This window comes from Adiantum capillus-veneris, chromosome 23 (assembly GCF_014529385.1).
Source record: "Adiantum capillus-veneris isolate H3 chromosome 23, ASM1452938v2, whole genome shotgun sequence".
Classification (NCBI taxonomy): domain Eukaryota; kingdom Viridiplantae; phylum Streptophyta; class Polypodiopsida; order Polypodiales; family Pteridaceae; genus Adiantum; species Adiantum capillus-veneris.
The window spans coordinates 30,844,037-30,916,125 of record NC_140953.1 but is presented as its reverse complement, the minus strand read 5'-3'; the positions used below and the strand labels follow the sequence as shown (position 1 = coordinate 30,916,125).

The 72,089-nt window shown below is 41.2% G+C and overlaps 1 protein-coding gene across 1 annotated transcript; it reads left to right on the top strand.

The window, feature by feature from the left end:
• The first annotated feature begins 53,078 nt into the window (after positions 1 to 53,078).
• LOC147427589 (UDP-glucose 4-epimerase GEPI48-like) lies at positions 53,079 to 58,750 on the top strand. The gene is made up of 13 exons (XM_086496419.1): positions 53,079 to 53,252; positions 53,332 to 53,560; positions 55,024 to 55,117; positions 55,316 to 55,332; positions 55,717 to 55,964; positions 56,276 to 56,325; positions 56,477 to 56,612; positions 56,693 to 56,794; positions 57,030 to 57,257; positions 57,331 to 57,409; positions 57,480 to 57,562; positions 57,647 to 57,738; positions 57,864 to 58,750. The coding sequence occupies exons 1-13, from the start codon at positions 53,079 to 53,081 to the stop codon at positions 57,964 to 57,966; spliced, it is 1,635 nt and encodes a 544-aa protein (XP_086352545.1). The 3' UTR covers positions 57,967 to 58,750.
• The last annotated feature ends 13,339 nt before the right edge of the window (positions 58,751 to 72,089 follow it).

Sequence of the window (72,089 nt, the reverse complement as noted above, 5' to 3'; positions counted from 1 at the left end):
GATAACTTTATCATAGCTTCCTTAAGGATTTTCTAAGCTCTCTTTATTTTCGCATCTTTTTCATAATTTTGTCATCTTTATTAAGCTAGAAATCTACTTATTTTTTGATTAATAATTATTATGTTTATTATCTCTTAAAGATTGAATTTCTTGAGCTTAATATCAATGATTTGTACTTTTAGTAATTTTCCTAGAGATTTTGAAGAGTAACTTCTATTTATTCTAATAAAAATTAAGCTCAAAATAGAGTTTTTGATCTAATTTCATAACTTAACTATTAAATAATTATAGAATAATTATCACAAGTAGATATTATTATTTTCTAACTTTAGTAATTACCTTGTAATTATCCAAGTTAGTTATCTAGTTTTTCTCTTTTATTTTTAACCAAAATTAGTCTATATTGGCCTAGTTAAATATTTAGATTAACTTTCTAACCATAAGCTAATTGTCACAGCTTACTCATAATGCATAGTAACTTTGATAAATAGCACACAATTATCTAAGCTGTTTAGCTAATTTTCCCTTTTTATTTTTAGCTTAAATCAGTCTGTTTTGGCTTAACTAAATAGCTAGATTAACTTTTTGACCATTAGCTAATTATCATAGCTTAATTATAATGTATAATAACTTTGATAAATAGCACATAATTATGTAACTTGACTAGCTAGTTTCTCTCTTTTACTTTTAGCTAAAATCAATGTGTTTCGGTTTAATTAAATATATAAATTATCTTTTTGACCATAAGATAATTATCACGGCTTATCTATGATGTATTGTAGCTATCATAAATAGCACATAATTATATAGCTTGATTAGATAATTTTTTCCTTTTGTTTTTAGCTAAAATCAGTCTGTTTTGGCTTAAATAAATAGCTAAGTTATCTTTATCACCTTAATCTAATTATCTAATGTGATTAGCTAATAATTATAAATATTTTATAGTTATCTAACATGATTAGCTAATTTTTACCTTTTAATTTCAGCTAAAACCATACTCTTTTGGCTTAAGTAGATAGCTAGATTAAATTTCTAACCTTAAGATAATTATTAAGGCTTACTTATAATGTATTGAAACTCTGATAAATAGCTTACATTTATCTAACTTGATTAGTTAATTTCTCCTAATTATTTTTAGCTAAAATCAATTTATTTTTACCTAATTAAATACTTAATTTATTTTTTGTTAATAAGATAATTACCCCTTGTTTTAATAGTGTTTCCTAACTTTAATCATTAACTTAGGAATATTTGAGCTAATTAAGTAGGTTTTTCATTAGTTTTTTTGGTAAAAATAGCTAATTGCTACCTAATTAATTACAAAAACTAATCAAAAATTTATGATATAATTTTTCTAGATTCTTAACAATCTAATCAAGCCTTGATAATTATCTTGTACTAATCTAAGCTTAGTTAGTATAATTATCCTTAATTTAAGACTAAAAATATTAATTTCAATCCTAATATGGTTTAATAATTAATATCCCTAATCTTAATCTAATAATCAACAAAATATTAAATTTAAGAGAGTAATTTAAGATGTAAAGAGGTTTAATCTTCTTAATTAACTAGATTAATTTAAAACATAGAGATAATTTAGCATAATTTTACTGATTAAAAAGAGATTAGGCTAATTACCATTAATAATCAGTTAGAGTTCTTGCTCTCTAGTGATTTTTTAGTAGAGTTTCTCTCTATGTGAGAGAGAAATGGCCAGGTCTCCGAGTCTGAGTGAAAATGAGAGGCCTAGGATCCTATTTATAGTTTTTCAGGCACACACAAGCTCTCTCTGGCTGCATCTGTCAATTCCTTGCAGCTCAAGCATCCCCCATCCTTAAGAAGGCACCATATGCTGCTAAATCAGTGCCTGGCAGCTCCTGCTATCTCCTCCCATAGCCTGTCTGATTTAAAAATCAACCCTGCTAATTCTCTTGGCTATTTTTTGCTAATTTCATAAATATCTGAGAAAATATCGGAGAGGCCTTAGTAGAAGTCTATGCTTAAATGATGACTACAAACATCCAATTTTCTTTTTGAGCCCATCTTAAAAACCTTTACAAACAATTGTATCATCTCAAAAACCAAGTTAAATGCATTCTATAAAAGAATCGTATGTCCACCTTGTCAACACGAACGCGCTCGGTCTTATGACCATTCAGAGCAATCAGTGTCCGACAAATATTGTGTATTCCAGCTTTGTCAATCTGAATGCGTTCGGCATGTTCTTTCCATTCTGAGAAATCTGCATTCGCCACAAGCTTCCACCATTGCACCATAGGTATCCCCTCTATATTATAACCTGGTTGACCAACATTATGTAAAGGGTTTTAAGAGGTATCATACCAAGAGTTCTTTTGTCTTTCTATTAGTCTCAAACATTAATACTTCCATATCTAGATCACTTTTCAAGGAAGGCAATCTTGTGCACAAGGAATGTGGGTTGGTTTTTGGATAACTATCTCATTCTTAAACTTTGAATTCTGCCTTCCTATCGAGAACCTCTTTCTCATTTGCTAGATCTACTCTTAATTTTTTGATTGAATGCTAACTTAACTTTAGATTCTTTAAGTAATGTGGGAAAAAATAATAATGTATACCATTAAAATATATAAGTAACTCAAAGGTTTTCATTAGTGGTTTACAAAATTTCCTGTTGTTGTTTGGCTCTAGGATTGCTAATTGTGGCCAAACGAGTGGCTCTTTCATCTTCCTCGTTCATAAAGGTTGGTTCTCCCATGATTGCATAAGCTATGGATCCTCTTGCTCTTCCTCTACCTCGTCCTCCATTTCTACCTCCTCTTAGATTGTCTCCTAAATTTTTGGAAATGGCCCTAGCAGTAGTTTGAGGGTTTTACTATTCTGGACAGTTATTTCTATAGTGCTCCATTTAATTGCATCCATATCGCCTACCGTTTGGGAAGGTATGCTCCAAGTTTTCTGTTGAAGCTACTCCTTGTTGTTGATATCCTTGTTTGAAAGCTCCCCCATCTCTTCCCCTAAAGTTGGTAAAACCATTATAATTTCTGATAGAGTTGGTTCCTTCAGCTATGCAAGAGGCTTGGCCTTGAGAAGGGCATTCTGAATTGATGTAGGCCTCATGGCTTCGAGACGTGTACTCAAAGGTTTATTGAGGCATTGACAGAAGCGTGAAATTTGCTGCTCCATTGTCATCTGAGGAGCATAGCATCGTAAGGACACAAATTTTGTGTAGTACTCCTCTAGAGAGAGTCCTAGCTGGCGTAGACCAAAGAATTTGTTCATCTTGATAGCTTGATGTGCAGGAGGGAGATAACATTCTTTGATTGCCTGCTTCATTTTCTCCCAAGATGGACTACTCGTGGGATTATCTGTGCAGTATTGCTTCCACCAAAGTTTGGCATCTCGCTGAGACAAAACATACCCATTATTGTTTGGTTTTCCTGAGCAGTTCCTCCAGCTTTAAAATAGTCGTCCATAGCATCTAACCATACTTCGACGTTTCACTCTAAATCAAGTCCCTCTCCCTTGAAGGTAGGGAGTTGATCTCTTCAGATAGCTGATTCCAGTGTTAGAATTTACAGGTACCGGAAGTCGTCAATTGAGTTAGTGAGATTGGAATGGAATATAAAGACTAAGCTAGAATAATTTATTGAACTGAAATGCTCTAGTGGAACTAGGAATAGACTGTATGAGTGGAAAAGTGTTTCAGATTCAGATTCAGAGTTTATGAATACAAGGTATTACAGAGTGAAGCTTAATGGACCACTGTATTAATGAGTACAGAGTAGAGTTACAAGTAAAGAGATTGTCACTCAAGACAGCTTCGAAGACTAGAACCAAGAGACTAGAAGTAAGAAGTCAAAGAGTGCAAACAGCCCAAAATACAATCCACCCGATTACAATGTTATGGGTCCTATTTATAGCCTCTTGAGGTTATTGTGGTAACCACCTAGTTGGTCCGTTGTTCGGCTTCCAAGAGATGATTCCCACCTGTTGAGACTGTCTCCGCCGTCTACATCCTTCCCTCCTTTCTTGAATTTTGGTAAGACTCCAAAATTTCTGAAAAAATCCAACGTCTGATCCTTCTAAGGTTTTGAGGAACCTCTTTGCCTGCTTGCTGGGTTGGCCGATGTTCCTCATGAGTTGGCCTACGTTCCTCATGATAGTATTCTTCTGAAGTGGCTAGCTCTCCTCGTATTGCTAGCTTTACACCATACTTCATGCTTGTTGAGTGCTTGACACGCCAACACCTTACTGAAAAATCCATCGTCTAATTCTGAAATTGGCTGGAAAAATTGATCGTCTGATTCTGAGACTGGCTGGAAAATCCATCACCAGATTCTGAGATGGAACTACCCAGTATCCTTCCACTGAACCTTCTTCCTCTTGCCCTTCGGTTGTGTTGGTGTTTCAGAAGTCCCAGTGCCAGCATTGTCCTTCTGGATAAGTCTATAAATGGCCTCCTGCTCAAGCCGATCTTGCCTTTCTGTGGTCATTTCTACTTCATAAGGTGTTAGAGGATGATAGGTTTTGGTGTCGGGATCATAGAGCGTGCGTTTGCCTTTTGTTAGACGAGTTCTTGCCAATTTGTGACAATGCAAAGCTGTATGCATCCATCCTTCTAGAAGAGGCTAATTTGTTTTAATCCTATCTTCAAAGATAATCTCATCCATTTCTCTGTATTGTGGTCCCAAGCCTGGTTTAGCCGTAACATCCTTTTCAAGGATTTTAGAGGACTCCAGTAAGTTGCAGCAGCTGGTTTGTGATCTTGGTGAGACCTCTCAGTTGGATTTTCCATTGTCCCATACACAGCTTAATTCTTTGTATCTCCTCCTTTAGTTCCCCAGGATCATTTAATTGAAGAGCATCATTGAGCAGTGTTTGCCAAGTTTTTCATTCGACAGCAGATCGCTCATACCAATCCCGAAGATCATCAGTAATATTGTAATATGTGAGCCGATCTACTGGTTTTAGATGTTGAGGACATAGTGCTGGGAAAAACCTAGGCAGCTCAGCTTCTCTGGTTGGTAATGCATATAGGAGGACTAGAGAATCGGGTATGAATTCCAAAAAATTGAGGACAGCCTGATTCTCCTGTTGCATCATCTTTCTAGTTACTCTGACTAGCTGAAACAGTCTTCGGAGAGCAGTTGCTTGTTCTCCTACTGTCGTTTGATTTGAAGGCCCTTTACTGGTGATAGCCTGATCTTCAAGAATAGCTTGTACCCTCTGATCCAGAACTCTCCTAGAAATTTTCATTTGCAGTAAAACCTCTTTTAATTGACCTCTAACATCCTTCATACATTTATAGGTTGGCATGTTTCCCAGCAAGAGCTCTAATTCAATGGCTAGGGAATGACAGTCTGCAGTAGACTGTTGCTGCCAGTGTGGATTAGCTGGTTTGTCATCAGAGTTTAGTACCCATTCAAGTACTCTTTCTAGCAATTGAATTTTGCTAGGATTCTCGGGTAGTTGGCACACCTCTTGGTCATGGAAAGCAGCTGATTTCCAATGTTGGACCATTTCTCTAGCGCCGACATACAGTCGTTGAAATCGTTCCAGATCAGACAAAAGATCATCATCCTCCAGATACCTCCTGGTTAAAGGAGCTTGCTGATGTTTTAGTCTCATCTTCAGTTTGATGAGCTGCAATGAATGTTGCTCATCACCTTTTAGAACCTCAGTCACAGCTTTGCCTTTCCCTTTCTCATCCGTAATGTGTTGTGACTGGTGCACTGGTGAATTCCCAGTGTTGTTGGGTTGTTGATCTCCAGCTTGCTAATTACCTGACTGCTGACCTTCACACTGGTATGATTGGTCTGTGTTGGGCTGATTTCCTCCTATGGCCCCTGCTCCACAAGCACTAGATCCTGAAGGTGGAGATGGAGGAGAGTCATCATCATCATGCCTTTCTTCTGGTTCATCCTCCTTCTCGTCCTCTTCTGCTGCCTTATCATCATCCTCATCCAGGCTGTTTTGCTAATCAACATAATCCAAGATAGCTTGATTTTCCAAAGCATGTTGTATTCAGAGAGTTTATCCTGCAAATCACTCTACATTGTTTCCATAAGCGCTCTTAGATTATCTATTTTAAAAACATCATTCCCCTCTGGATTCAGTATCTCAGCCAAATTATTTTAGATATATCTTTCAGTTAAAGTGGATTTCAAGGCAGTGTGACTAGTCAACAATGAGTTGAAATCAACTCTCTTCATTCACAGCATGGTTTTGAATCTATCAGCAGCTCTTTCAGCCTCTGCTTTTTCTTCTTGAAGCGTCCGCATATCAAACTCCATCTTGGACAACTTATCTTCTAAGTGTTGAATGGTCCTAGCTGATTGATTTTTAAGAACAATGTGCCGCAGGGACTGGGCTCCACTCTCCTGCTCCAACTTTTCAACTTGCTGCTCAGTCTCCCTCAGTTCAGCCTTCAGCTTGGTCAATTCATCATTTGACACTGAGGCATCCAACATTTGTATTATGGAATTCACGATAGTTTTCCAAGATGACTGAATAAGTACAGAACATCCATCATTCATTGTGGCTGGGTCACAGGCAGTTGGCTCATAAACTGTGACAGGAGCCATATATGGTAGTGTAGTGTAATCAGATTTGTGCACGAGTAGACATCCTTTGAGAGGATGAGTCTACAGCTATTGTAATCCTTCCTTCTTGGCTAAATGCAGAGCCACCTCACTGTAAGGAATGGAAACCTTACCAAGTGGACTCAAAGGTACGGATGGTCCTTTTCCCTTATCAGTCTGACCCGCTGGTTGCTCAGCACTGTTCCTATCTGACTAGTCTTTTCCTGCACTATGGTTGTTGAAACTTGCCATGTTGTCTGGCTGATTTCACCAGTGGTCTGGACAAGAGTTTGTCTTGACTAACCAGTTGAAGTCTGGTCTACTGGAGTTCTTTCAGCAAACACTGTTTTGACTTGACTTTCCAGCTGCCTGAGGAAAGCACTGCTTTTGGCCAATGTAGTTTTTGGCCTTTTCGAATTGCCAGCCTCCTCTTGTGTGGCTTTTCTCTTTTGCCCAGCGATGGCTAACTGGTTATATGGGGCTTATTCATCTGGTGACAATTCCACATTGTTAGTTACCGAAAGGGCTTCTGGCTCCAAGCCATCCTTACCTGGTCATGAGCATTCAGAGAAGTCGCACCCAGTAAAGGAACTGCCAAACATGCCAGGCTTTGAAAACATTTTGGGACTTCAACTTAGCAGTCTGCTGAAGTACATTTTGTGACAAAATCTGGCATAGATTGATTGGAACTGTGGCGTCCAATCTTTTTGCTAATAACATAGCAAACAATTTTTCTGACACATAATCTGGGTTGTTTTTGAGACTCACAGCTTCAGCTACAAAGCGGTAAGCAGCAGGAATGTCCAAACTTGCTACTAGAACCCCTTGCGCACTGGCTTTACGTTTCTTCTTGGCAGCATCATCTTCTTTCAGAGTTGCACTGATCTGTTCTGTTGTTGCTATAGATGGCTTTGGCTCATTTGGAATTTTGAATGCAAAAGCAATATTCTCAGGTGTTACCGACACCTTTCTACCATAGACCATAGCACTTCTATCCTCCACATTGAAGGTATCAAGAACCTGTCTAATGATAGCTGTGTCAAACTCAATTCTTGTGACTTGCACAACCACATGCAAGTCCACAATCGGAGTAACGCCTCGGCCTTCTTAGTGAACACATACCGTTGTATTTTACTGTGAGAAATAAGTGGAAGAGAAGCTTTTGCAACAGTAATAAGTGCTTGGGTTTCCTCTACAGTCTCTTGCATTCTTTCCGACATTTTCTTCCTACCCATACACCGTGAAGACGATGACTCAGTAGAGGAAGAAGAAGAAGAATTACTTGAAGCTTCAAATCCGTATCATGGTGTAGCTGGTAAAGATAAACAGTAATCAGCAGTTTCCTCAGACGAAGAAGTTTATGGTTGTAGTGACAAAATTTCAGAGCTTGGCGATGGTGAATGAATAACAGTAGGCAGACGTCGTGCAGGGGTTTTACAAGAAAAAATACCTACGCACCTTACTATTATACACGTCCGCGCCATAAAAGCTCCACTACTTACCGTTCCTAGAGTCCTGTGCACCGCAAATGACGTGGCACACATGCATTGGCTAATCCTCTCCATCTTCTCTGAAATGATTACCACTAATAATCCAACTGACTCTTTTCCCCATAAAAGCTGATATTGATTTCGACAAAATTTATTGATTCTGGTACTACCATGGTGTTATCGCACTGAGACTTTTCTAACCTTTTGACCGGTTCTGGAACTGGTTGTACATGAAAAAGGCTTTAAATAGTTGATTCTAGAATTTCCTGGTCCTCAATTCCTAGATTACCAGTACCCTTATTTCTGGAAGTCTCTCTGTCTTCCGAATAATAAAGCTTGATTTTGGCCCCATTATATACCCCTGGCAACAGTAATCCAGATAAATCATTCAATCTAATTGTGCCATTGGAGAACACCCAATCAACTTCGTATGGACATGCCCAAGATATTTTTAAGTTCGGTTTCTTAGGGCCTAGCTTTGATTGATATAATAGAACCAAATCTCCTTTCTGAAACTCCATGACTCTGATTCGTCTGTCTTGCCAGTGTTTCCTTCTTTGTTGAACAATTTCTTGTTCCAACATAGCCCTCTGCCTTAACTCATCCAACTATGTTAACTCCACCATTCTCTGTTTTAGATTGTGATTAAAATCTAACCCATACTCAACTGCCATCCTGAGACTAGGTATGACAAATTCCATAGTCACAACAGCTTCGGTGCCATACACCATTCTAAATGGTGTCAATCCTGTGGTGACCTTATAAGCTGTCCTATATGCCCATAGAGTTGTTTGAAGTTTCAAGTCCCACTGGTGTGTCTCTTTCTGCACAATCTTAGTGAGAATAGTCTTGACAGTCTTGTTACTGCTTTTGGCTTGCCCATTTCATCTAGGATAATATGGTGTGGATTTCTGATGCTTGATTGAAAGCATCTCCATGAGAATATCCATAGTGTCATTGATCAAATGTGTACCCTGATCTGATACAATCTCCACAAGACATCCATATCGACAAACAATATTTTCAAATAGGAACATAGCAGTAGATTTTGCCGTGTTGTCGGGAAGAGCCTTAGCTTCTACCCATTTGGTCACATAACAAGTGGCCATCAATATATACCTATTCTTTCTTGGAGTAATTTTCTTGAAGGGACCCATAAAATCTAGACCCCATTTCATAAAAACACCTAGTGGTTGAACCAGTGTGAGAGGAGTCATATCTGTTGTCGTGGGTCTACACATTCTTTGGCATATATCACAAGTTTTACAAAAGCTTCTAACATCAGATATTAAAATCTGCCACCATAAAGCAGTTTGCAGAATCTTTTTGGATGTGAGGAACGTCCTCTAGAATCCCCATTATGTGCCTCCAAAATGAATTGCATTTGTCCCTCCATAGGCACACATCTGTGAAGAACCCCATCAACTCCCAATCTATAAAGTGATCCTCCAATGATGGTGAACTTCAGACTCTTAATAATCAGAGCCTTCTTCTGATTTTCAGTCCAGTTATCTGGGAATCCTCCTCTAGAAAGAAATTGATAAACCTCATACAGTTTTAGATCAGTTGATTCTACCGTTGTTAACTGGAACAGTTCTGCATCTACTGGCTCATCTCTTAAAGACACCTTAGAGTAGCCATCTGTACTCCTGGACAGGAAATCAGCACCACAATGGTTTTTGTCGGGCTTATGGAAGATACAAAATTCAAATTCCATCAGGAACATCATCCAGCATATCAATCTGCCTTGAATAATGAGTTTGATAAGAAATAATAAGGCCTGATGATCCACATTAAAATGAAATAGCTTGCCCAACAAATAATGACTGAATTTGGTAGCACTAAAAACCATCCCTAAGGCTTCTCTTTCAGTAGTTGTATACCCTTGCTCAGCGTGACTGAACCTACGACTGGCAAAATATACTGGATAATCAGTTCTTCCTTTGGGTTGAGCCAGTATTGTGCCCATCGTCAGTCCTGAAGCATCGACATGTATGTGAAAAATGACATCCCAATTTGGTTGTCGAAGAACTGGCTTAGTGATAATAGCATTCTTTAAATTCTGACAACTCTTCTCAAATTCATCAGTCCAACTGAACTTGCTGGTCTTCTTTGTAAGTTCATACAAAGGTAATGTCTGGGAAGCAAACTTGTGCACAAATTGTCGACAAAAATTGATATATCCCATAAAAGAGCTTAAATCTGACACATTTTGAGGCACCTTGGCCTGTTGGACACTGTATCTTGTCATTGGCCATTTCTATACCATTCCTGGACACTACATGTCCCAGTGTCTGTCCTTTCTAGACTAAGAAAATAGATTTGAATGGGTTCAAACAGATCCGATTTTCCTGACATCGTTGGAAAACCATTTCAAGAAAAAGTAAATGCTTCTCCTCCGTTGATATATAGTAAAATCATCCATAAATATGGCAAGGAATCAGTGAAGGAATTCACTGATTATTTCCATCATACATCGTTGAAAAGTGGCTGGTGTGTTGCAAAGACCAAATGGCATTACCAGATACATGAATGCTCCCCACTCATTAATAAAAGTGGTTCTACTTTGGTCTTCAGGAGCAATCTGTAACTGGTTATAGCCATTATAACCATCCATAAAGCTCATACATCTCATATCCTGCAATTTCATCAAGCAACATATTCGTAAATGGTAATGGAAATGGATCCTTAATTGTTTGAGCGTTCAGCTTCCTATAATCCACACACACTCTGAGCTTGCCATTTTTCTTGGGTACCACCACAATAGGGAACAACCAGTCACTACTAGCTACTTCAATAATGAACCCAGCCTTTAGAAGGTTATCAATCTCTTCCTTGACCTTCTTGGTGTAATTTGGATTCATTCGGTATCATTGCAGCCGTACTGATCTAGCATCTGGTTTCAATTGTCTTCGATGTTGACATACTTCTGGATATACTCCTTTAAGATCAGTATGTTCCCATGTGAACACATCCTTGTACTGCTGGAACATATGTCAGGCCTTCTCTTTCATATTAGAATTCAGATGCTTGTTGACTTTGATCAATTTTCCTTAGAACCTAAATTCCATTCCTCTATTTCTAGATCATCTGGAAGTAATCAATTAGGCCCTCCACCTTTTCTCTTGGTTGACTCCTCAACATAATCCCAGGATGGTCCCCTGATTTCTGAACTGCTATTCTGATTTTTAGTAACTTCTTCCAAGTGTATTTTTTCAGAATCCACTGGTATACTCGAATCAAATGGTTCTTCTGGCCTTCCAGTTAGTTGAACTGGCCTTTCTCCAAATTTTTGCTCAGTGAACTGGTCTGGAAATTGCTTCTTTTGCTTTTCAACCTGATCTTTGTCTAGTAACACTGCGTTGAGATCTATCTCGGATAATGGAAAATATTCATTACTGCCAGCATTCTCTCAATTTTCTTCACCTTATACTTCTGGCAAAGCTCTTCAGGTCTCAGCTCCTTTTTCCAGCCCCTAGTGTTGTTTGTCTGAATCTGAGTTCTGCTATACTGGCACCTTGTATTGTCAGAGTCTGATTAGCATAGTCATGAACAGCCTTTGCCGTTCGCAACCATGGGTGCCCTAATAGCATCCCATACGCACCTTGCATGTCTAATACTAGGAAACTAGTTTTAACTTTTCCTTACCCACTCTTAACTGCATGCCTTCTATCATACAAGTTGCCTGCACTACCTGATGGTCCGCCATTTGAACTTTGAAGGGTGCAGGTTTTAGATTTGTAATTCCCATCCTTTGCTGAAGATGTGCCCCCAGGATGTTCACCCTTGCTCTGCCATCTAGTATGACACCAGAAAGTGGCTCCCATTGTTTCCTAACTTTATAATCTACCTGGATCACTGGCACTTCATCATCTCTGACAGCAGCCATGTCAACCGTTCTGGCTTCCGCCTCAACCTTCCTTCATTGTCTGATGAAATTTGATGCTTCAAGAAAAGTTTTTCTAATGTCCTCTAACTCCACCGTGAGTCTCTGAATTCTGTCACAAATTTTGACATGAATTTCCTCTTTCTCATGATCGGAGTTGCTATCAGAACTTGAAGAATTGGTAGTATTTGCACAATACCATTCCTTTATTCCAGTGCTTTCAGGTCCCTTGTTAGTCCCTAATTCTTCCATCAGTCTCCCTGAACTGCAGCCAACATGGTCTCATGTGTTCCAGACCTTGACTGATCTGGTTGTGCTTTCTCAGAAGACTTTGCTGGTATCTTCTGAATGACCCGAGCATCAGAATTCTCTAGCTGCTCTGGCAGCTTCTTGGCTAAATCCTTTGTGATATTTGCTACCAATTCTCTCTGCTCCTGCCATTCATAAACCACCTTTTCTTTACCCTTGGCTTTCCACACCTCTCTCTGTTGAGCCCATTTGCTACTTTCAGGATTAACTGGTTTTGCTAGATTATCTAGGATTTCTTCAATCACTACCCCTTTGCTGTGTGTAACTGCTCGTACAAGAACTGGTTCTGGGGCTTTAGCCTCAATAGCCGCAGTAATAGGTGTTTCTGGACACTGAGCCGTGAAATGCCCATACTTGCCACAAGTATAGCAATTCAGACTTTGACTCTAGAAATTACCACGACCCCGGCCCCGGCCAGTACCCCCTTGGTTTCTCCGCTAAAGGCTATTTATGCGAGTATTACCCTGGGATTGAACTAGTGGAATTTAGTACTAGATGAAAATCTCTTCCCTATGCTTTTAACTTATCTCATGCTCAAAAAATTTGCACACTAGATGAAGACATATGCCAAACCATAAACAGAAGTGCTTATAGCATACCCATGAGAACCATAGTAATTACAAGAGCTAATACAATCCATGAAGATTCTACTATGTACAAAGGTGACAATAGTCCTATACTAAAATCTTACGAACTTCGGGTAGATTGGATATAGGATCAAAATATACAACATCTTTTGGTCCACTAAAACTAGGGCCTACTCCTATGGGCCTAATTCTAACTGGGTAGATTACTTTATACACTGATCAAACACCCATTAATTCTATGATACTTGGGCACCATCCACTACAAATGTTTCTTCTAGATTCTCTATCCCCATATAAAATTATACTTCAATCACTTGAAGATATTCAGCCCATTTGAGTCTCTTCATATTAAGTGCTAAACCTTCTAACTTTCCCGCATCAATGAAGAGAATTCCACCAAATCCTCACCACCTCATCCTCCATGTGGGAGGAGAAAATCTCATGTCTAGCCATTTTATCATGCTTTTTTGCATTCACAACGTCGAAATAGTCAAGCCCTCATAAACCTAATGCTAAAACCCAAGAATTTACGGTAGGCATATGAAAATCTTCTTGGAAAGATGGGGACAATTCTGTCTCTTCTTTTCTCTCCCTCTTTTTAATTAAATACCTCTTTAATTGAATTTGTTAAAGATCACTTATTTTAACCTAACACCTTAAACTTTTTCCTAGGTTCAAGACCTCAATTAGCACACGCTTTGATACCACTTATGAGATCCCCAACCCGCTAACACCAAAATCGGAATGGAATCCTTGCCAGGTCTCTAGGCCTAATAAAAATCAAAGTCTCTAAACAAGAAAAATCTAGGAAATAGACCTTTACCATTGACATTGTCTTGGGTCTATAGCCCTAGAAGAAGACCTAGTCCTGTCTCACAGCAGAAATGGGACAACATATTAAAAGTCCAAAACGCTTTCGGCCCTATAACTTCCACAAATTGGAATAAGGTATCCTCAACCAACGCTTTTCTTCCCCTAACAGAGGTGAGGGTACAGTTGCTAGTGGAGTCCTCTTCCAAGTGAAGAGGTTTTCTAAACATTTTTAGTGCGCAGGGATGGATAGTTACCTGACTTATCAGGTCCACCCGTCCATGATTGACAACCTTAGTCAATCCCCATATACCACCCCGCACTCACACATAGCTAAGTTATTTTTCTAACCTTAAGCTACTTATTACAACTTACTTATGATGTATACTAACACTGATAAATATCTTATAATTATCTAACGTGATTAGCTAATTTTCCCCTTTTAATTTTAGTTAAAATCAATCTATTTTGGCTTAAGTAAATAGCTAGATTAACTTTTTGACCTTAAGCTAATTATCAAGGCTTACTTATAATGTATTGTAACTCTTATAAATATCTTCTTTTAATCTTATTTTATTAGCTAATTTCTCTCATTTATTTTTAGCTAAAGTCAGTTTATTTTTGTCTAATTAAATACTAAAATTTAACTTTTGTTAATGAGATAATTACACCTTGTTTTTATTAGTGTTTCCTAGCTTTGATAATTAACTTAGGTATATTTGAGCTAATTAAGCAAGTTTTTCATTAGTTTATTGGTTAAAAACAGCTAATTTTTGCCTAGTTAATTACAAAAACTAATCAAAAAATTATGATGTAATTTTTTTAGCTTCTTAACAGTCTAATCAAGCTCTAATAATTATCTTGTACTAATTTAAGCTTAATTAATATAATTATTCTCAATTTAAGACTAAAAAGATTTATTTCAACCCTAATATGGTTTAATAATTAATTAGATTAATATCCCTAATTTTATTCTAAGTAATCAACAAAATATTAAGAGTTAAGAGAGTAATTTATAATGTAAAGAGATTTAATCTTCTTAATTAATTAGATTAATTAAGAAAATAGAGATAATTTAGCATAATTTTATTAATTAAAAAGAGATTAGGCTAATTATCGTTAATAATCAGTTAGAGTTCTCTAGTGATTTTTGAGTAGATTTTCTCTCTATGTGAGAGAGAAATGGCCATGTCTCTCAGTCATAGTGAAAGTGAGAGGCCTAGGGTCCTATTTATAGTTTTTCAGGCATACACAAGCTCTCTTTGGCTGCATCTAGCAATTCCTTGCAGCTCAAGCAGCCCCCATCCTCAAGAAGGCACCATGTGCTGCTAAATTAGTGCATGGCAGCTCCTACTATCTCCTCCCACATCTTGCCTGATTGAAAAATCAACCTTGCCAATTTTCTTAGCTATTTTCTACTAATTTCACAAACATCCGGGAAAATATCTGGGAGGCCTTAGTAAAAGTCTATGCTTAAATGATTACTGCAACCATCCAATTTTTCTTAGAAAATTAATTTACATTGAATCTTCTCGAGGGACTAACAGAGTCAATTTTTGTCTGAACGTAATTCTGAAATTTATAGCCCTAGGTTTGTTATGCTTAAGATTCCAAAAATACCATTTTTAATTGCTTTTGAGATAGTGTTTTACCTGTTTGTATGTCGAATGCTTTCTTCTAAAGCTTTGAGTTCATTCCTCTACAGCTAGAAAGATGGAGACCTTACAGCATTGTCTCCCAAAATGGCACGCATCTCTCTCTCTCTCTCTCTCTCTCTCTCTCTCTCTCTCTCTCTAGTCTAGCTACCAGTGCACTCTGTCTAAAGACAGTCGGATGTAGAAAACGAGGACACAAGGGGGGAGGAGCTACCAAAATCCCTTTCGGTAGGGATTCCAACCCCCCTCCCTGCCATGCGTCAGAACCTCCTTCAAACAGCGGGTGTGTCCTGCAACTCTGAGAGCACAGCGGCGCAGAGAGAGAGAGAGAGAGAGAGAGAGAGAGAGAGAGAGAGAGAGAGAGAGAGAGAGAGAGAGAGAGAGAGCTCCTTCAAACGGCGGGTGTGTCCTGCAACTCTGAGAGCACAGCGGCGCAAAGAGAGAGAGAGAGAGAGAGAGAGAGAGAGAGAGAGAGAGAGAGAGAGACTGAATTATCGTCCATGGAGGTCAGATATGACCTATGGGACCGAAACACAAAACATTACAATGCTTGCTTTCAAATGAAGCGTAGATACATATCAATTAAGGATTGAGGGTCCATCAAGAGGATAATGAAAAACAAAAGGGAGGATGAAACCTAAGAAGGCTCAAGTGAGGGTGGGGACGGTTTGGGAGTTCGAAACTCCTGGATGACAGCTTTTCCACTTCGATAGACTGCCCCATTTACCTTGTTTGCGAGCTTCGCGCATCTTCTTGAGTTCACTTGCTTTGGTCTTGAGTTGGATTGGGGTCAATTCTTCGACGACCCATAGCTTTGTTCCCTTTAGGAGATGAGACTGGCATAGTAGCTTCCGCCGTTCTTCTTTGTCCTTGAGAGTAAGGATACAATGCTGGGGTGGCACCTTTCTATGTGTGTCGTTGATCCACAAGATGGTTTCTGGCTTGATATTTACTGGTTGGAGATGTCATTGAGCTTGGTGATTGCGTCTTCAAGATTGTCTTCCTTTGTGCACCATGGTGAGGGAAGTCCTCTAATCCGAACCTTGAGGCCAACAGATTCTTGTAGCCGATTTTCTTGTAATGCTGCTTGAACTTCATTGACGATCTCTTTACGTGTTGCTTCATGGACTTCTTTCTGGGCTGCTTTGACAGTTTTGGCAAAAGCATTTTTTACCTCATGTGCTTTCACAAGTAGAGCTTGGCTCTCTACTTCCTTCATTTCCTCAAGCTTGCACAAACGTTGCTTGAGCTGTGCATTCTCTTCGATGAGCTCTTGAATTTGGGCTTCAAGGTTTGTGATTCTCGCATCTTAGCGAGCAAAAGGATCCTTCTTCGGTGCCGCTGCCATCGCAAGAAAGGACTTATGGGTGCGTGAAATCGGTGTGGTGGACATCTTACCACGAAGGGGAGAACACACCCTTGCTTTTTTTTAGGGTTATGAAGGGGAGAACACACCCTTAATTTTTTTAGGGTTATGAAGGGGTATTGTAACACCTACGCTGCGTTGTGCAGGGGCTATCGAGCAAGGCGAGTTTCCTGTGCAGGGGCTGTCATACAGGCTACGGCATGCTGCCAACACATCGAGCAGGAAGGGTCTGTCGCGCAAGCTATGGCATGGAGATGGGGCTGGCGCGAGCATGCTATGACAGAGAGGCGACGCGCAGGCTATGGCATAGAGAGATGAGGCGAGACTGAGGCTAAATGCCTTCCCACAGGGCAGCCTCTCGCCCAGGGGAAGGCGGCGAGCAAGGTTACGACAGAGATAGAGCTAGGTTGAGAGAGAGAGAGAGAGAGAGAGAGAGAGAGAGAGAGAGAGAGAGAGAGAGAGAGAGAGAGAGAGTTGTACTAGTATAGTATAGATGACCTGCAATGAAGAATCAGTTTTGCACTTTGCAATAGTTGCAACATTATGATAGACTATAGATATAAATAGATATATAGACCTCTCACTCCACATATCAATTAGAATAAGTCATTATCAACTTCAGAGGACGTTCTTTCTTTGGTTTTTTTTTTTTTTTTTTTTTTTTTGGGGGGGGGGGGGGGGGGGGGGGGCTTGTTTGTGTGTGTGTTTCATTATCAAGAATAGACATGTTTGCACCTCCAAAATTGAATCCAAAATATAACATATGAGTGTAATTGGGCACGGAACTTGACAAATGACATGATAATTGTCATCTACGTTGTTGGAATTGACATGTTTTTGTAATGTATGGCACTGAAAATTCTCGATGTATACGTTTTTCTCAGCACAAAGCTTAAAACGCTCTCGGTGTTGTTAGAGAAGCCCTACCTAAACTCTTGCTTTTCAAATTTCCCCTTTAGCACACTGGATATCTTCTTCACTATTGTCCATTGCTTTTAGTTATAGCAATGAATGAATAACTTATTTGTGCCAGGAAATTACCCATTTGTATCTTTGGAATCTTTCTTTGTGCGTTGACTCCATTTTTCATTTTTAGTAATCTTTTCCATTTTTAATTCGCTTGACCTTTACAAAAATAAAGGGCATGATACTTTGGGGTATTTATCCCAATGACAAATTATGAAAGGTGGAGGTGCGGCCGAACCTTTTGTAGATAGGATGTGCATTTTGAAACTCTTCTCAAACTATTTACAAAGGAACCAAAAGGAACGGTTGGGACCTTCACACGAGTTCCTTTATCTATTTGACTTGTTAGTGCAGGTCCTAGTTTTTGGTCCGCAGAAGACCATAGTGAGGTGGGTGGATTTTGGGTGCAAATTGTGAATCGTTGATGTAAATCGATCGGATGGAGGACACGTATACAATTGCTTGTTTTTTAATATTTTTTTTAGGTTTTTGTGAAAGGTGTTAACATTTGTGTACCTCTTTCTTTAAAGAGGACCATTCAAAATTGGGTCACACAAAGTCTTTTTTCGTCCTCTTTCACTTTTTTTTTGTTATTTTAGTTTGTAAAAAAAAATTCATTTAAGAACATGGGCTCCATTTCATTACAAAAAATTCATTTAAGAACATGGGCTCCATTTCATTACAAAAGTTTATTTGGATTGCTTTAGAAAACCTTAAAAACCAAAGCATTAGTAGTGCATTCATAGAATTTTGATCCTATGATGTGAAATAATGTAATATTTGATTTGTAAAACAAATCTTTTCATTTAAGACCTCCTACAAAGGACATGATGTGAAATAATGGAATATTTTGATTTGTAAAAGAATCTTTTCATTTAAGACCTCATAAAAGGACACTTCATGAAAATATTTTTTTATTTTTTATTCTTATTGATTAAAGTTATACATATGGGAGCCTTTATTTAGAATACCATATTTCAAAAGTGAGTGAAAAGGAGCTACACTCTCCACAAATTGCCCTTGTCAATGTGTGTAGACTCTAGAGGACAAAATATCATGGTGGTTTCTTTTGGAAACTCATCGTTTGAAAGCTCTGTAAAATGGCACTATCTAATGGATGCTTTGACCGTTTCTTGCTAGACCTATTTGGATTGGTTCCCCAATGCCCGCTTATCAAATAGGAGGCCTCATCTTGTGTGTAAAGGGCCTCATTCCATTTCTTTCTTTTTTTCGAAGAATGACTAGGTTTAGCGGGTCCATCATGAATTTAAACAAATTGCTCACCAATAAGGAAAGTGCATCTTGGCAACCATGGTCGGCATTGAATATGCCGCTTTCACGAGACAAGAGTGTATCTCGCTATAGTTGAATCTAGATAAGGCCTACAACACAATCACATGGTCCTTCACTGAAGATGTCATGAAGTCATTAGGCTTTGGGCCGCAAATATCTTGATTGGTCAGCACCCTTTGTGATGGTAGCCAATCAGAGCTCTTTTTCAATGAGAGAATTGTGGGTGCTTTCGAGGTCAAAAGATCTATTAAACAGGGCTGCCCACTTGCTCCCCTCTTTTGTGTGCCATTGGATCTCATCCTCTGGTCACATTACTAGAAGACAGTGCTGCTAAAGGGGATATTCAAGGGCTAACTCTTCCTAACAACGAGAAACTTCTGGCTAAGCTCTTTGCAGATGACTCCCTGCTCTTCCTTAAACATGTTCGCATGTCATCAGGAAGGCTCTAGAAATTTTGCAAATGTATGTCTTAGCATCAAGGTCGAAGTGTAGTATTGAAAAATCAAGATTTATCTCTCTCTCCGAGAACGACTCTTTTGATCTGTCTATGTGGACAATGGAGATTGTGTCAAAAGGGAAATTTCTTCGGCACAGCTGGGAGCCCCCTTTGGGGGTGGACATGACCCACAAGCTATGGGTCATGGAGAAGGTTAACAACAAGATGTGAAGGTGGGTGCTTCTCCCCTTTCCGAGCAGAGTTAAGGTAATCAACTCCTTTATGCTCCCATTTATAGCGTTTAATGGTCCATTGCTTGAGCTGGCGACATGCAACTAGAAAGAGTTCTTGAAACCTGTAAAGAAATTCCTATGGAACAACAACACTAAAGACTCGACGCCTTAGCAATGGGCCAAGTGGGAGACAGTTGTGAGACCTGTGGAGCAAGGCGGTCTCGGGATTCTTGACCCTAGCACTCATGTAGAGGCCCAGTGTGCCAAGCTTGTGGTTACACTCGCTAAGCAAGACCAAGCTTGGGCCATTATGGCTAAGACCATGATGGATAATGCTAAACTATGCTCAAAAGGTGGCCCATGGAATGGGCTTGATGTGCACAAAAAGCTTCAAGTCCCCCACAGTGGGCTGTCTTGAAACTTGGGGGATCAATTGGTGAGCTCACTCAAAAATATAACAGGTCCACGAAGTCCTTGGAATGGGGAGAGCTATCAAGGTATTTTCACAATTCCATAACTCACTGGTCCCCTTGGTTGTTTAAGCCTAGAAGCATTCTTATGACCCCATTTTGGACGGAAGTCACCAGAAAGATTAACAACAAAGGTATGTTGGAAAGAAACGGACCAGCTAGCTCTCCAGTTAAACCTCAGTGGGACTAAAAGATTATTGATCAGCAAAGCCCTTAAACGGCTTAATAGGTGGTGTATACCGATTGTGAATCCAAGTTCAAGTGGAAAGCTTGGTAGTGGCCTAAGAAAAGGCATTTCCTCAAACCGCAAACCAAGGAAGTGTACTTCACACTTATGTATTCAAAGGATTGGTTCTCTCCACTTAACAAGCAATGGGGCAAGCACTGACCAAAGACAAGATGGGAGACATGGTCGCATGGGATGAAGGTCTTCTTATGGAAATTTTTATGGGGAACCTTGCTGACTAGGGTGAAGGTCTTCACCAGGGGAATTGGTTCAGATAGATACTCGCAATGCAGAATGGCTATCGAAGACCTCCCTCACCTGTTCAAGGAGTACCCAGAAATTTCTGGCCTAGCAGGGAAGATTTGCAAATGGATTCAAAAGACCCGAAAAATAGGATTCTTCAAGAATGATCTTCTCGTGGGAGGGAAAATGTTCAAGAGCCAAGGGCTCCTTATCGCAACGCAAATTGTGAGATTTGTTTATTTTAAACATATCTAGAAGGCAAGGAACTATTGGTTCTTCGAAAACTCCACACCACCAGGACATAAATCAACTTTGATGAGTGGAACAAGGTCTTTGGTGCCGCAATGACCGACTTGGATGGGTAAAGGTGGGGGCTCATTCCTTGTCAAGGGGTGCCTCCCTTGATAGCGGATGTAACTATGACCCTTTGAAGCTGTCATGGCTTGTCACAAGCATGGCAAGTATATGTAATTTTTTGGTTATGATAATATAACCTACTCACAATTGTGAGTTCTACTCACAATTTGAGTTCTGTGCAAAAAAAAAGTGCATGTAACCTTCTCTTCCATCCTCACATAGTTCCATACTTTCATCAACCGGAATCTTCATCTTCAACATCTACAACCAGCCCTTCCTTTGCAAAGTGGATTAAAGGCCACAACGCAATTGCACAAAGCCGAACTCGTGATGTTGCCTTCAGTGCCTAACATTAGCTGCACTAACCAACTTGCCTGAGAGGCCTTCATGCATGGGAAGGGAATCTTGCATAGTCAAAAAAAAAAAAAATTGCCAGTAGCTACCCTAGCCGTGCGGTCTCCTCTGTGTCGGTTTTGTTCACCCTTTCCCTTCTCATTTTGGGGTGTGTTTGATTTAGTTCCCTTCTCATTTGGTTCTTTTGTCTTCTCTAGAGGGTATCTCACCTAGATACCCTCTAATAAAATGACTCCCTAGAATCGTTATCACATACAAGGTGGGTGTCCACTACTTTATGCAAATTACCACAATAGTTGAAGCAAAAGCCTTCAATTAGCTTGTTAGACGAGGGTTTTAAATCACAACAATACAAAATCCAATCTTCGAAGCATAGGTTGGGTTCACCGCAAGCGACGGCACAAAACAGCTTTGCAAGCCTTGTTCCAGGCGAAACTGTGGGAAAAACGAGCTTCCACCTGGAGGGATTTCACAAAGGAAGGAGGTAGCACGCATGGCATAGCCTGTTTGGCAGCATGCAATTGGAGGTGAGAAAGCTGTCAGAGTGGAAGCCCCACTCAGGGGGATGGAAGAAACGATGTGCTAACATGGACCACCTTTTCCCCACTTCCTCCGCCCTCTGTGAACACAGTTGTCCAAATGGAGCTTTTTTATTGGAGCATGTTCCCCCATCTTTCTTCCACCGTCTTAATGTGAACCTAGTCATAGTGTCCGCAAAGTTTGAGGTCAATTTAGTTTACGCTTTTTTGGGTGTTTTTTTTTTAAAAAAATATATTTTTTTCTTTATAAATCAAGCGGTAGTGTAGATAGAACATAGGCATACATTTGACTTATTACTGGCCACCAAAGGCCTTAGTAGACCCCAAAAATTCTTGGGATCAATTGTGCACCACTGGACTGTGTCTGTGCGAGAAATGTTGGACCATTGGATTGAAGTTCCTAGAAAGGTCACATGCCTAAGGGCGGGTTCAGATGGGGGGCAGCAGCACTTCCGTCATCGTAGTACTTCCACCATGCTTGTTGACAAAGGGGCCGATGGTAAGGGTGAGTCCAACGAGCAGAGCATCACCTAATTGGCTCGCACCTGTGCCCACCAAAATCCACAACCTTCTTGTTGTTGATTGCAAGCAGAAGTCTACTTCTGGGCATTAAGTTACCGGCCACACACTCTCCCATCATCTTATGTAGGCCTTGTACCTTATTTTAGTTTGTAAATGGTCTCTTTCCTTTTAGAGCCTCACATGGCTTTAGAATGCAAATGGGACCTTTCACCTTGTTACACTAAACTAAACAAGTGAAAGGATCACTATGGCTTTCTAAAACAATAAGACTTTAGGTTGAGTTTAAGTAGATTATATAAGGTGAAGCACTATTCAAAAATGTCTCTTTTATTAAGCGATCGAGTGTCCTCCTCGCAAAAAGCAAACCAAATATACTAGTAAATTTTTTTGAAATTTGTAAGATTTTTGAGCTACATTTTGACATCATTGCATCGGTTTTTCTTCTCTTTATCATGGTTTGCTCATTAATATATCTAATTAAGATATATGTGTGTGTATGTGTATGTATGTAGTATGGAACTTACTAGAATCAAGATGAAATAAAAATATCCATTAATACTTTAAAACCAAAATAACATTTAAGGTAAGTCTCAATCATCCCCAAAAACATTGAAAGTATCCTAACCCAATACATATCTAAGGCTTCGTTTAGAAAGCCAAAAAAGATAGTTTGTTGTCATGTATCACTAATCAAGAAGCTTTTTAACCAATGGTCCACAATTGCACCCGAAATGTAACCCTTTTACAATGGCCTTATGGAGTCCCAAAAAAACAATGTGAAAGTTCATTATGGTATACATAAGGCTATGTAAGAGAAAACAAATAACATTTAAATAACATTTAAGGTAAGTTTGAATCATGTCTTTTTTTTATGGTCTTCAAGTTGGTACTCGATACTCGCAAATGGCTTATATATTATGAAATAGCCCCAATAATAAGGTAAATGGTGCACATTGCACATTAGTATTTTGCAACAAAATAAAACAAAAAGGAAGTAAAATAAAAAGACACATTAAAAATTAAAACAAAAGAATATTCTAATGCTTTCAAATAAGCATAGAAAATAATTAAACAATTTAGTGAAGTGATTTATTTTTAAATCCTCAAATGAGAGAATCATTTATCAATACCTCAGTGTTTGAGAAAGATGTGTCTGAGCTTAGGCTTAAGCCAATTGAAAATTGAGATTAGCCGGTTGCAAAGGATGGCAAAGGAGAAAAAACCCGATAAAATATACTAGAAATAGTTCGAATATTTTGTAAATTTAAAATTTTCTACTAGTATTTTCATTTTGTATTTGTATAAAGAGGAAACTTGTCGCTTAGACAAAAAGGACTTTCTCGAAGACTACATCATAAGATCAAACTCCTATGAATATTTTGTTTAATGTTTTGATCTCTAAAGTCATTCATGCATGCAAAGAAAGTAAATGCTGCCTTGGAGAATAGCTTTCTATTCCAAAGTTTTAGCTTTCTATTCAGAAGACTTTTGAATCCCTTAGGGACACTTGTCTCTCAAAGAAGGTGAATCTCAGTGTTAGGATTTGACGCCCTTCTTCCTTTCTTTGACTCTCGAGCCCTTCGTATGAAGGCCACTTTGAGGCAACGCCGGTGTTTTGAAGGGAGAAGGAAAAATCTGCCCATCTTCATGGAAGGATGCTAATCCCACTGTCCGAAGGGAAACCCTTAGGAAAGCCTTTCGTGGAGTTTAACTGAGGTCAAGGCCCACCAACGGTAGGAGTGGAGACATTTGCATTCACATTCGCATTTTACATATTAACAGGAATTGAAAGTAGATGAGCGGGATCTGGGTATGTGGTTAAGCCATTCATAATTTGGTAATTTTCTAAATTCTAATGGGAAATGAGCCAGTGGTGGCCATTGCTAAGTTCTAACTTAACCTAATGGGAAAAGAGCGACTCAGTGCTCACCCAAAATGTTGAACGAGCTAGACTCCAGACCGTGGCACGAGCATCGAGAGTGTAACTCTTGCTCTCAGCCTCTCTCTGTAGGTGCCTGTAGGGATTTGGAAAGATATCGGGTGTCGATGGTCACAAGGGCGGCTAACATCATCCCCACACACAACAAAGGAACTACAACAAAAGAGGAGAAAGAAATGTGGGATTTGCTACGTCAACACATGAGAGAGTTGGAAGGTCTTGTGACAACACGAAGTGTCACAAGCTGTGACGTGGCATGCCCACAACACACATACACACTCTCTGCTGCCTACACCCGAAATTTGGCTGATTGCTGACAAGGCACTGCTGTACAGACAGGGTCCCGCAAATTCTGGCAAAGATCGCGGAACTGCCACGTGGCAGGTTATACGGACGCTAGTGAAAATTGCGAAGACTAAATTGCGGCAGATTTGCTTTTTGGGCATGCTTTTCGGAAATCTCACGCAATCTTTAAAAGCTGCTTTATTTTACATTAAGCAAGAATGAGAGAGAAAGAGTCTCTTGCTTTATTTTTCGAGGAGCTTTTAACTTGAAGCTTTTGAGGGTTTTTGATTTTCAGCTTTTGGGGGCTCTGCTTTTAGCATCCCTTTGTATTCTTTAAATAAGCAGGCAGGGCCTCACAACTTAGAGCATCTAGACAGAGTCTGAGTGTGAACGCCTGCCCGCACTCTTGTACTTTGAACACATATTAATACATAAAGGAATATCGAAAGGGGCGCTAGTCTTTGGGGCCAATATCTCTACGCACGGAACTCCATCGGGCCAGTGTCGAATCAATTGTGAACTGTGAATTGTTCTGAAGTGTTTATTTGTGTTGTCGCGGTAGATTCTCGACTTGGAGTGTACAAGTCTATTACACGAAGACTCGTGAGCAACGACTTGCGAGCAACCTTTGGACTCTTCTTAGGCTCTCAGTCTGCCCCCTATTAAGCTTCAGCCTCGGACAGTGTAAGAATTGATTAATTTCTCCGATAGGGTCTACTTGTTTCTTGTATGGAAAATGGATGCCTTGACATTCAATTTGCATTTGTACAAATGAATGTTGCTACGACTCTTTGCTGGCCTTTGTCATGAACAAGTATTTGGTAGTGCTGAAAAATGCTTGTTCTTTAAGTTTTCTGTGATGTGTAAGGGGACATTTTTTACTCTTCTGTCATTGAAAGGGCAATGTTAAATTTTTCCCTTCTATCCAGAAGGGCATACTTCTTACATACCTGTCTTTTGACATTTTGAGTTGCCTATCAAATCCTAACAGTGAAGGTGATGTAAAAGAACAAAAAGGACAAAAAAGTTATTTTACAAAGACCCTTGCCATGTGGCGCTCATCCAGCCAAAGAATCCAACAGCTTGAGTCTTACAACAACCTTGCACAATGAACCCAATGGTCTTCCACAGGCCAAAAAAACATATGTGTGTGTGTGTGTGTGTGTGTGTGTGTAAAATTTATTAAATTTATGTAAGGTGAAACTTCACTTTAGCATTCTAAAACAATAAAATGCAAGGAAAGTAAAGACAAAATGTGAAATGAAAGCTAAGTCTCTATCATGCATTGAAAACTATGAAAGTCCCCCTAACCCATCCCAACACTAAGGGTAGCCAAAAAAAGTGAGCCACCCTTCACCAAGTACAATGAGCTACCTAAGAACCCGCAATTTGAAGGGTAATACCACTTTTGCATGCAACAAGAGGCATAATTTTGATAACCTTCAGAGGCCTTGTCTTTACGTGAGCTGCAAACACTTGCAGGCTTTTGTCTTTTCTTGTGAACATAGATTTTGGTAGCTAACTCGACCATTTTTGGTAGATTTGGCTCTATCTAATGCTCGTTGTCCTTAGATGACAAGCAAAGTGTCATTGAAGGTCTTTTTTGGAGGCATGGAGCATAAGAAACCGATGACATCCTTAACACAGAGTTGCTTGCATGCAAAACGAATTTAGAGTGCCAATCAAAAAATTAACAATGGTTTTCATTGCAAGGTGGAATCCACATTCATAAGCTATCCACATGAGTTGCGACATATTACATCTTGGGGAATGTGTAGTAGATGTGCGAACGTACATGGACATGTTTACATGTTGCCTACAATCAATTATGTCTCCACTAGTGGATTTCCCATGACTCATGTTTTTACAACAGATCACCTATTTTGTTTGATGTTTGATGTTTGATGTTTGATGAATGCAATGTGGACCTAATGCATGACTGGGGATGCTTGTAGTATTGCTTATTGCATGCATATGCCCATGAATTGGCTCATCGTTAGAACTTATGGTTGGTCTACTTGTCCAAGTTTACTATTATGGGCCAAGTTTACTGTAAGGCCAAGGGCAACCCAGGGGGTCACGGACCAAGGCTAAGGGCCTGGACGGTTTAGATGTGGATTGGGGATCCGTACTATGCTAGGGCTAAGAGCCACGGAGCCTATATATAGGGTGGTAGGGAGGTGGATCTCTCAAGCCAATCTTTTGGATCTTTACACTGGTATCAGAGCTCAGAGTCTTTTTCAGAAAAGGCGTGGACTCTCTCTACCTTTTGCATGAGTATGCATGCATGCAAAGCCATGGAAGGGAAGCCGTGTGCAGAGGGTCTTGGTAAGCGGGTAGGCTCTTGGCCGTGTGCAAGACCCCTTAGGCAAGGAGGGAGCCGAAGATTGACCTCCACCAAATCGTGAGCAGATGAGCTTGTTGGGAGCACAAGGCAGTGGGGAAGGAAACCCGTCAAGGGCACGAGGTCGGAAAAGCAAAGGAGCACTCTCTCTCTCTCTCTCTCTCTCTCTCTCTCTCTCTCTCTCTCTCTCTCTCTCTCTCTCTCTCTCAAACTGTCCTCGATGGCTCATTAAAGCGCTTCCATCGCCATACAAGAGGGGTTTTTTGAGCCTCTTTTCTCATTGGTGGCTTCCCAAAGCCAAAGGGTGACCACCCTTAAGCCTTTTAGGGAGTGTACACACCCCGACCATACAGCCGGCATGTGCATGGAGATAACAGGTGACGGCTACGAAGGAGGGAAAAAATTGTAGCAAGATAAGATCCGAAGTTCACCTCAGACTCTACAAAAGAGCAAAGACAGGGTCACAAGCAAGTGTAAAAATCCTGCAAAATCCATGCAAGGATGGTGGTGGCCGCCGAGAAGCATCATCATGCAAAGATCTGACGATCTATTGGCTTGAGTCAACAATGGATTCAAGCTGAATTTCATCCAGTACAATTCATTCATATTTTTATTTTCTTATTGTTGTCAACTATTTGTAGAAAGTGGTGCCGCATGGGGTTTGAATCCCTTGAGGTTTCACAAGATCAAATAGCAAGGGTTTATAGCGTCTGAGTTTTTATCAGTATAGCTCTCAAGGAGGGCAGATCTTGTACCTTTCAAGGCAGATCGTTAAGTATGTTTGAATTAACAACTTCACTTCTGCATTTTAATAATTTTTGCAAAACTATCCAAAGTAAAACGTGACAAGGCTGTGATGAGGCAAGGCCTTTTGTTACCCTTGATGAGAGGTTCTAGAGGTTTGGCATCACGACTCATTGTTGTTCAAGTAGCATGCAAAGATATTAGTCAGTCTACCTCAAAATTGGGGGCTTCAATTATGTAGTAAAACATGACAAGGTTGTGATGATGCAAAGGCGAGGCCTTCTATAATGTTTCTCACCCACTAGCAAAAGGTACTCGACAAGGTCGCACCTATTTCTCTCCTTCAAAGTTTCCAATTTTCTCGGACATGATTCCTAGACAAGTTTTCTATCAGGCCAAGGGCCGCCCCGAAGGCCAACGGCCGGCTGCCCAGTGGAGAAGGGGTCCTAGGGCCAGGAGGCTATAAAAGGGAGGTTGGGCGGACAATTCGGACACGACAGTTTCCAGGGTTTTACATTGGCTCAGGGGAGGTGTAAGGACATGGGTCCTATGGGCAAGGCCATTGGCACGGCCGAACAGTGTGTACACTAGGGGGAGGCTATAAGATAGCATGGTTGGGTGGAGATTAGCACACGCATTACCACCACCCTTTCACTGGTATCCGAGCTATTTTTGGGAGGAGGCAAAAATCGGGTTACATGTGCGTGTGACAAGCTGCTTCTCTCCCACGTTCCATAGGCAGCGACGTCTTCGTTGTGCTTTAAAAAGAAGACAAGCACAATTTCCTGTGCGAAGCACGTGCAGACAAACAACGACAACCAACCGCAGACGCTCCACCCACGCCCTCCACAGCGCACAACTAAGGCAGCCGACCAAGGCAAACTCGACCAGCAACTCGACAACACTAAGGCTCCAAAGACTTCCATTGACGCCATTGGCTGCGTACGTAAGAAGGCCCGCTTAACCCTTGCATGAAGGAGGGTTGAACCCACCCCATGAGGGTAAGAGGCCAACACTTTACCATCAAGCTATTGACCCTTGCTCAGTAAAAACAACATAGCATATTTGTGTTGAAAGGAAAGCTAGAAGGAAAGGGAAAGCTTCAAACTTTAAGGAAGTAGTTTCACCCTTCCTTTTCACTTCTTGAAGGAAGGAAAGTTTTCCTCCAAAAATTCTTTTTTCCTCAGGGAGGTAGCTTCAAAGTGAGCAAAAGCCTTCACAAAAATGACGAGTTTTTGTGAAGAGGCAACAAAGGTGTTCTTACGACGAACGACACATGAAGCGCTACAATTCCCGCAAAGCGAGGTTCACATGCAACGCAAATCACAGAGCATACAAAACACAAAAACTTCAATTTCACAAGGTACAAGTTGATGTTTTTTCTCTCTTTACATTAGTGTGTGTTTACCATGGCCAGTGAGGATAACCCACATACACACACTTTTGATTTTGAGCACGTAGATCAAAATCAGGGCACCAAGGGTGCTGCTGACACTAATATGCATGATGATGATGATCTAGGAGATCATGGGCTTGTAGATATGCCTTCTTTCAAGACTTTGGAACATCACCAAAGCATACTTAAAAGCAACCTCTCTGCACTCAATGCAAATGTTACCAATCTTACGGAGTTACTTGTGAAATTTATGAATTCATAGACGTCTCAAGGAGCCACAAGTGGCACGGTTCAAGGGAACCAAGCTCCAAGGAGTCCAAGAGACAAGTGTTGCAGAAGGTAGCAATGCATGACATAAGAATATCACCATTCCTGAGTTTCACGGGGAAGAGCGTGATTACAAATGGAGTGATATTCATAGATTGAGACTCGCCCCGATATAAAGACGGCTGTGAAAACAAGTCTATCTCTTAAAGACAAGGCCTATAAGTGGTAGATGACATTTCCAATAGATACTCGTCCTCCGTCTTGGGCTGCGTTTCAAGCTTCTTTCTCCAAAGAGTTTTTGGACTCCAATGAAGAAGATAAGAATTGGTTAGGATTAGATGCATGCCGCATGTCTGGCCTCTCTCTCACACAGTACCTTTCGAAGTATCAGAAAATCATATTAAAAACTAGGTCTAGATGAATTCCAAAAGATACGGGGTTTTAATAGGGGTCTTAACAAAGACTATCGTCTTCATGTCAAGATGCAACATCCAAAAACTTTGGAAGAAGCCATCAGTCATGCCCAAAGATATGACGATGACCAAGAGAGGAAAGGAAATGTTGCCTACTCTAATTATACTTTTGCTAAGAGCAATGTGGCTAAGATCCAATGGCAAGGTAGATCCCCCACACGTTCCAAGAGAAATAAGAGACAATCTACCTCTCCACGCCCACAAGAGGCTAAGAAGCCTAGGCAATCACGAGATACTCCACGTGGGTCTCTCAGCACTGCTGATTTTGAGCTGGCAAAGAAACACAATTTGTGTTTTAGATGTCTTTCGGACCAACATAACAAGAAATATTGTCCTCTTTTGCAAGGCAAAGAAAAGGCCATGCACACGGTGCAACGCCTCACATTAGATTCATCTCCTAAATATTGTGTTGTAGAGGTTCTTCATATGGAAGAAAAGCACAAGTTTTGTGTGCCTGCTTCAATGTGGCAGCCCACCTTTAGCCCCCATGATTTGATTCGCATGCATGGTACTATTGACGGACAATGTGTTCGTATTTTAGTGGATGATGGTGCAACTCATAACTTCTTGAACTATAAGCTAGTCAAGAAATTGAAGCTTACACAGACTCCCTGCTCTCACAAGTATGTTGTGGAGCAGATGTCTAGGAATGATAAAGAAGTATTGGACACGATAGTTCAAGGGGTTGAGCTTATTGTTCAAGATCGTACAATGACCCTTGACTTCCAAGTTATGAACATGGACCATGCTGATGAAGTTTTAGGACGGGAGTGGCTGCATGGTTTAGGAAACACATTGCACACTAGTTATGAACACAACTCCTTATCCTTTATGGCCAATGGTAAACATGTGCTTTTGCTTGGTGAGAAAAATATACCACCTGCACTGTTAAGTATGGAGCCTGATTTACCCTTGTAATTTTCTGTGGTAAAAGCGCACATTTGTAAGGCCCCCATTATAAGGAGAAGCCATCGTGCATGAAGGAAAATCACTCACCGGAAACGAAAATTTTCACGGACAAGAATCAGGGGCAACTTTAGAGGCTCCGCCCCCGAGACTTTTTTTTTGCCGGAATATTATGGCCGGACGGCGGCCGAAAAGTGGTTGGAAAACAACCGGTCGGTTGGCCGGTGGCCGGTAGTCAATGGCCGGTGGTCGGTAGTCAATGGCCGGTGGCCGGTGGCCGAATTCAAAAGCGGACTTGTCTTCTCAAGGGCGGCCACACATGGGCGGATTGGAGGGTCCGATTTGGACTTATTCACACAAGGGTGGCTACACATGGCTGTCTCTCATAAGAGAGGGCAGCCCTTTTGGCCTATAAAAGGAGGCCATTTCTACACACATTTCATAGTGTGAAGTTGATGCAACAAGGTGAGTGTGAGGTGGTGAGAATGAAGCAAGGCGGGAGATCCATTAAGGGTATAATCCCTTTGTAAACTACTTCTTATTTTGAAGTACTAAAGCCATTGAGTGGCTACTTTCCCCTGGACGTAGCCCACATTGGGTGAACCACGTATATCGTGTGTACTCTCTCTCTCTCTCTCTCTCTCTCTCTCTCTCTCTCTCTCTACTCTATAATCTCTTGTGTGTGAAATCTATCTCTCTCCATTAAGTAATATACTCAAATATCTATTTAGCTACGTCTTATTTCCTAACAACTTGTATCAGAGCAAGGTTTGCTCGTAGCTAAATTATCTCAAGGAAAGGATTCCTTGAATTGAGTGGGAGTTATGGCGGAGGAAGGGAAGCTCAAGATTGAGAAGTTCAACGACAAAAACTACTAACATTGGAAGATGCAGATTGAAGACTATCTCTACCAGAAGGACCTCTATTTGCCACTAGGCGGTCTTGCGAAGAAGCCCGCAACAATGGCAGATGAAGCATGGATTGTCCTTGATCAAAAGGCACTGGGAACAATCCGGTTAAGCTTGGCGTCAACAGTGGCCTTCAATGTTTCGAGATGAAGACCACGGAGGACTTGATGAAGTCACTTGACGACTTCTATGAGAAACCATTGGCATCCAATAAGGTATTTCTTATGAAGCGCTTGTTCAATCTAAAGATGGCAGAGAATGGTTCAGTTGCAGAACACCTAAATGACTTTAACACACACATAAGTCAACTTTGATCAGTGAAAATCAATTTCGATGACGAAGTGCGAGCTCTCCTTATACTATCATCTCTACCGGATAGTTGGGACAGCCTTGTGATGGCTGTAAGTAATTCTATCTCTGGCACAAATACTCTTAAGTTTGATGATGTTGTGGGTGTTCTCCTAAGCGAGGAAATGCGAAGGAGAAGCACAAGAGAATCATCAAGTGCTGCACTATCAGTGGAAACAAGAGGAAGGCCTAAGGAGAGGTTCAAAAACCAAAAGGGTCGTGATCGCTCAAGGCGGAGCAAGTCACGCACAAAGTCAGTTCTTGAACGTTGGAACTGCGGCAAGAAGGGCCACGTCAAGAAGGATTGCTGGTCCAAGAAGAAGAAGGAGACAGAGTCTCAAGACAACAAGCCAACATCGGAGGCCAATGTGGCAGGTAAAGTAGAGAAAGATGCTCTAATTCTCTCATTAGACAATGTGTCTAATTCCTGGATAGTAGATTCCGGGGCTTCATTCCATGCGACACCACAGAAGCAACATTTCCAAGACTACACCAAAGGTAATTTTGGGTATGTATACTTGGGAGATGATGAAGCTTGTGAGATTGTCGGCAAAGGTACAGTTTCTGTCAAAACTGCTAACGGAAATGAATGGAAGCTTAAAGATGTTAGGCATGTTCCTTCTCTTCGCAAAAATTTGATCTCTACAAAACAATTGGACGATGAAGGTCACAACATTACATTCGGAAACAAACGGTGGAAGATCTCAAAGGGATCTTTGGTGGTTGCCAAGGGAGAAAAAGTCGGTACACTTTACTTGTGTACTGTTAGCACGCAACCTTCAGCTTGTGCAGCAACTACAAAAGTTGACAGTGCGGTGTGGCACTACCGACTTGGGCATATGAGTGCCAAAGGAATGCAAATCCTTCAAACAAAGAAGCTTCTATCAGGTTTGAAAGAAGTGGACTTAGAGTTCTGTGAAGATTGTGTTTATGGTAAACAAAAGAGGGTAAAATTTCAAAAATCAAGAAATGAAAGAAAAAATTAAAAAACTTGAGTTGGTTCATTCTGATGTTTGGGGTCCTGCAAGTACACCATCACTTGGTGGCTCATTGTACTATGTAACATTCATAGACGATGCGAGTAGAAAAACATGGGTTTATGTCATGAAGAATAAATCCGATGTATTTTCCATATTTCAAAGGTGGAAAGCCTTTGTGGAAAATGAAACAGGTACCAAGGTTAAATGCCTCATATCCGACAATGGAGGCGAATATTGCAGCCAATCTTTTGAAAGCTTTTGTGCTAGAAATGGAATTCGGAGGCAAAGGACAACCCCAAGGACACCTCAACAAAATGGGATTTCGGAAAGGATGAACAGGACAATCATGGAACGAGCACGAAGCATGCGGCTACATGCGGGCCTACCGCTTGAGCTTTGGGCGGAAGCTGTAAGTACGTCTGTGTACTTAATCAATCGGTCACCCTCAACAGCATTGGATGGGGGAGTTCCAGAAGAGGCATAGACAGGTAAACCGGTGAATTATGCATTTCTCAAAGTGTTTGGGTGTGAAGCTTTCATGCACATAGATAGAAGCCTAAGATCAAAGCTAGATGCAAAGTCCAAAAAGTGTTTCTTCATTGGCTATGGAGAAGGAGACTTTGGGTATCGCCTATGGAATCCTGAAGATGGTAAAATCTTAAGGAGTAGGGATGTAATTTTTAACGAAAAAAATATGTATAAAGATTACTTGGAAAGAAAACAAACAAAAGAAACAGGTGATGAGTACATGGAGCTTGAGGACGGTGAAGACTCAAGGACTGCAAACGGTGACAATGTGCAACAACGTCAACCAAATGAGGAGCCTCAACCTATTCCCCGAAGATCTACAAGAGCAAGTAGACCTCCAGAAAGGTTTGTTCCTTCCTTCAACCATCTCTTGATCTCAGATTCTGGAGAGCCGGAATCATACGAAGAAGCTATGCAACATGAATCCAAAGAACAATGGACGAAAAGCATGCAAGTGGAGATGGACTCACTACATCGCAACCAAACATGGGATTTGGTTGAGTTGCCTAAAGGTAAGCGGGCACTTCAAAACAAATGGGTGTACAAGCTGAAGGAAGAAGGTGGGAAGAAAAGGTACAAGTTTAGGCTTGTGGTAAAAGGTTTTTCTCAAAAGAAAGGTATTGACTTCAATGAAATATTTTCTCCTGTTGTAAAAATGAACTCAATTAGGCTTGTCTTAAGCCTTGTGGCTGCTCATGATCTAAATCTCGAGCAAATGGATGTAAATACGGCATTCCCTCACGGTGACTTAGAGGAGGAAATCTACATGCTTCAATCAAAGGGGTATGAAGTAAAAGGTAAGGAGAAAATGGTTTGCAGATTAAAGAAGAGCTTGTATGGTTTAAAGCAAGCATCAAGACAATGGTACTTGAAGTTTGATCGATGGATGTTGGATCATGGATTCACAAGATGCAACTCGGATCACTACGTCTACACGAAGAATTTGGGAGATGGGAAATTCATCATTCTAATGTTGTATGTTGATGACATGTTGATTGCAAGTGCTAACATGCAGGACATCAAAGACCTAAAAGAGGAGCTGTCCAAATCTTTTTCAATGAAAGATTTAGCTGCTGCAAAGAGGATACTTGGTATGAAAACATCAAGGGACAGGACGAAGAAGACAATAAAGCTATCTCAAGAAGATTACATCAAGAAGGTACTAGAAAGGTTTGCAATGCAAAATGCAAAACCAGTTTCTACACCTTTGGCTGGTCATTTTAAACTAACGAAGGATATGTGTCCAAAGACACAAGAGGAGATAGCCTATATGTCTAAAGTTCCATATGCTGCAGCGGTAGGTTCTCTAATGTATGCTATGGTTTGGACAAGGCCAGACATTGCACATGCAGTGGGAGTTGTGAGTAGATTCATGGACAACCCAGGTAAAGAGCATTGGCAAGCTGTGAAGTGGATACTTAGGTATCTAAAAGGGACAACAACAAATGCTTTTTATTTTGGAGGAACTGATATTTTTCTAGAAGGGTATGCTGATGCAGATATGGCAGGTGACAAGGATACTCGAAGGAGCACTACTGGCTATGTGTTCACAGTTGGAGGCACAGCAGTAAGCTGGGCTTCAAAGCTGCAGAAAGTGGTCTCACTTTCTACCATGGAAGCAGAGTATGTAGCAATGACGGAGGCAAGCAAAGAAATTATGTGGCTTCACTGATTCTTAGAAGAGCTTGGATTCAAACAAGACAATTGTGTCTTGTACAGTGATAGACAAAGCGCTATCCATCTTGCGAAGAACTCAGCCTTTCATTCAAGGACAAAGCACATTGAGGTGAGATATCACTTCATACGCACTCTTTTGGAAGAGGGACAGCTAAAGCTAGGAAAGGTGCATACAAGTGAAAATCCTGCAGACATGTTTACAAAGGTGGTCAACAAGGAGAAGTTGAGCTTTTGCTCATCTTCAATCGGCATTCAAGGATAAGAAGCCAGAATGGAAAGCAGTCACAGGTTTGGTTTGGAGATCGGTCTCCAAGTGGAAGATTGTTAAGTATGGAGCTTGATTTACCCTTGTAATTTTCTGTGGTAAAAGCGCACATTTGTAAGGCCCACATTATGAGGAGAAGCCATCGTGCATGAAGGAAAATCACTCACCGGAAACCAAAATTTTCACGGACAAGAATCAGGGGCAACTTTAGAGGCCTCGGGGGCGGAGGCCCCCGAGACTTTTTTTCGCCGGAATATTATGATCGAACGGCGGCCGGAAAGTGGTCGGAAAACAACCGGTCGGTTGGCCGGTGGCCGGTGGTCAGTGGTCGGAAGTCAATGGCCGGTGGCCGGTGGCCGAATTCAAAAGCGGACTTGTCTTCTCAAGGGCGGCCACACATGGGCGGATTGGAGGTTCCGATTTGAACTTATTCGCACAAGGGCGGCTACACATGGCTGTCTCTCATAAGAGAGGGCAGCCCTTTTGGCCTATAAAAGGAGGCCATTTCTACACACATTTCATAGTGTGAAGTTGATGCAACAAGGTGAGTGTGAGGTGGTGAGAGTGAAGCAAGGTGGGAGATCCATCAAGGGTATAATCCCTTTGTAAACTACTTCTTATTTTGAAGTACTAAAGCCATTGAGTGGCTGCTTTCCCGTGGACGTAGCCCACATTGGGTGAACCACGTATATCGTGTGTACTCTCTCTCTCTCTCTCTCTCTCTCTCTCTCTCTCTCCCCTCTATAATCTCTTGTGTGTGAAATCTATCTCTCTCCATTAAGTAATCTACTCAAATATCTATTTAGCTACGTCTTATTTCCTAACATGCGCCTCTTATATGTACAGCCGAGCTTTCTATTTTGCAAAAAGAAATTTAATAGATGAAGTCTTTTTGTGTTACTGCTTGTCTACAAATCTTGTGAATTCTCAAGAGCAAAGTGCGGTGAATTCTAGTAATGGTATGCAAAGTGCAATAAATTCTAATGGTATGCAAAGTGCAATGAATTCTATTGATAAACAAAGTGTTAACAAATCTAACGAGCAAAGTGCTCTCGATTTTTAATCTATAGAGTAACGTGCAACTGTTGTAAAATAAACATTACAGGAATTATAAGATTCTCCATCCCAGCATAACTCTAGTTTACTTTCTCCTTTTGCACGGCAAAAGCTAACTCACTTACTCACGGAGTATAGTGATGTGTTCTCAAGTGATTTACCACCGGGTTTACCCCCTACACATGATGTGCAGCATGGCATAGATGTCTTGCCAGGCACTAAACCGGTGAGTAAACCACCTTATCGTATGAGTGCTAAAGAAGTCAAGGGGGTTGAGAGTCAGTTGGCTAACTACCTCGCTCGTGGTTTCATTAGACCTAGCACTTTGCCTTGGGCATCACCAATTCTATTGGTAAAAAAGAAAGATGGTACTATGCGCATGTGCGTAGATTATCACAGATTAAGTGCGATAACCATCAAGAACAAGTATCCTCTGCCTCGAGTGGATTCGTTGTTTGATCAACTCCACGGGGCAAGATACTATACAAAGATAGATCTTCGTTCAGGATACCACCAAGTGTGTATCCTACTACAAGATATCTCCAAAACTGCCTTTAGAACACGGTTCAGGCATTTTTAATTTTTGGCTATGCCTTTTGGTCTAACCAATGCTCCAACTACATTTATGACACTCATGGATAGTGTCATACGTCCCTATCTTGGAAAATTTGTTGTGGTTTTCCTTGATAACATTCTCATTTACAGTAAGACTGAAGATGAACACATAGAACACTTACGATTAGTGTTCAAACAGCTACGAGCTCACGCGTTGTATGCTAAGCAAAGCAAGTGCGATTTCTTTAAAACAGAGATACATTATCTCAATCATGTGATCTCTTATTCTGGGATCAAAATGGACACTGACAAGGTCGCTGCCATTCTTCGATGGCCACATCCCAACACGGTTATGGAGCTTCAAATATTTTTAGGCATGGCTGGATTTTATCGGCAGCATGTCCGTGATTATGCCAAAATTGTTGTTCCTATGACGGATCAACTTAAAGCAAAAGGTAAGACCTTTCTTGGGAAGAAGCCCAAAAACGCAGTTTCGAACAACTCAAGGTAGCTATAGCCCCTGCTCCCATTCTAGCAATTGTCGACCCACTTAAGCCGTTTGTGGTAGAGACTGATGCTAGTGATAAAGCAATCGGTGTGGTACTTCTCCAGGAGGTAAGACCTATAGCCTTTTAAAGTAAAAAGTAGATAGAGCTCAACAAAATTATTATGTCTATAAGAGAGAGCTCTATTCCATAATTCACGCCTTACGAAAGTGGCGACACTATTTATATGGTGCCGAGTTTGAAGTAGTTTTTGACCATGAGAGTATTAAATGGTTTACTACTCAAACGGACTTGAAGGGCCGTAAAGCTAGATGGGCCGAAATCCTTCAAGATTATGATTGTAAGCTACGATATCGCAAGGGGCGATATAATATAGTAGTGGATGTACTAAGTCAGATGCCTCAGCTTAATTCACTTGCTTTCACGGAAATAAAGAGTGGATGTTTAGAGTCATTACGTGGCAAGTGTGCACAAGATCAATCATATGCTAAAGTATGGAGTGAAGTTTTAAAAAGGGTCCCTCACACTCACATGTCTCTGGACAGCCAGATCAACATGTCTCTGCATGCGCAAATAGATACTCCAACACACAGAGCTCCATCCCTACTCAAGAAGAGCTTAAGTGATGGAAGAATTTTTCCATTGATGATGGCTACTTACTCCACAAAGGTAGAGTATGTGTGCCAAAGGACTCAGACACTAGGCGCCAAATCTTATTTGAGTGTCACGATAGTCCAAGTGCTGGTCATCCAAGTATTCGTAAAACGTATGTCTTAGTTCGACGTGGCAATATTATTGGCCGGGATTACATCATGATGTTCAAGAGTACGTACTAAACTGCCAATAGTGCCAAGTTAATAAGGCAGAGCGCCTCAAGGTAGGTGGCCTTTTAGATCCTTTAGAGATTCCACAAGGTAAGTGGGAGAGTATCTTTATGGATTTTGTAGTAGGACTACATACTACAAACCGTGGCCATGATGCCATTTGGGTAATTGTAGACCGTCTCACAAAGATGGGTCAATTCATTCCCACTAAGACTACGGTTAAGACACCGAAATTAGCACGGCTATTTATAGAGCATATATATAAACTCTACGGTCTTCCAGCTAGTATCATTAGTGACAGAGGTCGAAAGTTCGATAATTACTTATGGAGAGCTGTGTTCCAAAAGTTGGAAACTAAACTTAATCTAAGTACGGCTTATCATCCAGAAACGGATAGTCAAACCGAAAGAGTAAATCAAGTGCTAGAGGATATGCTACGAGCGTACGTTAGCAAGAAGCAAACCAATTGGGAAGACTACCTACCTATATTGGAATTTGCTTATAATAGTTCAAAGCATGTGACTAGAGGGTTTAGTCCATTTATGCTTTTATATGGATTTCAACCTAGATCATCCATTACGGTGGGGTTGGCTAAGGAGAAGATACAACAAGCGAAGGATTTTCTCCAAGACCATTTTGACATGCTTCGAGTTGCTTGACAGAATGTTAAGCAAGCTCAAGATCACTATAAGAAGTACGCAGATGAGCATCATTGTCTTGCTACTTTTAAAGAAGGAGACAAGGTTTTCCTCAAAGTTTTGGAGCATTCAGAAAGTCTGAAGACGAGAAAAGTTGCTAAACTTTCACCATGTTATTGTGGACCGTTTACTATTCTCAAACCTATAGGTCAAGTGGCCTATAAGTTAGCTCTCCTAGAGCACTCACGAGTTCATCCTGTTTTTCATGTTAGCCGTTTACGAAAATAGCTAGGACAGAATGATAATGTCATTGACACAAGTGTGTTAGTTGACCTTATCAAACCGCCAAGCATTCCTCATGAGCCCGAAAAGATTTTGGATTCTCATGAGCTCGCACCAGACATCATGTTAGATGACAGGTGTCGGTAAAATGGCTAGATAGACCTGAAGAAGGTTCTACATGGGACAATGTCTCCGCACTTAAGAAACGTTTTCCTACATTCGTTTTTTAGGACGAAAACGATTCTCCAGGGGGGGGGGGGGGTAATGTAAGGACATGGGTCCTATGGGCAAGGCCACTGGCACGGCCGAATAGTGTGTACACTAGGGGGAGGCTATAAGATAGCACGGTTGGGCGGAGACTAGCACACGCATTACCATCGCCCGTTTAGGAGGAAAGCAGCCATGAAGGAGGGATTGCAAGCATGGTATTCTTTCTCTCTCTCTCTCTCTCTCTCTCTCTCTCTCTCTCTCTCTCTCTCTCTCTCTCTCTCTCTCTCTCTCTCTCTCTCTCTCTCTCTCTCTCTCTCTCTCTCTCTCTCTCTCTCTCTCTCGTGAAAGACGGACTCCCTAGCTTGGATCGGCATGCAGCCAAGCCAGATGGAATTGAATGCAAGTATGCATGCATGGCTAGAAGCTCGTGGAATTTTCATGCCGCTCCTCCCAAGGTGGGCTCGACAAAGGCTAAGGAACAGCGAGAACAGACCCTTGCATGGAGGGCATTCCATGCTCTTGACCTACACCAAATGGTGAATTATGAGGCTTGGTTGATGCGCACAAGCCTGCACAGTGGTTTGAGCTAAGCCTAAAACGCATCAACGCGCCCACGGTGGCTTAAACTTTTCCTACGCATGTCGGTTTGATCTGCCCACCATCGCTGAGGTAGGTTTTTTTTCTTTATTTTTTTAACAATTTGGCCAAGTCCGCTTGGGCGACCATGGGGTACCCAAGGGGTACCCCCTAGGGGGCCGTCCCACGGCTGCCCCTCCCATCGGAGGCTTGCATGGCCTGCATGTCGATAATCATGGGCAAGCATGGAGGGGCCATGGCGATTGCATGGAGCCAAAATTACAATTACAGAATGTCCAAGGCCCAACCGCATTTGCAGACATTCCAAAACGCGCAAGCATGACAAGCGTGAACGATTGTCTATCAACATCAGTACAAGCATGACAAGCGCGAAGATTTTTCGATCATCAACACGATCCAGCATGCACGGCATGTCTTGGAAGTTAGGCCGGATGTGTTCGGTTAATGCGGGTTTGCACTACATTTTTCTGCAACGGCAAACAATTTCAGGTATGCTTTGTCGGTACCTCCAGATGCTCTTGCTTCATTGTTATCTACATAACTTGATCTATCATTATTGTTGTATCTCTACATAAATTCATGTTTGAGACTCGCATGATGCACTTTACGTACAAGCACGGCTTGTGTCAATTTGATCCATTGATATTTCGTTGCATACATTGTCCGTAAAAGCCCAAAGACGGCCTTACACCCTCCAATCAAGCATGGCTTGACTCCCAACCGTATTGAGCTGGAGCACGGCTCCTCAGCAGTTCCATTTTGATGCAACAATATCGTAACTTGGCAATGTTTTAGTATCTCAAGGAGATCATAACCGCCTGTTGAATGGCTTGATGCAGGATGCTACGTGCTTGGCATGGCCAACTATTTATCACCGCTTCTAAAAGTCGGCAGAGATACTTAATACACAACACTAGTAGCCCATATCAACCAATAGTGTTTGACAAGGTCGATCTACGTATGTCGATAATAGCATCTATTAGCTACAAGCACAAAAGTATTTATGTGAAGCAAGGCTTCAATTTGGGCATTTGGCATTGCAAATGCTCACGTTTGGCATATGCTATGAGCATACAAACTTGGGAAGGATTTGGCAATATAATTGAACATTATTTCAGAACATACAAGACATGTGTATATGATATACACGACAATTCTCTCTCACAAAGCAGATATGGCTATGAGCGGTTTGGAGAGAGATTTCTTCTATGGAATCTCGGGACAATTGGTTACAGCAGGACGACTAGGTTAGACACTTTTCAGTTTTCCTTGTTTTTCATGTTTTCATGTTTACTTTGGAAACTCTTATCTGTTGTGCAAAGCAAAGAGCTTTGACAGTTTCAAGAGAAGCAAGGCTTCTACCGTGTGCCATGATACAGCCCATTGACTCCAAATCAAGGGCATTGGCACACAAGTTTGGGGAATTGATACGATCAAAAATTTGTTCCCATTTTAGGTGTGGCAACGTCAAGTTAGGATGTATCCCTAGCAGTACATGCTACTGTGCAAGTCACTTCTGGTTTTAATTCTCACGTTTGAGGCCATCATTCTCGAAGAGGGCTTACAATTGTGCATGCAAGGCATGCTAACCAGGTGGCATGAACTCCACCACTTCATGGATTACGCTTCCGCTATTACACTAGCAACTCTGTCAAGGACACAAGATAAGTGATGGATGGTTTTGCATGATTTTTTTGGGTGGTTGTCCACACACAACAACACTAAAAGGAAAGTAAAGCTATGACTTATTTCACAGGAAAAGTGCCATATTTAAGTCATTTTTGTAAAGTCACGACCCCATACATGGTAGGTGGGTCAAGCTGTGGCTTGTGTTTTCTATTACCTCGCTCAATGAGAGTGTTATACAGGTAGATTGTTGCATGCTTATAGGATAAGCTGCAAGTCGGGCATAAGATGCGTAAGAGCACACAGATTGGGTACACACTCTACAAATTTAAGGAAAGTTCCTCAGCCCAGCATGCTCTTCTTCTCTCTATTATTTCTCTCAAATAATAATGAAAACTTTCTAAGAATCTTTTGATACATGTTCTGTTCGCGAGTCAGCCTGAGCCAAGGTGCTCTAACTCTCCGCTAGAAATTGGGCAAGATGCCATCCAAATTATTCTTCCTCGGTTTGACAATTGAACACAAATTGCCACGAGGGCTATGAGCCACACAAGCTGGCTAAGAGTCATTGTCAGATCTCGGGTAAGACCCAACTGTTGGCATTCCTTGAGTGATTGTTTTCACAATCAAACAAATCTACCCAGTGGAATACACATCGACATTAATGGACAAGCAAGAGTCTTGTCATTACGGATGTTTAGAGTGTCATTTTTGCACTACATGTTTTTAGTGCAACGCTTGAGTTGAGTTTTTGATAGCCTTAAACTCACATCAGTTGATCTCTATCACGGAGTTTAGCTGCAGCAAACCGTTGTGATAGCATGGCTGTCCATAAGAGCTAGGCATTTCACTTGTGTTGATATCCTACTCTCTTTTTAGCACTATGAGTGTCTATGGAAGTCCAGTTTTGGGGTAGACCTAGCGGATGTTTACTAAATCATCCCATCGACATTGAGGATCACAGTTTGATCCATTTCTGTTATACTTCCAAGGAAAGAATTTTGCAATTTACCACGTGTAGTGGATAAATTCAACTTTTTAAGTTGATTCCAATCATTCTGTACATGGTTGACTATGTTAGTTACCATTACCTACTAGTTGAGCAGTTTTTACAAAGGGTCTTACCAAGGGGTTTGACTACGTAGGTTCTAACCAACGGGTTTGGATTACGGAAGCAACACCCATGGTTTCCAGTGCAATGTTGCTTGGTTTTTTCTTAGGTGGGCGACGTGCTCCTCTACATTTGAATACGGGTAAGTGACCATTAAGTTCAAATCACCAAGTACGCATCTATTGATTTGGTGTAATTTCATTTTTTCATATGCTTTGCTTGGTTTTTTGAAGTCGTACGCTTGAATATTTGAAAGCCATGCCAACGGCATGTCGGAACAAATTATTTTGGGCCATAGTGTCCAATATACATTTCTGCATTATGCTATTATGAACCCACTTGTAGGATTCACTTTGGCACATGTTGTCACATGGGATCTAGGAACTCAAGGAGTTCGGTTTAGCCAGTGTGGAGCAATGATAATGAGGGTCCCTCTCACTCTTGTCGCGGAGTGTTTTGCAGTTACCTCCACACACAAGTACATCTTGTACTTGATGGATGTCGCTTTTTCGGCCATCCTTATTTGAGAGATATTCCACATGTGGAAAATATGAGTCTCTGGGACTGACACTGGTGCCTAATTCCTAATGATGTGTCACGACGACGTCTCTACATGCTGGTCGCATCCGTTTATTAGACCATTTGAAGCACACCGTATTCGAAACAATTTTAGTGGCCAAAAATTGTCGGGTACTAAGTACAAACTTGTTCCAATTACAAGTGTTGTGAAACCACCTTAACGGAGGGTCGTTTCTACATATAGCCAAGTATGCTACGTTCATGAGAATCTCTCATGGTTGGTACCTAGGTGTGACTGGGTTGTCACATTCTGTTATGGTCCAACTTTTGTTTCTAGGCTTTCCCGTATGTACCGTGGAAAGTCTCCTCATGGAATTGTGGTTTGGATAAGTTTGTGCTAAATGCATGCACACTAGGTGTTATGGGCCCTAGTGTTTAACATTGATTTATTTGGAGCGGCATGCAAATTCATGGACTTTATTACTTCTACACCTTTTTGCACTGCAAGTGCAATCTATATTGCAGACTTATTATGAGTTTACACCCTGCCATACAAGGTACTGGCTCAGGATGGGTGTCTATGGTTGGATGGTCTAAACTCTATGAGCTTACTCCAGTCCAACCCGCTTTCAACCTAGTTGGTTGTCTTCACTCCATATCACATATATAGCTGATACTCAATGGTTGAGTCATAGTTTATCGTCAGTCCTGGAATATTGTCTGTAAGTGGTTGGGGGAAAGCACCTCACTCTTACTGCTGCTATTCATCCTGTGTTGGATGGACAACTTACAAGTATTTTTTGTTAAGGATCTGCTAAGAGCATATGTTAGCACAACGCATTCTGAATGGGCCATTCTCTCCCTCTTCTAGAATTTTCCTAAGCAAGGTTTTCAACTTTGAACACCTATTGTGGTGGGGTTGGATACCGTTTCAATAGTTTCATAAGTCAAGGACTTAATAGGTGTGCTGATAAAGTATGTTGGCAGGTAACCTTCATTAGGAGTGAACATGTAGTTCTGTGTGTTCCAAAACGTTCAGAAGTCTAACATGAGGACACTCCCTATTCTGTCCCTCAGTAGCTATGAGCTTTTCTAGATACGCACGCGAGTTGGAAATCTGGCTCACAACTTCATGGAAAGTTGCGCCAAGGTTTTCTGGTATTTTTCCAGTATCTTCAAAAAGTATGAAAACTAGTTATGTGTTTAGACACCTCTTAGTTGTGGTTACTCCTTTAAAGTACTCAAGTGAGTTATAAATTGAGTTATTAATTAGATACAGGTGGTTGCAAAAGGACAACAATGTTGAAAATCAACATGTTACTCTTGGTTTCATTGAACCTACTCACTGCACCAAGTATCATATGGGCAATTGGCTTGCGTATGGGATGCCAATAAGGAAAACATCAGTGTTTTTACGAAGATACTACCACTTGTATTTTTGAGGACGAAAACGCTTCTCCAAGGGGGAGTAATGTCAAGCCAAGGGCCGGCTGCCCAGTGGAGAAGGGATCCTAGGGCCAGGAGGCTATAAAAGGGAGGTGGGGCAGATGATTCGAACATGGCAGTTCCCAGGGTTTTAGATTTTCAAAACCAATGGTATCAAGCATGATTAGGATCAACCCATTGTCAACAAACCAAATCTAATGGTTTTGAAAGTTAACTGGTAACCGGTGCATACACACAATATTGGGCAACTTAGGTATGCTTTGCTTTTGCAATTATTGTGGGTATTTCTATGCTCCCAGTATGGTGTATTACTCGACAAGGTAGATAATTCATGGGTTTAAACTGTTTAATCTGAAACTACCATAAGATGCATTACGAGAGCAAGGCTCCATATAAAGATACATAAGAAACTGGCTTGTGCATTACGTCAGCCAATATATTTTTCATGTATCCTCTTTGTGCTATCAAGCGGAGGGAAAAACTGAGGCTTTTAGGAGCATGGCTCCCTTACTACTCACAATCCATTGGGGGAAAACGTACTCTGCAGAGCATTGAGGCCAAAAAACTTACATACATTTGAAGGTATGATTGGGTATTGCTTGAAGATTGACGGTGAGCCCCACTTCCAAAAAGTAGAGTGTAAGGACACAGGTCCTACGGGCAAGGCCACCGGTATGGCCAGACAGTGTGTACGCTAGGGGGAGGCTATAAGATAGCATGGTTGGGTGGAGACTAGCACACGGCATTAGTCCTCTCCTTCCAGTGGTATCCGAGACAACAACTAGTATATGCTCAGTGGAGAGGGGGGGTTGTGTGTTTCACTTGCACTTTCATATGGTTATACATACTTTAAGCACCTCCCTTATCCTCATAAATAAAAACCTAAAAAGTTATTTGGGTTGGAATAATGAAAATCCATTGGGAGGGAGGGGGGCGTACTTTGCAGAGTGTTGAGGCAGAAAAACTTACATACATTTGAAGGTATGATTGGATATTGTTGGAAGGATGATGGTGTAATGGAAATTGCCTATGAACTTTGAGAGTAGCGGAATTAGGAAATTAGGTGAAGCACTTTTGAGAGATTCTTTTGTGAGCATAGCGGCTGAACTTAATTGATGGTAGCAACATAAACATGGTACTTAGTTAACTTGGTATGAACAATACTTTTGCAAGAGAGAGAGTTTAGAGAACATGACAATAGTTGAGGACCGGATTCATGTGGAGTCTGTCCCCCCCTCCAATAGGCATTTGTATTATAGTTTCTCCCATCAAGAGAGACTTGGTACAATACAATCTTTGTGCTTCTTGTAACCTAGGTGACTCAATGAAGATGGAAGGCTTCATGCATCACAATCATAACATAAACTTGAAGAAAGCATTAACTATCTCAAGCCTCAGTCCCAAGGCCTCAAACACCTTCGAAGGTGGAGAGAGCTAGCGGGGAATGAGGATAGGGAAGAGGAAGAAGAAACATTCCATAGGAGAAAGAAATATTTCCTCACTTATCATTACTCTTCTTGCTAGCATACATAATAGCATAGTAATGAAGATGGAGAAGATGGCAAGCTTACGCATTGAAGCATGACTCTTGGTTGGATTTGCATTCCATAGCCAAGAGTGTTGGTGTAGGCTTTCACTCTCACAAGCTTGGAGAAAGAGGTGGTGTTCCTTAACTTTCACCAAGTAAGAATGCCCTGGCAAATGAGTGAGTGTGTGGAGTATATCCCCCTAGCACCCCCTTCCTTGCTTTGGGCGAAATTTCTACATGCTACAAGCTCATTGGACCCCTCTCCCCCTAGCCAATCACATGCAGCATGCAGTCAAGTACATGGGTAGTCTTTTGACAAGTGTACTCCTTACCCCTTAGAGAGAGAGAGCTTGAAAATATCTGGATATTTGTTAGATGGAAGTAGAAGCTCATTGGACCCCTCTTTAGCCCAACCAATAGCATTCAAGCACACCATGTGGTTAAGCTTAGTGAGAGTCTGACATGTGTCCCATGTGCTCTTTTAGAATTCCCCTAACTTTGAGATTTTTATGCATATGAAGTTTCTCAAGAAACTTCCTCATTAAGTGTGTAGGTTCTCTTTTTTACTCAAGCATCTTACCCCCCATGCATAGGAAGCTTCTCAAGCAACTTCCTCATTAAGTGTGACAAGTACCTCAAGTACCTTAGTCATCAAGCATGACCAACACCTTAGGTGGAGTTCCCACCTCAAGCACAGCCCTAGCTTGCTTAAGGTTCCCACCTCAAGCACAGCCCTAGTTTGCTTAAGGTCAAAGGACTTTTAACACTAACCATTGGAGGTCTTTAATGAAGCTAACCCTAAGGTCTTTTAAGCTTCATTAGTTAACCTTGCTCTTTGACAGACCATCTCTCATTTGGGCCCCTTTACCATTGGCCCCGTGTTGAGATAGATCCGTAAGCACATGTCTATATTCTAATCCTTGTTCCCGTTTATTATCCCATATTAAATGATCAATTTAATATGAGAAAATCGTTTGGGTTGGTTAGATATTAGATATTTAATGACATATGGTGAGCCCCACTTTCAAAAAGTAGAGTGTAAGGACACAGGTCCTACGAGCATGGCCACCAGCACTGCCGGTGTGTACGCTAGGGAGAGGTTATAAGATAGCATGGTTGGGGGGAGACTAGCACACGACATTACTCCTCTCCTTCCAGTGGTATCCAAGCTATTTTGGGAAAGGGGAAAAGTGGGTTGCATGTGCATGCGACACACGTCTCCTCTCCCACGATCCACATGCAACAGTCAGGGAAGACGCCCATAGTGCAGCAAAAGAGAAGATAGGCACATCACGAGGAAACAGATAGCGAGCAACAACAACCGCCCACGACTACCAACCAATGCATGAAGGAGGGTTGAACCCATCCCATGAGGGTAAGAGGCCAACACTCTACCATCCAAGCTATTGAGACTTGTTGCATATAACAAGGAAAGATAGCATACTTGAGTTGACAAAGAAAGCTAGAACGAAAGAAAAGCTACAAACTTTAAGGAAGTAGTTTCACGCTTCCTTTTCACTCCTTAAAGAAAAGCAAGTTTTCTTCCAAAATTCCTTTTTCTTCAAGAAAGAAGCTTCACAAGTGAACAAAAGCCTTCCAAAAAAACGAGTTTTTGTGAAGAATCAACAAAGGTGTTCTTACGAAGAACAAGACGTGAAGCGCTACAAATTTCGCAAGGTGAGGATCGCATGCAACACAAAAGTCACCGAGCATAAAAACACAACGACTTCAAGCTGTACAAGGTACAAGTTGACGTTTTTTCTTTCTCTCTCTATATTAGCGTGTGTTTACCATGGCTGGCGAGGATATCCCACAGACACACACTGTTGATTTTGTGCACAAAATTCGGCAACCACGGGCACTGCCAACACTAATATGCATGACGATGATGATCTAGTGCAAATGTTACAAACCTTATTGAGATACTTATGACATTTGTGAATTCACGGACGACTCAAGGAGCCCAAGCTAGCCCGGTTCAAGGAACCCACGTTCGCACGACTCAAGGAGTCCATAAGGCAAGTGCTTCAGAAGATGAAGAAGGTAGCAATGCATTACTTAAGAATATCACCATTCCTACGTTTCACGATGAAGAGCGTGATCGCAGCAAGGATGCAGTCAATACATTCTTACACAAATGGAGTGATATTCATAGGATGAGACACACCCCAGATATTGAGTCAACTGTGAAAACAAGTTTATCTCTTAAAGGCAAAGCCTATAAGTGGTGGATGACATTTCCAATAGATGCTCGTCCTCAGTCTTGGGCTACGTTTCAAGCTTCTCTCTCCAAAGAGTTTTTGGACTCCAATTAAGAAGATAAGGATTGGTTAGCATGGGATGCATTCCGTATGTCTGGCCTCTCTCTCTCACTCAGTATCTTTCTAAGTATCGAGAAATCAAATTAAAACTAGAAGGTCTAGATGAATTCCAAAAGATACAGGGTTTCAATAGGGGTCTTGACAAAGTCTATCGTCTTCATGTCAAGACCCAATATCCAAAAAAATTGGAAGAAGTCGTCGCTCATGTCTAAACGTATGATGATGACCAAGAGATGGAGGGAAATGTTCCCTACTCTAAGAATACTTTTATTAAGGCAATTCGGTTAAGAGCCAATGGCGAGAGGTAGATCTCCCACACGTTCCAAGAGGAACAAGAGACAATCTACCTCTCTGCGCCCTCAAGAGGCTAATAAGCCTAAGCAATCACGAGATACTCCACTTGGGTCTCTCAGCTCTACTGATTTTGAGCATGCAAGGAAACACAATTTGTGTTTCAAATTAACTTCGAGCCAGCATAACAAGAAGGATTGTCCTCTTCTATGAGGCAAAGAAAAGGCCATGCACATGGTGCAACACCTCACATTAGACTCATCTCCTAAATATTGTGTTGTAGAGGTTCTTCATATCATGGAAGAAAAGCACGACTATATTGTGCATGCTTCAATGTGGTAGCCCACCTTTGGCCCCCATGAGTTGACTTGCATGCATGGCACTATTAACGGACAACGTGTTCGTATTTTAGTGGATGATGGTGCAACTCATAACTTCCTAAACTATAAGCTAGTCAAGGAATTGAAGCTTACACAGACTCCCTGTTCCCACAAGTATGTGGTAGAGCAGATGTTTAGAAATGATAAAGAAGTATGGGACACAGTAGTTCAAGGGGTTGAACTTATTGTTCAAGATCATACGATGACCCTTGACTTTCAAGTTATGAACATGGACCATGTTGATGTAGTTTTAGGACGGGAGTGGCTGCATGGTTTAGGAAACACATTGCACACTAGTTACGAACACAACTCTTTATCCTTTATGGACAATGGTAAACATGTGCTCTTGCTTGGTGAGAAAAATATACCATATGCACCTCTTATATGTATAGTCAAGCTTTCTATTTTACAGAGAGAGAAATTAATAGATGAAGTCTTCTTGTGTTACTGCTTGTCTCCAAGTCTTGTGAATTCTCAAAAGCAAAGTGTTGTGGATTCTAGTTATGGTATGCAAAGTGCAATGAATTTTAAAGGAAAGAAAGTGCTAGAAATGCTAAAGAGAAAAGTGCTCTCAATTCTAATTATGTTGAGCAACGTGCATCTGTTGTAAAACAAACATTAAAGGAATTACAAGATTCTCCATCCCAGCATAACTCTAGTTTACCTTCTTGTTTTGCACAGAAAAAGCTAACTCGCTTAATCACGAAGTATAGTGATGTATTCTCAAGTGATTTACCACCGGGTTTACGCCCTATACATGATGTGCAGCATGGCATAGATGTCTTGCCAGGCTCTACATCGGTGAGTAAACCACCTTATCATATGAGTGCTAGTGAGGCCAAGGAGGTTGAGCGTCAGTTGACTGACTACTTCGCCCGTGGTTTCATTAGACCAAGCACCTCGCCTGGGGAATCACCAATTCTATTGGCAAATAGAAAGATGGTACTATGGACATGTGTGTAGATTATCGCGGATTAAACGCCATAACCATCAAGAACAAGTATCCTCTGTCTCGAGTGGATGAGTTGTTTGATCAACTCCATGGGGCAAGATACTATACAAAGATAGATCTTCGTTCAGGATACCACCAGGTGCGTATCCTTTTGAAAGATATCTCTAAGACTACCTTTAGAACACGATTCGAGCATTTTGAAGTTTTGTTTATGCCTTTTGGTTTAACCAATGGTCCATCTACATTTATGACACTCATGAATAATGTCTTATGTCCCTATCTTGGAAAATTTGTTGTGGTTTTCCTTGATGACATTATCATTTACAATAAGACTGAAGATGAACACACAGAACACTTACGATTAGTGTTCAAACAGCTACGAACTCACGCCATGTATGCTAAGCCAAGCAAGTGCAATTTCTTCAAAATAAAGATACATTATCTCGGTCATGTGATCTCTTATTCTTTCATCAAGATGGACACCGACAAGGTCGCTGCCAATCTGCGATGGCCACATCCCAACACGGAATGGCTGGATTTTATTGACAATATATCCGTGATTATGCCAAAATCGTTGTTCCTATGAAGGATTGACTTAAAGCAAAAGGTAAGACCTTTTCTTGGGAAGAAGCCCAACAATGCAATTTTGAACAGCTCAAGGTAGTTGTAGCCATTGCTCCCATCCTAGCAATCGTTGACCCACAAAAGCCGTTAGTGGTAGAGACTGATGCTAGTGATAAAGCAATTAGTGCGGTACTTCTCTAGGAGGAAAGATCTATAGCCTTTGAAAGTAAAAAGTTGGATAGAGCTCAACAGAATTATTCTGTCTATGAGAGGGAGCTCTATGCCATGATTCACGCTTTACAAAAGTGACGACACTATTTATATGGTGTCGAGAGTTTGAAGTGGTTTTCAACCTGAGAGTATAAAATGGTTTACTACTCAAACGGACTTGAAGGGTCGCAAAGCTAGATGGACGGAGATCCTTCAAGATTATGATTGTAAGCTACGATATCGCAAGGGGCAATATAATGTAGTAGCGGATGCACTAAGCCAAATGCCTCATATCAATTCACTTGCTTTCACGAAAATAAAGAGTGAATTTTTGGAGTCATTACGTGGCAAGTGTGCACAAGATCAATCATATGCTAAAGTGTGGAGTGCAGTTTTAAGAAGGAATCCCTCACACTCACATGTCTTTGCACAGCTAGATCAACATGTTTTTGCATGCACAGATAAAAACTCCAACACACAGAGCTCCATCCCTACTCAAGATGAGCTTAAGCGATGGAAGAATTTTTCGATTGATGATGGCTACTTACTCCACAAGGGTAGAGTATGTGTGCCAAAACACTAGGCGCCAAATATTATTTGAGTGTCACGATAGTCCAAGTGCTAGTCATCCAAGTATTCATAAAACGTATGCCTTAGTTTGATGGCAATTTTATTGGCTAGGCTTACATCATGATGTTCAAAAGTACATACTAAACTGCCAACAATACCAAGTTAGTAAGGCAGAGGGCCTTAAGGTAGGTGGCCTCTTACATCCTTTAGAGATTCCACAAGCTAAGTGGGAGAGTATCTCTATGGATTTTGTACTAGGACTACCTAATACAAATCGTGGCAATGATTTCATATGGATAATTGTAGATCATCTAACAAAGATGTGTCGATTCATTCCCACTAAGACTACGATTAAGACACCGGAATTAGCACGGCTATTTATAGAGCATATATATAGACTCTATGGTCTTCCAACTAGTATCATTAGTGGCAAAGAATGAAAGTTTGATAATCACTTATGGAGAGTTGTGTTCCAAAAGTTGGAAACTAGCAAGAAGCAACCCTAATTGAGAAGACTACTTGCCTATATTGGAATTTGTTGATAATAGTTCAAAGCGTGTGACTACAAGGTTTAGTCCATTTATTCTTTTAGATGGTTGATAATAGTTCAAAGCGTGTGACTACAGGGTTTAGTCTATTTATTCTTTTAGATTGTTTTCAATCTAGATCACCCGTTATGGTGGGGTTGGTTACAGAGAAGATGCAAAAAGTGAAGGATTTTCTCCAAGACCATTTTGATATGCTTCGAGTTGCTCAATAGAATGTTAAGCAAGCTCAAGATCGATATAAGAAGTACGCAGATGAGCATCGCCGTCTTGCTTCTTTTCAAGAAGGAGACAAGGTTTTTCTCAAAGTTCCGGAGCATTTAGAAAGTAAAGTTGCTAAACTTTCGCCACAATATTGTGGACCGTTTACCGTTCTCAAACGTATAGGTCAAGTGGCATATTAGGTAGCTCTTCCGGAGCACTCACGAGTTCATCCTGTTTTTCATGTTATCCATTTACAAAAACAGCTAGGACAAAATGATAATGTCATTGACACAGGTGTGTTAGTTGACATTATAAAACCGCCAAGCATCCTCATGAACCCGAAAAGATTTTGGATTCTCATGAGCTTCGCACCAGACATCCTGTCAGGCGACAGGTGTAGGTAAAATGGCTAGATAGACCTGAAGAAGGTTCTACATGGGAGAATGTCTCCACACTTAAGAAATGTACAGTATGTATGCTAGCGGGAGGCTATAAGATAGCATGATTGGGTGGAGACTAGCACACGGCATTACTTCTCTCCTTCCATAGAGCACAACATAATTGTGGGTGAGATGAACAAGGGAGTAGAATTATATAGCTTGTACAGGGTAGATGATGCTAAAATCCGTATTTGCTTGATGCGCAACAATATCTTTGACCGTGCGTTGATGTATTGGAGATTCCAAATGCGGCATCCGTTCAAGAATGATTTCTTGGGCACATTACATAGAATGTTGTGCAGTGGAAAATAATATCCCTCGTCAACATGGATTACTCCATGTCAAGGGCAGGGGATGAGCTTGAGGAAGATGAAAGCCCTTTGGACGTGCATGACGTTCTCGTCTGCAACGACGTACTAGGATGTAGTGGCAGTCTTCATCACAGACGATTTGGATCGAAACAGCCAACCAAGAATGGACTAGTTTACATCTCGTTGGAAAGACATGGAGAGGTAAGTAAATGAAAGTAATTTCCTTGGTCGACGTTTTATTCCTTGAATATTTGTGTCTTGTTTGGGATATACAAGCAAGAAGATAACTGACACAAGCCTCGCAATCGAGAAAATCAATGGCGAGGAGGTGGCAAGTGATGGTACGAGCGTCGAGGATGATCAAAGGCTGCCGGAGAGAGGTGATGAGTACATACCGTTGTTGCATCGATCTGAGGCAACCACTATTGCACTGTACTGTACGCACAATCTTAGACATACTTTTTGTTTGTGCCATATTTCGTATAATAGTGTCTTTGTGCAAATTGCAGGTAAGCGATGGACGATGAGAACTAGACAGTTGATCTTGAAGACACACAGATGGAGGAGTCACTGAATGGCGCGAGCGATGCAGCGTTCGAGAGATTGGGAGATATTATCATGCAAATTTGGAGGGAGTTGCAAGAGCCCGCCGCGGAAGGCAGCGAAACATTTAGAAGTTGTGTTTGCGGGTTAATAGAGTCTATGAAGAAGTCTGTAGATGAATACCAAGTGAATGTGACCGATGTACAGGTTTGCCAGCTAGAAGAACAAATAGCAACATTAAGAAAAGCGATCGTAGAAATGAGGAGTCAGTTAAATAGACTAAGTGCAATTGTGACAAGGCTTTGTAAGGGTTTGGAGAGAGGAGGATTGTAAATAGTCAATGTTATATATTTTTGAGTGGTAAGTTCTTTGTAGAGCTTTGAGAAGTTTGTTGTGAGAAGTGTTTTCTTTTGGATCTGGCTACAACCTGTTTGTTGACTTTTGATAAATTTAAATTGAGTTTTTGTAGCTTTATTTGTACCCTTGTAAAATACCTTTGAAAGCTTTAATGCAGCACGTATATGCTGAGCAATCTCGACATCAAATTGAGTTTCTTTAGTTTCAGCCAGTATGTATCTAATTGAGTTTCTTTAGTTTCAGTTAGTATGTATCTAATTGAGTTTCTTTAGTTTCAGTTAGTATGTATCTAATTGAGTTTCTTTAGTTTCAGCTAGTATGTACGTTATGTATCTAATTGAGTTCCTTTAGTTTCGGCTAGTATGTATGTACGCATGTATCTAATTTTCTTTAGTTTCAACCAGTATGTATGTACATACATACTCGCTCTATTTAAAAGAAATCCCAATACTCGACGGGATTCTAGGAGATATTCCTCTCCCCTCCCAATTTCGCACGGAAAGGTTTGCGCCGCCCCTCCCTTCTTCCCACCTTTCGCTTGCCACCCTGCTTGCAACTCCTGGCGTCTCCCTCTCAGCAACATCGACTACATCCCCGCTGCTTCTCCCACCATTCGCTCCCTGGCCTCGTTTGCCTTCGCCATGAAGAAGATGGCAGCACCATCATCTGCCAAGCTTTAAAGGAGATGAGGCAGAGCACCCTGCCCACACACAGACGCCCCCTAGCTCCACAAGCCCCTTCGCTGCCCTGCAGAGACATTCGCCCCAAACTCGTCGACCTCCCTGGTCCGATTCCACTTCCCAAGAGAGGCACAGAAACATAAACCTTCTGCAACGGGCAATCGCTATACACCTCCTGCCTTGCGTGCCTCCTTGTACGTTACAGTGTCCATGCATGAGTCCGTGTGTGTGCCTGCATGAGAAAACACGTGCTCGCGACGTTGGAGCACGAGGTACAGAGTATGTATGAGCCCAATATAGTGTATGTCATATATATATATATATAAGTGTGTTTGGGTTTAAGACACGGTCCATAAGCAACCTGCCTACAAAAGAGATTGTGTGGGGTCCAGTCCATGTCACCGATAACACGTCGGATGCGTTTCCAGCTGCACCTTTCTCCTTCGAACCTTCCCCTCCACAAAGAAATCAAAACAGACCATTACGGTATTATTTACCTACCTCACACACAAAAAAAATACACACACGCGCGCGCGCGCGCGCCTCTTCTGCGCGAGCGCCTTCTTCTCCATCGCGTCTCTCTCTCTCTCTCTCTCACACACACACACACATCATACTCTCTCTCTCTCTCACTTACACACACACGCGCACACACATCATACCGCGCGCGTAGACCTGCTGCAGACATCAATCAACCGAAGGTAATGTCTTCGAGCTCAAGCTCCGTCCGCTGCACTGCAATTGTCATCCCGGTCGCTTGAGCTTAACCTTCTGTTGTTATGAAGTGGTCTGCGTTTGTCAATTTCCACCTCTGGTAGTTTTCAAGCTCTGACACACCTGTTGTCTTGCGTATATTGGCATGTGTGTGCGTGTGTGCGTGCAATTATCTGATATCAAAGCAAAGGTGGGCACGCTGAATTCTTGTGCGCGACATTTAACCGCTGCCATGTTCAGCTCTTGATGTCCAACAGAAAATATGTGTGATGAATTGCAGCTCTGGCTGATAGCATCCTCGGCAGAAATCATTGTTTGAGATTTCAAGCTATATGCTATACTAATTTTCTTTCATGTCCATGACCGTGTAGCATTGGTGAGTAGCAAGAAGACAATGAGTTTGACTCTCCGGGAATCAAATGGAGCTTCTGTATCTGGTGAGAAGGTGATCTTGGTCACTGGTGGTGCTGGTTATATCGGGAGCCACACAGCATTACTACTACTTGAGGCTGGCTACAAGGTTTATATCATTGATAACCTTGAAAATTCTGTTGAGGATGCAATTGAAAGAGTTGCAGAGCTTGCTGGCAAATACAGAGAAAACTTATTTTTTTACAAGGTATGGTAGGCCTGTCGAAATTACATGTTTGGAATGATCATCCATGATAATCCTGGATGGTATGCAGGCATGTTATTGGATCCATGACGTGCAGTTCTTTTTGCAAATGTTGTGTGTAGTAATTTCTCCCACAAGTGTGGAGTGTAAAGTACATCTGCCCATTTTTGCATGTAGAGCGCTTAGCTTTTCTATCGTTTTATTTTGTTCTTGTGGATTGACCCTACCAAAAAATCTAATATTTGTGTGCATGCTGCGTCTCCACATTGCCTCAGGTGTGCCATGCATGAACTTTTTGTATTGTTCTTCCTCAGGTGGATCTTCGAAATAAAGACCAGTTGAAGAAGCTATTTTCAACAGTGAAGTAAGTGTTTCTTCCTTTGGCTTTGGATATTGGTTAGCATTGAGCCCGAGCTTAACTACACGGTTATGAGAAGCATGATTTTGGGCCGATGCCTGTCATGAACATTGTTTGCCTTACCTGAAGTGGAATGACTAATCCCTGCTTGTGACAGGTTCGATGCTGTTATACATTTTGCCGGTCTCAAAGCTGTGGGGGAGAGTGTGATGAAACCACTCTTGTATCATGGAAACAACCTTGTTGGCACACTGAACTTGCTGGATGTTATGAATGAGCATGGTTGCAAAAAGGTGAGGTTATAGCATGCTTCATTTGCTCGTGGTTGTGCTTATGATACAATCTCGAGTTTCAACCTGTTTACAATGTGCAGCTTGTATTTTCATCGTCAGCCACAGTTTATGGACAACCAAATTGTGTACCTTGTACAGAAGAATCCCCATTGTCTGCTACAAATCCATATGGACGTACCAAGGTTCGAAGATTTCATGCAATTGCATACATGGAAATTTGTTGCATGGTTGACACAATAGTGTAGCCAATATGTAATACATGCATTCTTCAGGATACCAGAAGCCATTGGATGGCTCTCCTTTCGCAAAATACTCCAAAAACTGTCTACAACCACTTGCCTGTATTCGCTCTAGCTAAAATGCACTCTTTCAAGCCTAACACAAGGTGGCTCATGGCTGTATCTTGTTTGCTGGCAGCTCTTCATTGAAGAGATAGCTCGGGATGTTCAAAAGGCTGATCCTGAGTGGAATGTCATTCTTCTGCGATACTTCAATCCAATTGGAGCACACCCAAGTGGGCTCATTGGTGAGGATCCAAAGGGGATTCCAAATAACCTTATGCCTTTCATACAACAAGTGGCTGTTGGACGGCAGGCTGAGTTGTCGGTGTATGGAAATGACTATCCCACAAGGGATGGCACAGGGGTGAGCATTTCAATGGTCTTCTATGTAAATTCTATGCTATTGTCTTGAGCTAATCATGGATTCAATTCTGTAGGTGCGCGATTACATTCATGTCGTGGACTTAGCTGAGGGCCATATTGCAGCCCTGCAAAAGCTGTTTACGGATGTCGTAGGTAATATTACTACTAGCTGCCAGCACCATGATTCCCCTCACATGGTCACTAAGCTTAAGACCTTTTTTAGGATGTGCGGTTTACAACCTAGGGACCGGGCGAGGCACATCTGTTTTGGAGATGGTGGCAGCCTTCGAAAGGGCTTCAGGAAAGGTGTGAGGTTGTTTAGTAGAAGAAATAATCTTTAAATCTGTTGCCTTGGCGTAGTTTTTGATGCATATTGATTGGTGTTATCAGAAAATACCGCTAAAATATGTCGATCGCCGACCTGGAGACTCCAGTGAAGTATATGCTTCAACAGAGAAGGCTGAGAGAGAACTACAATGGAGGTAAAACCTGAGCCCTTTCGGGTGAATTGTCGGTGGTGAATTCATCAGAGTTCTGAGAGCTCTTTTTGAAAAATGGTGAAATTAGCTTTTGTTAGATTCCAACTTTGAAAATTGTTTTGGTGCAGGGCTTGCAATGGTATAGATGAAATGTGTCATGACCAGTGGAATTGGGCTATCAAAAACCCATGGGGCTACAGAGCCCCGGACTCGGAAAAACCAGGGAATTGAAAGATAGAGAACTACCCTTGTCTTTTGGTTTAGGAGATTCCTGTACAGAGGGGTTACTGGCATTTTTATTAGATGATGGCAGACAGAGTTTGAACTTGAAGCTGCCTATTCTAGTTGTCAATTTTAAACTCTGGTATATGAGAGGCTTCCGGCATCCAAACATGGGTATTTGTACAGCGGCTTATCTGTTGATTTGTAGCATGTTATATGGGGGCTGCAAACAAGAAGGTATATGAGTCAAAAAACTCCTTGACAAAATCTTAAAGCATGCCATCTGCTGCTCCTGTCGTCGTGAAGGTGGACAAATATGTGTCAAAAGTCGACTCAGCCTCATGCATAGAAAAATGATGTGATCGGTCTAAGACAAAAATAGCATAAGAAACTTCCCAACTTCCCTTGTATCAAGACGGTATAGAAGTGAAGTTGACCCAATTGCATACAGAATGATGTCAAACCTTCCGATGATGCTATCCTAGGTAGTGATTCATATAGAAAAGCTTCCCATAGACTAGAGCTATTCCTCTTGGAGGTGACCTATGAGTTGAGTGTGTGTACAAGTCACTAGCTCACACCTACATTTATTCAAAAGAAGAGGAAAAAAAGGTTGGTCTTCATTGCACGTGGCATGGGCAATGTCTAAGCACTTAATGTAAAAGAAGCCCTTATGCCTGAATCTTTCTACCAAGCTCTTTGATGTCGTTGAGGTGCCTCTACTTATGGTTAGACTCCCATAGCCTCATTTGAGGTTCTTGGCATGGAAATTGGAAACATCAATATTTTGACTCGAAGGTGTAGAAACATGTCATAGAGACTAGTGGGTCGCTAGATGTCATTCTAAACAAATTCTTTGTAAAGGTCTTCTCGTCTTGTGAATGTTTTTTAAAAAAATTATTTAGAAGCTCTTATAATAGCTTTAAAAACACCTTCAGGGCTATAAAATTTGAGATGGGTCTCTGCTTAGAAGATAATGTGCATAATGTTTATACTTGTAGGGTTGATATTGGGAGTAGTCCTCATGAATGTCGGGAGGCTATAATTGCATGGTTGATTTTCGTTGGGTACTCTTCAAAATCTCTAACTACACCTCAAATAGGTGCATCTAGTGGAGGGAGGGAGGGGTAATTAAAAAACAATTAACCCCCCCCCCCCTCGTGTAGTTTGAATATCTAACTATTGTTAAGATTCATGGATCCAAGAGAGCTTGGGTGGATGATGCCTAATCATAATGCATAATTGAGAGAGGTGTTTGAGCAGGTAATGTGACAAGTTCAAAATAGATTAGCTTGGACTTATAAAAACAATCTTGAGTAAAGTGCAAGTGATCACAAGTTCATAAGAAGCATTGCACTTCATGTACACAAACTTGGATGATTTATGGGCCTCTTTTATACTATGCCATACATTGCTACATTGCATGTGTGTTTTATGCCCTTTTCTCTCTTTCACTCTCCACCAAACTCACCACAATCTTCCACAAGCCCCCAAAGATATAATCTTTGCACTTCCCTAATCCCTTTACTCCATAATGAGTAGCCCAGAAAAGGTGCCCATACTAAAATAGGGTCATAGTCCTTCTCGTAGCTTCCTCCCTTGCTGTTGTCTCTTCTTCTTCTTCTCTTCTTCCAATGAAATTTGCCTCTTGTTACAATCTCTAGCAAAATGTCCTAGTTGTCTACATCTATGATATATAAATTGTCCTCTTCCGCCACCTCGGTCTCGTCCTCTTCCTCTTGTCATAGTTGATCTCTCTCCTCTGAATCCTCCTTGGTTGAAGAATACTCGATCTCTTGGTACTTCTTAGAGTCGTACCATACTCGATCTCTTGGTACTTCTTAGAGTCGCACCTTCTGGCTCAACCTTGTGCTTTGAATCAAACTTCAAGAGTGTTGCATCAAATACTTCATCAAGCTTCTTTTCCATGTTTTGCAGAGTAGACACTATCATGTCAAATGGTGCCTTGTCAACACTATTGAGCATAATCGCTATGGCTTCATCATCATCAAGAATCTATTTTTGTACACCTAGTAGTTGTCGCTTCTATGCCTTGAACTTGTTAAGATGAGCCACGCGCGTCTCATCACCCTTCTTCTTTAATTTATAGAACTGCATCAACAAATTGGTTTTCGAGGTTTTTGATGTGCCAATTTCTTTGTTTAGAACATCCCAAGCTTCTGTAGCATTCTTGATGGTGGCAATATATGCAATAACGTCATCGCCAAGTGATTATGTTATAAGTAGTGCTTTTTTATTAGCAATCACATTGACGGTTGCAAATTCATCCTCATGTGGCTATATTAAGTGTCAAATCCCTTTGCGCATCAACGAATACATCGTTTTGCTATTCCAGGTGAAAAAAAATCCCCATTAAAGATGGTGGTGATGGCAATTTTCTGCTCCATGAGGTTGTCTTACTTGGCAACTCGCAGAGCTAGTGTTTAACCTCTGCAGTGAGCGCGTGTGTGCTTCAAAATGCTAGAAAATTTCAAATGATAAGGCTTTTTTTTAAATATAATTCTTTTTAATGATTCTATGTGAGCAAAGCAACAACTTTTGCGCTCTTCATGAGAGAGAGTACAACCTGGCGCAACCTTGGATACATCAATCATATATAGTAGCCGGTTGCTTGCATACCTGCGAGTTCAAAAGCTGCTTTCGTGTTAGCTTTGGTGGTAGTTTGTCCTTTTGCAAGACGTTAACGAAAAAGGCTTGTATGTGTGTTGCAGCAAATGGCTCGTGCACTGAACTTGCAACCCCGTGATTTCCGCCTATGAATGATCCCTCTAATACCTGCGCTTTTAGTATGGTTCAACCCCAAGTATGAAATTAGAGTCCTTGTACATCTCATTCTCACCGATATTAATGCTTGTAATGTTCATTGAAACATGTGTTTTCATCCTTCATTGACTGCGCGTGGGAGAAGAATTCTTCCACAGCTCTTGAATGAATCCTTTATCAAGATTTATCATATTTGGGAAGGAGTTCAACAAGCAACATAATATTTCATAAAACTGTCTGGCCTAGAAGAGTAGTAGGTTTATCCTTAAAAGTCAAGCTGAACTCGTGTGTGTGTGTGTGTGTGTGTGTGTGTGTGTGTGTGTGGGGCGGGGGGGGGGGGGGGGGGGGGGGGGGGGGAGCCAACTCCAAGTTTTGGCATGGCGTGCTCCCTTTATCTTGCTGTCAACAAGCGGGTCAGCCCTGCCACAAGTCGGCCGCAGAAACGGGTGAGCCCTGCCATCCACAAGTCTGCCCACAAGCATGTGCAAGTGGTTCCACCTTTGCCTGGTCTTTATAATCAACGCAACATAACTCCAGAGCCCATACTTTTCGCTTGGATGAGGCGGATGCCCACCCCACCTTTGATGCGGGGCAAAATTGCACAGTGGCTCGCCAACTATATCATTGAGGCTCCTACTCCAACAAAAAGCACTTCCTGCACCGGGTAATGTATGAATTTCCAAAAGAGAAGTGGGAGGGGTGGGAAAGGAGGAAAGTGATGTTAAATTATCTAACTAAGCACTTAATTCTTCAAGGGTAACATGGATGAGGATATCATGGATGGTAATGGTAAAGAATGCTACAAATGTGCAATGAATAGAATTAGATGGATCCATGTCTTCTTAATGTCACCAATGATGGAAAGGTAGTGATTAAGGCCAATCTTGATGTACAATACATGAGTCATTTGATTGCTTTGCTCCATGTCATTGCATCGCATGCAAAGGAAGAAATTAAAATAAAATGCTTGTTTCTTGGCAACATGTGTCCTTTAACACTAGTTCCATAATTGGACACTCAACAGTCTCGAGACACTAAAGTGTTCTATATTTATAGCAAGTTTTCATGATTATTTGGTGAAGTTAGAAACAAGATTTGTAGTCCGTGTTTATGCCTTAGGTTGGTTATGAGTGTTACCATATACATGTGGTAGTGATGTGTGTGAACACACTAGGACCGTCGGGGCATTTTTTCCCTCTTTAAGAGGTTTTTTCCCCGTGCATTGTATATACCCCCATCACTCTAGGGCTATCTATCTTTCCATTGCATACTAAGAAACACACTCTCTATTGTGTGCCTTGAGCTTTCTTCGTCTTCTCCAAGCTGTGTGCGTTTCTCTGCAACCCTAATTCCAACAATGAGGTGAAGAAAGTAGCCAAAAAAAAAAAAAATCCTAAAATTTAAATCATATTAAGATTGTGAAGCTAAGCTTTAAGATGCAAAAATCATAAAAATCTAGTGCAGTTTTAACAATATTTTCATAAATTGAATATAACTTCTCATCAAAATAAGATTTTGCATGAATTTCAAGATTTATAGATAGGAAAAGACTTATTATAACAAGAACTACAGCTTTATAACTTAATTCTTAGGCCAAATCTTTGTTATAATAAAAAAACTCACATCGTGAAAACACTAACAAAAGAGGAAAGTTTTGGTATTTCAAAGCCTCTTTCATTAACATGGCAAGGTTAGTAAAGTCGCCAATCGGGCATGTTATGACCAGTTCTCGCGGCATCACAATCTTTTGGGGCATTACCGAACTTCAAAAAGTGCCCTAAACTTGACTTATTGCAATTTCAGATCCACTGGGACTGTTTCCCGTGTGCAAAGCCTCCATCCAAAATTCAAGAGGAATGCTTTATTGCTTTTGAGAATTGTTTTGGCTGCGGCATTAGAGAGGCCTCCCTTCCCGAAGCTCGGCTCAAGAGACACTTAAGCCTCCATCTTGGAGTGCCTTCCTACCACCCAAGTCTCCATTCACACATAATCCAAGGCCCTTGGCTCCAAGCCCTCACTGCCACCTACAAAAAGCCAAAAAGGTCCAAGTGCTTCAACCAAGGCTCCTCTCGAGCTTCCAAAGAAAGTAAAGTTTTGGCTATGCAAAGAGACCTTCACCAAGCAAGCTTAAAAGCTCCACAACCCATGGCAATGCATGCCAGCACCCTTTGTGTCTAGGGGAGGCAAACTTGTGTTTAGAGGGGAGATAGTTTGTGTGAGTGCAATACCTTTTGTGTTATGTGCCACAACCCTTATCTATGTGAAATGGATGTGTCATCCATGTGAACCAAAATATATAAAGACTTTGTAAAACCCCAAGTTTGGCTTAAGGGGGTCATTGTAAGGGTAAGCCCAACTTGTGTCACCTTGTGGGAAATCCCTCTAGCCACCTAGGAAGAGATAATTGATGACATGGTCCAATAGCAAAAGGATGCAACCCATCTAGCCAATGATTGTAAAGCACCAAGAATATATAGTGGCTACTTTCTAAAAAATCACTTGCACTTTGAGTCCTATCATTGTGGCTATTTTCTCTCTCTCTCTCTCTCTCTCTCTCTCTCTCTCTCTCTCTCCTCTTGCTTTTGGCATAAGCTAACCCTAATCACTATCTCTCTAACCCTAACCCTAACACCATAATTAAGCTAAGGCTTCACCCTCCATAGCCTAATGCTAATCATTGGTGATTAGGGAGTATGCTTCCGCACAACTAACCCATCAAGTGGTACCCTCTCTCCCTCTCCCTAATCATCAAGTGTCGCTCATTAAGCTTGGGCATGCTCTTGGAAATACCAATATGCCACTACCCTTCTTAATTCGTGGCATTTTTTATTCGGCGCTTAATAATCTTATGTGTGTATTCAATTTTTGTGTTTACTTTTCAGCCTACTTTGCCACTTCAATTATAGCCATCATTGCATCGTGCAACTTGTGTGTGTGCAAAGTGCTCCCCGACACCATTTCATAGAGCCTTCAAACATTAAAGTTGCACATCATTTGGGCACCAATTGAACCTATCAAATCTCTAGGTTGTAAGCTTTCTCTTGAATCCTTAATCTCTCCATTTGATGCTCGGTAGCCCACTTAATAACTTCCCCAACATTAGGGGTGTGTGTGTGTGTGTGTGTGTGTGTGTGTGTGTGTGTGTGTGTGTGTGTGTGTGTTTGACTTTTGTGTGTGAACTCCCTTTTAACACAAGAATAAGGATAACTTTTTAAAGGGTTCGCCACAAGCAAATGCCCATGGCATGCTGGTTAGCTTGATTTGGATTGGTGGTTAGCTTGATTTGGACCGACTATTTGAGGGGGTGGTCACGTGTTCAATGTCCTTTTCTAATTTTGGAATTGGGCTCGTGGGGGCGGATCTCAACATAAGTAATAAAGTGCAATAAAGTCACTAATTGGGCCTGCTAGGACCAGTTCTCGCGGCGTCACAATATTCTGGGGTATTATCGAACTTCCAAAAGCGCCCTAAACTTGACTTTATTGCAATTTCGGGTCCACTGGGACTATTTCCCGTTGCAAAGCTGCCATCCAAACTTCAAGAGGAACGCTCGATTGCTTTTGAGAATTGTTTTGGCTCCGTGTTAGAGAGGCCCCCCTTCTCGCAGCTCGGCTCAAGAGGCACTTAAGCCTCCATCTTGGGGTGCCTTCCCACCACCCAAGGCTCCATTCACACATAATCCAAGGCCCTTGGCTCCAAGCCCTCATTCCCACCTGCAAAAAGGCAAAAAGGTCAAGTGCTTCAACCAAGTCTCCTCTCGAGCTTCCAAAGAAAGTAAAGTTTTGGTTATTCAAAGAGACCTTCACCAAGAAAGCTTGAAAGCTCAACAACCCATGGCAATGCATGCCATGATACATATGCATGCCTACACCCTTTGTGTCTAGGGGAGGCAAATTTTTGTTTGAGGGGAGACAGTTTGTGTGAGTGCAATACCTTTTGTGTTATGTGCAACAACCATTATTAGTGTGAAACCTATGTGTTAGCCATGTGAACCAAAATATATAAAGACTTTGTAAAACCCCAAGTTTGGCTTAAGGGGCGATTGTAAGGGTAAGCCCAACTTGTGGACCCTTGTGGGAAAGCCCTCTATCCACCTAGGAAGAGATAATTGATGACAAGGTCCAATAGCAAAAGGATGCAACCCATCTAGCCAATGATTGTAAAGCACCAAGCCTATGTAGAGGCTACTTTATAATCAATCACTTGCAGTTTGAGTCCTATCATTATCTCTCTCTCTCTCTCTCTCTCTCTCTCTCTCTCTCTCTCTCTCTCTCTCTCTGCTATTTCTTTTGGCATAAGCTAACCCTAATCACCATCTCTCTAGCCCTAACCCTAACACCATGGTTAAGCTAAGGCTTCACCCTCCATAGCCTAATGTTAATCATTGGTGATTAGGGAGTATGATTCCGCATCAACTAACCCATCAAGTGGTATCAGAGCCAAAGGTTCACACCTAGGCTTAATTACCCTTTCTCCCTCTCCCTAATCATTAAGTATCACTCATTAAGCTTGGGCATGCTCTTGGTAATACCAATAAGCCATTACCCTTCTTAAATTGTGGCATTTTTTATTAGCAACGCTTAATAATTTTGTGTGTGCATCCATTTTTTGTGTTTATTGTGTTTATTTTTCAGCCTACTTTGTCACTTCATTGCTCTCGTTACAGCCATCATTGCCTCGTGCAACTTGTGTGTGTGCAAAGTTCTCCTCGGCACCATTTTGTAGAGCCTTCAAGCATTAAAGTTGCACATCATTTGGGCATCCAATTGAACTCTCAAATCTCTATGTTGTAAGCTTTTTCTAGAATCCTTAATCTCTGCATTTGATGCTCAGTGGCCCACTTAATCACTTCCCCAACATTGGGTGTGTGTGTGTGTGTGTGTGTGTGTGTGTGTGTGTGTTTGACTGTGGTTTTTTTGCTCGAGAAGCATGATGCAATGGTAGAAACAATAGTGGATATGGCCAGCCAAGAACGAATGTTGCAAGGCTTAGCAATTGTGTATAGGAGCTTGAGAATAAGATGGACGTGCTAGAACTAAAGCTAACAAGATACACCTCAAAGTAAGGAGAACTTTTTGTTGAAATGAATGCTCTGACATTAGTAAAAGTCAAAGTAATCCATACTAAAATGAGTTCACATTTGAGCAAATACAATGAACTTGTAGATGAAGACCTTTGTGTGTAGTCATACCTTACTTGTACCCACTGTTTACTATCTTCTTTTGCTTCTCAATTTTGTAAACACGGTTCTAGTGTAATACACATCCATATAGAAATTGTATCCACTTTTATAAACATCATTTTAGTGCAGTATTTTGAACACAATAAATGAGTTTAAGTACTACAAATAAGTTCAATGGTTAATTTTATAATAGCGCGAGGCTTAAAAAGATTTGAAAGTGGTTTCATGCCTATAATTCACTCTTCCTGTCAAATCATTATCTCCCACATGATCTCATCATTGCTTTGATACTTCTATGCAATTTCCTCATGTGTTTGGTATGTTCTAAGGCACTATTCATCACATTGAGTGATGACGTGTGGATGCATGTGGTAAGCACACATTACAAAACATGCATACTAAGTTACCCATACAAAAATCTAAAACTTTTTTGGTGTGTGCACAAACATAAAGGCTGTCCAATTGCATTTCACAATTGCAATTGATATAGCTACTATAGACAGCACTTGCACTACAACATGTTGGAGTTCCATTAGATCTTCACCGTACTCTTCCACCATAAAGAGACACTTGTTTGATGGCATCCATGTGCCATGGACATGTAAACATACCATTTTTTTTTACATAGTCCACTAATTGGTGAAAGGGCCATATTTAACCTCCTCCCTTGTTGGTAAGAGTTGTGCACACACATTCTTGAAGTTTTCCATAAAGTTACTATTTTATTTTTTGTTGGTTCAATTGAACCTTCGGATCTAGTGCAAAAAGTATCCCTATGTGCATCTGAATTACTATGAATCTCTCGTTGAAATTCCAGACAAATTTTCCCTAGAAATGTAGCCATTCAAGTCCTTCACCTTTAGAATAGCCTCAAAATATACCAACATATGCCAAACACAAAGCTATCCTTGTTAACAAGTCTAGTACTTCCTTGGTAGCTGGGATATTTATCTTGTCACATGTCACAATGTCTATCAGCCAACCACAATCTCTCCAAGCTCTAATTGTACTTGTTGCAATGCAGATAAAACCTAATATGCTATAGCAAACCAAGTTGCACAAACTTCTAAATGGTTTTTGTTGGTGACCTTGTTCATAAAAGGGTATAGGCAAACTAATGTTCTCGTAGCTGTGAAAAGGCTTCTTTTAGCCACATCACTCAGGTGCCATGAGTTTCCAACCTTTTTTTTTGGGGGGGGGGGGGGGGGGGGGGGGGCTTGCTTGAACAAATATTAGCACTTTCACCTCTCTGTGCGCAAGAAGGAGTAGGATTTCTACAGGTGGTCTTGTGCAGTCCCAACTCATTTGCTTCCTGCTTTTGGGTGCGTAAAAAAGTGAATGAGGGTTTCTTCTCTTCAATTTTGCACTTGGGAGAGTCTATGGAAGTTATGAGGTTTCCATGGATGTGCATGTGTGAGGAATTGAGGGAAGAAGGTTTGGCTTTTTGCAAGACTCATTAGTGATATATGCATATCCTATAGTTTTGTGCCCTTAATATTAGCATTGCATTTACCACGCAATATCACTTATCTGCGCCATTGTGGTTGAGGCTACACCAAAGAGTCCAACATACCAGATTTTGGTAAAGCTTTTGCAATGGTTTGAGAGAGGAATTTTTATGGCTAGAGTTTTGGTGTTTTTGATGGTCCTTTTTGTGTCTTTTGGTGGCTGTCGATAGTGATGCCAAGCCTTGATCATCTCGGCTCTTCGTAGTGTCTGCAGGTAGGCAAGTTCTCATTGTTCAAGAGATTTGGAGCTTGAGTTGAGTGGGAGAGGTTTTTCATTGAACTCTTGAGTGGTCTTGTGTGAGGTAAAGAAAGTAAAGGAATTCCTTGTGTTAAGGTGAGAGGGTGTGTGAGTGCGTGCACATCTTTTGCTCCATCAATGTGATGAGATGGAAAACTTTGATTCCTTAGCCGTTGACAAGGGGTAAGTTTTGAGGTCTATTAGATATATGCAAGATAGAGCTATGCCAATGTGGGTTCACCCTCAAACAATAAAACCCTTAGCCATGGACGAGGGATGGATTTTGAGGTCTACTGATATATGCAACTTAGAGCTATGCCAACATGGGTTCACCCTCACACACTAAAACCCTTGGAGCTAACATATATGTGCACATGGATGATTTTCACCTCAAAACCTACACTTTGGTTAATTTTTTAAAATTTTGCAAAGGAAGAAGAGAAAGTCTTCCATCAATTTAGAATCCCCCTACAAAATTTTAGAAATATCAAAATTCCTCTTAAAACTCTTGAAGAAGGTTGGAATTTGGAAACCTTGGTAGGCAAAGGCTTGTGAGAATAGCTAGAACGTCAACAGGCTCATAAGTGATATCGCGTGGTAAATGCAATACTAATACTAAGGGAACAAAACCATAGGATATGCATGCCAGCAAAACTGCTTCAGGGATACTAGAAGATGAAATTATGAGCCCATAGTGTATGCATGCTCAACAAGAGTTGACAATAGCTCTCCCAATGGCTAATGTGCTTGTACCCAAAATGACTAGCTGGAGAAAAATCGAAAAAAGAAGGGAATTTGAGGCGATACCATCTTGGCGGGAAGCAAAAACAAAAAACTTTGGTGATACACGGAGCATAAAACAATAGGCAATCTGCAAATTCGAGATGCTAAGTGCCGCACATTGTTTGCCAAGGGTCTCAAGGCAACTGGGGAGCCGACAGATGCAGAGGCTCTGGAGCCATGGGTTTTTTTATTTAATATATTAAAGCGCAGCTGTTGGCAGCTTCAGTCGTCAGCTTGCATGGTTACCTGAGCAATTTGAAGAGGATACATGCTTGGGGTTTGTGATCAAATCGGACCCTCCTCCTTTTATAGGGAAATGTAACATTTAATGGCCTAGTAACTTGTGTTAGCGGAAAATAGCATAAACATAGTGAGCATTTCATTAGAATAGATTCCTAATGAGCATAGCAAGAGTGCTTGGATGGAGAGAGCAACAAAAGAATAACACCTAGTTAGATAGGCATGAACAATACTTCAAAAGAGAGAGAAATTAATCTATTGACAACATTTGAGGACCGGATTTACATGGAGCTGGTCCCCCCTCCAAAAGGCTTTGTATTATAGGTTTCCCCCATCAAAGGAGACATTTTACAATACAATACTTTGTGTTCCTTCAATAATTTGTTGGTGCAATGAAGATGGAAGCTTCAAGCACCATGCACACACTCATAAAACACAACATTAATTCCCTCACGGTCTCATACCCTAGACCTCACACACCTTCGAAGATGGTGAGAGCTAGCGGGGTATGAGAGTAGATTGAGAGGAAGAAGGAGTAGTCTTACAAGAAAGAAGTATATCTCCTCACATAATCACTCATAAAAGCTTAGCATAGCTTAGAGGAGACGAGCATGCATTGAAGCTTGGCTCTTGGTTGGATTTGCATCACAAAGCCAAGAGTTGTTGGTGTAGGCCTCCCTTCTCACAAGCTTGGAGTAGATGATGAGCTTTCCATTAAAGCTTGAGAAGGGGAGAGAGAGAGAGAGAGTCTTCTTGCTTCACACATGAAATTGTGTGAGTGTGTGTGTGATAATGCCTTGTCAAAATAGGCCCCCTCTCTCTCTTGGTCGATCCCTCTTGCAATTTACTCATGCTAGCACCCCATTGGACCCTGCAAAGCTTAGCCAATCATAATTGAGAAGCATAAGTGATAGCCGTGTGACATGTGTCCCACTTTTCCCTTTTGTGAGACCTTTAGGTAATCAAATAATGCAATTAAAATCTCATTGGACCCCTTTGTCTTCTCGCCAATAGGAAGACGGCAAGCCATTGGGCTGTTGAATGCTCATTGGACCCCTTGGGAGACTGTCCAATAGTCTTCTAGAGAGTTTAATTTCTATTGGTTCTTTTATCAAGTGTTTTAAAATGAATTAAACTAAATATACTTTGGCCTAATTCTCATTGGTCCACCTCTATGGCCATCCCATAGGATTTGAGTGCACCTTGGGGGAAACTGGGCTAAGGAGGTGACATGTGTCCCCTATTCCCTTTGTGTGAAGGGCTTGCAAGAGTGTGTGTGTGTGTGTGTGTGTGTGTGTGTGTGTGTGTGTGTGTGTGTGTGTGTGTGTGTGTGTGTGTGTGTGTGTGTGTTTTTCTCTCTCATCCCCTACTAAAAGGGCTCGCCCCCTCCTATGTAGGGATCTAGGAAGACTTTGTGTACACTTACAAAGCATCCAATTTCCCTAAGGTTTGACCATTGGACTTACCCTTTGAAATTTGGAACCTTAGCATTTTGGAAGTCTTAATGGGCTGAACCTTAGGTCTCTGAAGCCCATTTCTTGCACATTGCTCTTCTGGAGATGATCCCCCTTTGGATCCCTATTTTCCTTCCTTTGGATCCCTAGCATGACCAATCTGCTAGCCTTACTAATAATCTAGCTTTTTCTCCCCTGGTACTTTCCCATATTAAATTATCAATTTAACATGAGAAAATCATTCTACTTACTGAATTGCAATTAATAATACCAACCATTTATAGTTAGCTTGAGGACCTCCCTTCTTGAGCAAGAAAAGAGAAACCTTGCGCTCTAATACCAATGTAACATTTAATGGCCTAGTAACTTGTGTGTAGCAGAAAATAGCATAAACATAGTGAGAAGGTCATTAGAATAGATTCCTAATGAGCATAGCAAGAGTGCTTGGATGGAGAGAGCAACAAAAGAATAACACCTAGTTAGATAGGCATGAACAATACTTCAAAAGAGAGAGAAATTAAGCTATTGACAACAGTTGAGGACCGAATTTACATGGAGCTGGTCCCCCCTCCAAAAGGCTTTGTGTTATAGGTTTCCCCATCAAAGGAGACATTTTACAATACAATACTTTGTGTTCCTTCAATAACTTGCTGGTGCAATGAAGATGGAAGCTTCAAGCACCATGCACACACTTATAAAACACAACATTAATTCCTCACGGTCTCAGACCCAAGACCTCACACACCTTCGAAGATGGTGAGAGCTAGAGAGGTATGAGAGTAGATTGAGAGGAAGGAGTAGTCTTACGAGAAAGAAGTATATCTCCTCACATAATCACTCATAAAATCTTAGCATAGATTAGTAATTAGCATGATAGACGAGATGAGCATGCATTGAAGCTTGGCTCTTGGTTGGACTTGCATCACAAAGCCAATAGTTGTTGGTGTAGGCCTCCCTTCTCACAAGCTTGGAGTAGATGATGAGCTTTTCATTAAAGCTTGACAAGGAGAGAGAGAGTCTTCTTGCTTCACACATGAAATTGTGTGAGTGTGTGTGTGATAATGCCTTGTCAAAATCAGCCCCCTCTCTCTTGGTCGACCCTCTTGCAATTTACTCATGCTGGCACCCCATTGGACCTTGCAAAGCTTAGCCAATCATAATTGAGAAGCATAAGTGATAGCCTTGTGACATGTGTCCCCCTTTCCCCTTTTGTGAGAGCTTCAGATAATTAAATAATGCAATCAAACTCTCATTAGACCCCTTTGTGTTCTGGCCAATAGGAAGCACACAAGCCATTGGGCTGTTGAATGCTCATTGGACCCCTTGGTAGACTGTCCACCAATAGTCTTCTAGATAGCTTAATTCCTATTGGTTCTTTTATCAAGTGTTTTAAAATGAATTAAACTAAATGTACTCTAGCCTAATTCTCATTGGTCCACCTCTATGGCCATCCAATAGGATTTGAGTGCACCTTGGGGGAAACTGGGCTAAGGAGGTGACATGTGTCCTCTATTCCCTTTGTGTACAGGGCTTGCGAGAGAGAGAGAGAGAGAGAGAGAGAGAGAGAGAGAGAGAGAGAGAGAGAGAGAGTTTCTGTCCCATCCCCTACTAAAAGGGCTCTCCCCCTTCTATGTAGGGATCTAGGAAGATTTTGTGCACACTTACAAAGCATCCAATTTCCCTAAGGTTTGACCATTGGACTTACCCTTTGAAATTTGGAACCTTAGCATTTTGGAAATCTTAATGGGCTGAACCTTAGGTCTTTGAAGCCCATTGCTTGCACATTGCTCTTCTGCAGATGGTCCCCCTTTGGATCCCTATTTTCCCTCCTTTGTATCCCTATTGTGACCAATATGCTAGCCTTACCAATAATCTAGCTTTTTCTCCCCTGGTACTTTCCCATATTAAATGATCAGTTTAACATGAGAAAGTCATTTAGGAGA

What these genes read in the sequence shown, in the direction of transcription:
- LOC147427589 (XM_086496419.1), top strand. Translation starts at nt 53,079, where the DNA reads ATGTCAAGGGCAGGGGATGAGCTTGAGGAAGATGAAAGCCCTTTGGAC. An exon ending in TGTCTTTGTGCAAATTGCAG is followed by an intron (nt 53,561 to 55,023) that starts GTAAGCGATGGA and finishes TGTGGGGTCCAG; the next exon opens with TCCATGTCACCGATAACACG. An exon ending in GCTGTTTACGGATGTCGTAG is followed by an intron (nt 57,410 to 57,479) that starts GTAATATTACTA and finishes GACCTTTTTTAG; the next exon opens with GATGTGCGGTTTACAACCTA.